The sequence below is a fragment of the Lithobates pipiens genome, unplaced genomic scaffold, assembly GCF_037356315.1.
Source record: "Lithobates pipiens isolate NorthernLeopardFrog02 unplaced genomic scaffold, aLitPip1_a1.2 Scaffold_8, whole genome shotgun sequence".
NCBI lineage: Eukaryota > Metazoa > Chordata > Amphibia > Anura > Ranidae > Lithobates > Lithobates pipiens.
The window spans coordinates 553,361,212-553,433,300 of NW_027507903.1; the positions used below are offsets into that span (position 1 = coordinate 553,361,212).

Consider the following 72,089-nt stretch of genomic DNA (forward strand, 5'->3'; position numbering starts at 1 on the left):
GCAGCAGAATTTATTTTGGGGTGTCATTTCACATACGCCCATAGCATGTGTGAGCAATATATCATTTAGTGACAACTTTGTGTAAAAAAAAAAAAAAATTTTTTTTTTGTCATTATTCAATCGCTTGAGGCAAAAAAATAAAATATTCAATGGGCTCAACATGCCTCTTATCAATTTCCTTAGGGGGTCTACTTTCCAAAATGGGGTCATTTGGGGGGGTTTTGTACTGCCCTGCCATTTTAGCACCTCAAGAAATGAGATAGGCAGTCGTAAACTAAAAGCTGCGTAAATTCCAGAAAACGTACCTTAGTTTGTAGATGTGACAACTTTTGCGCAAACCAATAAATATACAATTATTGACTTTTTTTTTACCAAAGACATGTGGCTGAATACATTTTGGCCTAAATGTATGACTAAAATTGAGTTTATTGGATTTTTCTAATAACAAAAAGTAGAAAATATCATTTTTTTTCAAAATTTGCGGTCTTTTTACGTTTATATCGCAAAAAATAAAAATCGCAGAGGCAATCAAATACCATCAAAAGAAAGCTCTATTTGTGGGAAGAAAAGGACGCAAATTTTGTTTGGGTACAACATTGCATGACCGCGCAATTACCAGTTAAAGCAGCGCAGTGCCAAAGTGTAAAAAGACCTCTGGTCATTTACCAGCAAAATGGTCCGGTCTGAAAGTGGTTAATTTGTAAAGTGCTGCGTGAACTGTTTGTGATATTTATATCCTGTATAATAACAATATTGGAAAGGGAGTACAGTTATTAGGTAACCTTAACACCAGTTTATATTAAATATTTTCTTTGAAAATATATGAGCTAGAAAATGACAAAGCTGAGTTATTATAAAAACATACATTCTCATTTTAATAATCTAAACTTAATCTATGAATACCACTGCACTTTAGGCAAAGCACAATACTTTTCTTTCCAAGTACCTCCTAAAGCAGGGGTCGGCAACCCACAGGCTGCACCCAGTGCACCCTTGTTTAATGTCCAGCCCATCGGTGCCTGTGATTAATTCACTGGCACCCAGGCCACGGACATTTTCACCGATGTCATCTTCTTTGGACAGTGGCAAGCAGCCAGTATCACAGGGCTGGCTGGCATCAGGAACTGCTGGAGTTAACTTTTTACATTAAACAGCAGGTGATTGGTTGCCGGGCGATTGTAGCAGCCAATCACCAGCCTGTTAATGTGAAAAGTTAACTTCAGCAGTTCCCACCCCCATCCAGACCTGTGATGCAGATAGATCTCTGCTCTGCTGTACACCTGTGTGAGGTAGGAGAGTTCTACCTACACAATGTTTTTGTTTGGGTATGGGGTGGGGTCTGGAGTCTGGGAGCAGGGAACAGCGACCCCCTCTCCCCTAAAGATAGGAACCCCATTTCCCTAGGGACAGGGACTCCTTCTCCCCTGGGGACAGGGACCCCTCTCACTTGGGGACAGGGACTCCATCACACCTGGGGACAAGGACCCACTCTCCCCTGGGGACAGGGACCCCTGAATATACATACTATACTAATGTTATCCAATTCAATACTTGAAACTCTTTAAAAACAATTCTTACTATCAATATTATTCATGTTTTATCTTGCATATGAATGCTTTACATAGCTCTAAGAATAACTTCAGCAATTTAGCAATATTATTTTCTATCTCAGTTGCATCATTCAGCGTGTAATCTTTTGAAAGTAAATCTTGTAAAATACTATGTATAACAAGATTCGAAGCCCTTTTCTCTCCTCCACAAGATCTAGGCCATTCCAGCAAGTTCAAGAACAATGCAAATCAAAAAGCAAAATTGGGAATGGAAAACACGTCAAGGAAGCATTTAAAATATTTGTTTTCTTCTAAATGTTTTTTTTTTGCCTGCACTTTTTAAGTTGGTGACAAGGACTACTTAAGTCTGTGTATTAAAGTCAAAATCCACCATTTTCTGCACAAGTCTTATCAAAAACATTTTAGGGGCTCTACTGGAAAGCTTGAACTCCATATTCTCATTGCCCAATTAGTGCTATCAAACAATAAAGAAAATGAAACAGATGTATTTTATTCATTATATTTTAATGGATATTAATCATACAATGAATGTATTGTAAATGACAGAATACATTTTAGGCAATAAAAAATATAAATATTTAAAAAAGTATTTGCCCTTCATAAGCCAGGTTTTATCTCCAGTTCATGGCAATAATGTGGGCCAGCAATGGAAGTTTCTTTTCTTCCTCTGGCTCCATTTTTCAGTTTTTGAACTCTTTTTAGCTTAAAGCAGAGAGTTCAGCAGGCCTTTCACCAGACACTGCAAAGTGCCATTATTCATTTAAAGTCACTGCTTACTTTGCATCTTTTCAATACTTGTGACGTATGTTTAAGCAGTTCCTCAATGACATCCACATTCTTCTACAATCATATCTTCATGGTGTTTCATTACCACATCTCCATTCTCATTCATCATCATGGACAAAGGTCTCATTTTCACTGGGACACAGGAGGCACATTCAACTTTATCTGGATTGAATAGCTTCAGCAAACTCTGTAAAACAAAAAAATAGATATATGTTAGTTTACAAATCTACCAGAAAATGATGATGCGCACATTAAACAATCCACATATTTAGCATGGCAATATACAATTAATACATCTATCATTCTTCTAAAGCAGACATGTCAAACTGGTTGGACTTCATGCATCCCATCTACATCTTTTTTATGGCCCTCAGCCAATATGGGGATTAAAAATGAACATGGCATTAGTTTACAGTAAGGTGAATTACATGAAAAAAAAACAAGGCTTTTCAATTTGCCATACTGATCCCTAAACATAACTGTAAGTGAAATTCCATTAAATGCTGCCCTTTATAGAGTTTATCCAGATTTGGACTCCACATGTTTGAGTTTGACATGTCTGCCCTAAGGAGTCAGGCTAGTTGACACTCCTCTAAGGCTCCATAAAGACCACTAAAACCATAATAAAAGTTACCAAGTTACATGCAATATTCCTCCATTGCTGTCTGTCTAATGGCACCATATATTAAAGAATTCTTGAAAAAGGCAAAGACAATTATCAGTGAAAAAAAATGACACTTACCATAATGTAAGCATGGTTTGTGGGTTTGAAGGGCTCACTTAAGGGAATGGGGCAGGCTCCTTCACATCTGTAGGCATTGAAATTCTTCGGGTAGATAATCAGATTTCCCCACCCGAACTTCTCAAGGTCCACCATCATATCAACCCTTTGACACAAGGGTTTTCCATCCTCCACGGTTCTGGATGGAAAGTGGTTCATTATGATGCTGTCTTTTGCATTTCTGTTCTTCCTGTGCCTTTTGATACCATGTTCACCTTTTACTTCTGGTGACATCACATATTTTGAAGACTCCACTGTTTGGATGAGGTTGGGATATCCGTTGACATTAGCAGAAGGGTCGTCCTTTGTGAACACCATCAATACAACTCTTTCAGTAGATATGTCTGTGCAACCGTTCCCATGATCCTTCTCAGATGAGGTTCCACCCTCCATGATATCATCATAATCTGAACTTTGACGAAGGTTGAGATAACCATTCAAAATTTTAGTGAGGTTAAACACTGTCCAGGAGTCACCCATTGTTACAGAGGAATCAATTTGAAAAGACTGCAGAAGCAGTCTCTTGGAACCTTGTTCGCTGTGGTAAATATGCAGTGTCATATCTTGTGTTTTCTCTGTAGGATAAAGTTGAATCCTTAACTCTGCCAATTGAATCTCATTACTGCTTGAGAGAGAGGACATGTCAAAGTAGAGTGATCGATGATTGTCCATCTTGGTGCATTCTGGGGAAGAAAGAACAAAAAACATGACATAAATATTCTAATAATTCAAAGACATACTTAGTTTTTAGAATATATAAATCTATGGTGAAAATATATTAATAAATATATAAATAAATATTATTAAATAAATAAATAATACATACATCAATTAAAGATTGTTATATAAAGCAATATTCTTTAAAATGATGTTTACCATTTAAAATAAATCTTTAGGCAGTAGGCGATGTATGTGAAACTGCTAAGGCAAATCTGTCATATATGAGATATATCAAGAGTGTTATAGGGAAGATTAAAAATACAAAAGCACATACTTTTAAGTTAGTTTTATCACTGTTACAGAATCAGCTATAAGAAATAAATTGCACTTAATTGAAATGGCTGACACAAAAAGTGTTCTAGGCCTTCTCTGTGGAAGATAATCTAACCTATCAATAATGAAATTATCATTACATTTAGGTAATAAAGCAGCATGTTACATTGTTATGTGGGAAAATATACACTTATGTACTTACTTTTGGCAGTAAGTCTTAGGACAGTATCTGATTCTTGAAGGATGGAATGCTCCAGGCTGGACAGGCCTGTGTCATTCCCCATAAGGAGGCTCTGATAGAGCTGCATCATAAATGGTGAGTACTTCTTATTTGAAGAGTATGCTTGTCCATCAGGACTGCTTGAAGGTCTTAATCCATGGTTAGATTGTTGAAGAGGAATTCTTGTTTGGCTTCCTTGCATAAAGGCTGGCAATCCCTGGACCATGGAGATGGTTGTGAGGTAGAGAATGACATTCAGCGAGGTCATTTCTTCTCAGATTTCCTGTACCCTCTCTTGACTTGTAATGTCTCAGGAGATGTTCATCAGAAGATCTGCAACCCTCAAGTGAAGTCCTTATGATTGCTTTGTTTTTTATATGGTTGGATGAATAGGATCCATGTTCACACCTGTGACCTTTCATGTCATTGACCTCAACATCAAAGACTATCACGGTAACTGTCAGGTATAAAGTCATCCTTTCATGTTAGTAACACATGCTCAAAATTCTATGAGCTAAATATGCGTTATTTAAATGAGATATGATAATCTGTTAACAGTATCAAGTAAACAGAAACTATTGTATTATTTTAATGCAGAAACTGAAACTTTGTCGGTAATATATTTCTTTACATTTACACAAAATATATTTCTGAAATATTCTTGCCTTTAGGGAACAATATAATTCCAATTATAGAAATAGCAGCAAATTATGGTAATGAATTGTAATTATTGTATATTATTATTTGTTCTGAGCTACAGAAGAAAAGTATTATATTGCATTATATTATATTATATTATATTATATTCTGTTTTCTGTAAGTGACGGCGACAAGTGTATGTTTGGTAGCGTTTTGATTTTGAGTATGTAAGATATTGCTTTTAACCACTTGTGGACCGCCGTATTGCCAATGTACGTCAACACAATGGCACGGGCAGGCACAATCACGTAAATGTACGTGATTGCCTTCTAGCGGGTGGGGGGTCCGATCGGACCCCCTCCCGCTAGATACGGCGGTCCCTTTCGGTGCCGGAGCGATCGGCGATGAGGGGATGGCCGTTGGTTTCCGCCCATCCCCTCTCGATCGCTCCTGGCCAGTGACGAACTTCCTCCCCTGTGAAAATGTAAACACAGGAGGAGGAAGTGATGTCACACTCCTCGTGGCGGTCTTTTTGAACCGGACAGCGAGGAGTGAAGACGCAAGTAAGTGCACGAACAGTCCACTGACACATAGGTACACACAGGCACACATTTCACCCCAGTCACCCCCCGATCACCCCCCCGATCGGCCCCCCGCCCCCCCCAGTCACAGTGTCACTAATGCAGTGTTCATTTATTTATTGATCACTACATTTAGTGTCAGTTGTGACTGTAAAAAGTGTCAGGGCAGCTAGTGTTAGGCCCCTTTAGGTCCAGGGTAGCCCCCTACCCCCCCCTAATAAAGGTTTAACCCCTTGATTGCCCTCCCAGTTAACCCTTTCACCCTCTTTTACCAGTGTCACTAAGCGATCGTTTTTCTGATCGCTGCAATAGTGTCACTGGTCCCGCTAGGAAGCTAGTTTTTTTTTAGGTTCAACGCCAGGTTTTTATACCGTTAGGTACCCCGATATATAACATAATAAAGGTTTTAACCCTTTGATTGCCCCTAGAGTTAACCCTTTCACCAGCGATCGCTGCATAAGTGTCACTGGTGACGCTGGTTAGCCAGTTAGTTATTTAGTTATTTAGGTTCCCCGTCAGCTCTTTATAAAGCTTCAGGTACCCCCATATAAATACCCAATAAAGGTTTTAACCCCTGATCACCCGGCGGGTGATATAAATTTGGTTTTAGGGTCAGAAAGGGTCTGCGTCGCCCCAGGCAGTGCTAGGTTAGTGCCAGCACCGCTAACACACACGCGCAAAGCATACACCTCCCTTAGTGGTATAGTATCCGAACAGATCAATATCTGATCTGATCAGATCTATACTAGCGTGCCCAGCAATTTAGGGTTCTAAAAAAACGCATTGTTAGCGGGATCAGCCCAGATACCTGCTAGCACCTGCGTTTTGCCCCTCTGCCCAGCCCAGCCCAGCCCAGCCCACCCAAGTGTAGTATCGATCGATCACTGTCACTTACAAAACACAACACACATAACTGCAGCGTTCGCAGAGTCAGGCCTGATCCCTGCGATCGCTAACAGTTTTTTTTGGTAGCGTTTTATACAGTCGCTGACAGGCTAGGTGCTTTTTTACCTGTGAGTCTCACTACTGTACCCCTAAATTTAGAGCCCAAAATGGCAAAGCGAAGGTACACTAGTGAAGAGGCCTACACGTTTCTGAGCATGACAGATAGTGAAGAGGAAGACACTGATCTGTCAGATTCAGGCTCAGAATACGAACCTGTAGAGGACAGCGCCTCCATGTCAGATAGCTCTGACGACGAAGAAGAGGTCCCTGCTATTGTCAGGCGTACCCGACCCCGATTTTCTGATGTTGTTGAGGTGCAGGAACCGCAAGTCCCTCGTATGAAGTATAGAGCCAGTACTAGCGCCGCTCATCCTTTTGGTGAACTGGCAAGCACCAGCGGCCTAGTACACCCTGGACGTACATCCAGCACTGCAGTATCACGTGGTGACGTGGCGAGTCCCATAAGTGCAGTTCAAGCTGGCGAGGTGGCAAGCACAAGTAGTGTCCCGCTGCCACCAAGAAGAAGACAAAGACAGGCCCGTCGTACCCATAGTGCCCTTCCTGCAGAATTCGCCAATCCTGATTGGGTGCCCACCACTTCTGCAGAACCCGTACTTCCCCCATTCACTGCCCAACCCGGTATTCAGGTGGATACAGATGATTTTACGCCACTCGATTTTTATTCTCTGTATCTCACGGAAGATCTCTATAGATCTATTGTGGACCAAACCAATTTATATGCTGGTCAACGCATCGCCGCTAATCCCCAGTTGCCGTCTCTTGCCAGAGATTGGAAACCAGTTACGGTTTCCGAATTTAAGACGTTTTTGGGCCTTTCCCTCAACATGGGCACACACAAATTTATGCGGATGCGGGCTTATTGGTCCACGCATCCGGCTGACCACATGCCCGTGTTCTCTAACTCCATGTCCAGGAAACAATACGAGCAGATCTTGCGGTTCTTGCACTTCAGTGACAATGAACTTTGTCGTCCACGTGGACACCCTGAATACGATCGGCTCTACAAAATTCGGCCCCTCATAAACCACTTCAACCAACGTTTTGCAGACTTGTTTACTCCCCAAAAAGTTGTCTGCGTTGATGAGTCCCTGGTTAAGTTTACTGGTCGCTTGTCATTCAAACAGTACATTCCCAACAAGCGTACCAGATACGGGGTCAAGCTCTATAAGTGCTGTGACAGGGCCACAGGCTATGCATGGAGCTTTATGGTTTATGAGGGTAAAGATAGTTACGTAGAGCCGGAGAACTGCCCTGATTACATAGGAAGCGCTGGCAAGATAGTGTGGAAATTGGTGTCACCCTTATTCGGAAAGGGGTACCACTTGTACGTGGACAACTATTACACCAGCGTGCCACTGTTTAGTCATTTATTTGATAATCAGATTGGAGCATGTGGCACCGTGCGACCTAATCGCCGGGGCTTTCCCCAGCGGCTTGTAGAGTCCCGTCTTAGGCTGGGGGAGAGAGCCTGCTATCGGTGTAATAATTTGCTCGCTATGAAGTGGAGGGATAATAAGAATGTTTTCGTTCTTACCTCCCTTCATGCAGACACGACGGTCCAAATTTCTACGGCGACTGGTATTGTGGAGAAACCCCTCTGTGTCCACGAATATAACAAAAATATGGGAGGGGTGGACCTCAATGACCAGATGTTGGCGCCGTATCTAACTTCCCGTAAGACCAGACGCTGGTACAAAAAAGTGTCTGCTTACTTATTTCAATTGGCTTTGCTGAATGCTTTTGTGCTATACAAAACTTCAGGCGGAACATTAACCTTTCTTTTCTTCCAAAGAGAGGTTGTCACAGAGCTTCTGTTTCCAGACGGTTCTGTACCTCACCATTCCCAACCAAATGCAGTAAGCCGGCTGCATGAGAGGCATTTTTCTTATGTCCTCCCGAGTACCCCTACCCAACGAGCCCCCCAAAAAAGATGTCGTGTCTGTAGCAAGCGCGGATATAGGCGTGACACCCGTTCTTATTGTCCACGCTGTCCTGGCAATCCTGGTCTTTGTCAGGGTGAGTGTTTTGAACGCTACCACACACTAGTGAAGTATTAGCGTAGGGTACAGCATTTCACAGGCTAGGCACACTTACACAGGGTCTCCCAAGATGCCATCGCATTTTGAGAGACCCGAACCGTTACAGTTACAGTTTACAGTTCAAAAAAAAGTGTATAAAAAAAAAAAAAAAAAAAAGTAAAATAAAAAAACCAAAAAAAATATAAAATATAAAAACCAAAAATAGTTGTCGTTTTATTGTTCTCTCTCTCTCTCTCTCTCTCTCTCTCTCTCTCTCTCTTCTCTCAAATTTTTTATACTTTACTGTTTACTGTGTTATTGTTAACCATTTTTCATGTTTTCAGGTACGCCATTCAGCTGCAGCGTGGATTTATTTATCTTGACAGCAACAGCGTTTGCTCCCACGATACATAAAGCCGCGACTCCAGTGCTGTAGGAGGTGATTTCACCACCACAGTTAAAAAAGAGCATATATGCCGAAGCATGGGGGCATAAGGGGTGGAGGAGCGATTTTGCTCCTAATGCCGCGTACATACGGTCAAAATTCCGACGGAGGGCTTTTGCCCGTGGAAAAGTTTGAACGTATGTACGCAGAATAACTTTTTGCGGGAGGATGCCCCCATGCTTCGGCATATATATATTTTAGGCACAGGTTGTGTTAAAAAATGTTTTTTTTTTTACTGTTTTTTTTGGCAATTGCTTTGCAGGTATGGTATGGTAAGGTTTTACTGGGATGTTACTTTGTTTTAACGTTAACCATAATTTGCTTAGCAGGTACGCCATTCAGCTGCAGCGCGGATTTATTTATCTTGACAGCAACAGCGTTTGCTCCCACGATACATAAAGCCGTGACTCCAGTGCTGTAGGCGGTGATTTCACCACCACAGTTAAAAAAGAGCATATATGCCGAAGCATGGGGGCATAAGGGGTGGAGGAGTGATTTTGCTCCTAATGCCGCGTACATACGGTCAAAATTCTGACGGAGGGCTTGCCCATGGAAAAGTTTGAACGTATGTACGCAGCATAACTTTTTTGCGGGAGGATGCCCCCATGCTTCGGCATATATATATTTTAGGCACAGGTTGTGTTAAAAAATGTTTTATTTTTTACAGTTTTTTTTTGGCAATTGCTTTGCAGGTATGGTATGGTAAGGTTTTACTGGGATGTTACTTTGTTTTAACGTTAACCATAATTTGCTTAGCAGGTACGCCATTCAGCTGCAGCGCGGATTTATTTATCTTGACAGCAACAGCGTTTGCTCCCACGATACATAAAGCCGTGACTCCAGTGCTGTAGGCGGTGATTTCACCACCACAGTTAAAAAAGAGCATATATGCCGAAGCATGGGGGCATAAGGGGTGGAGGAGTGATTTTGCTCCTAATGCCGCGTACATACGGTCAAAATTCCGACAGGGGGCTTGCCCATGGAAAAGTTTGAACGTATGTACGCGGCATAACTTTTTTGCGGGAGGATGCCCCCATGCTTCGGCATATATAAATGGTGCATGTATGTCCATCATTAGAAGTGGGTGGATGAAGGGAGGTATCTAATGGTGGGCATACCCACCGATCAATCTCTTTTTTTTCGTTCAGACAACATGACTCTCAGTAAATAGCTTGGGGTGTCTACTTTCCAAAATGGGGTAATTTGGGGGGGGTTTGTGCTATTTTGGCATTTTATGGCCTTTGCACCCTTAGAAATCCTGAAGGTGGTGATTGGTTTTCGGGGTGCCGTACGCGACTAGACTCCCAAAAAGTCCCACACATGTGGTATCCCCATACTCGGGAGAAGTAGCGGAATATATTTTGGGGTGCAATTCCACATATAACCATGGCATGTGTGAGCAATATATCATTCAGTGACAACTTTTTGTACATTTTTTTTTTTTTTTTTTTTTTAGTCATTATTCAATCCCTTAGGACAAAAAAAATAAATATTCAATGGGCTCAACATACCCATCAGCAGTTTCCTTGGGGTGTCTACTTTCCAAAATGGGGTCATTTGGGGGGGTTTTGTGCCATCTTGGCATTTTATGGCCGTCAAAACTGTGATAGGTAGTGATAGGTAGTGAGGAGTAAAATAAAAAAATTATGCCCTTAGAAATCCTGAAGGCGGTGCTTGGATTTCGGGGTCCCGTACGCGGCTAGGCTCCCAAAAAGTCCCACACATGTGGTATCCCTGTACTCAGGAGAAGCAGCAGAATGTATTTTGGGGTGTCATTTCACATATGCCCATAGCATGTGTGAGCTATATATCATTTAGTGACAACTTTGTGCAAAAAAAAAAAAGTTTGTAATATTCCCGCAACTTGTGGCAAAATATAAAATATTCCATGGACTCAACATGCCTCTCAGTAAATAGCTTGGGGTGTCTACTTTCCAAAATGGGGTCATTTTGGGGGGTTTTGTGCTATTTTGGCTTTTTATGGCCTTCGAAACTGTGATAGGTAGTGAGGGGTGAAATCAAAAATTTGCACCCTTAGAAATCCTGAAGGTGGTGATTGGTTTTCGGGATGCCGTGCGCGACTATACTCCCAAAAAGTCCCACACATGTGGTATCCCCGTACTCGGGAGAAGTAGCGGAATATATTTTGGGGTGCAATTCTACATATAACCATGGCATGTGTGAGCAATATATCATTTAGTGACAACTTTTTGTACATTTTTTTTTTTTTTTTGTCATTATTCAATCCCTTAGGACAAAAAAAATAAATATTCAATGGGCTCAACATACCCATCAGCAGTTTCCTTGGGGTGTCTACTTTCCAAAATGGGGTCATTTGGGGGGGTTTTGTGCCATCTTGGCATTTTATGGCCGTCAAAACTGTGATAGGTAGTGATAGGTAGTGAGGAGTAAAATAAAAAAATTATGCCCTTAGAAATCCTGAAGGCGGTGCTTGGATTTCGGGGTCCCGTACGCGGCTAGGCTCCCAAAAAGTCCCACACATGGGGTATCCCTGTACTCAGGAGAAGCAGCAGAATCTATTTTGGGGTGTCATTTCACATATGCCCATAGCATGTGTGAGCAATATATCATTTAGTGACAACTTTGTACAAAAAAAAAAAAAGTTTGTAATATTCCCGCAACTTGTGGCAAAATATAAAATATTCCATGGACTCAACATGCCTCTCAGTAAATAGCTTGGGGTGTCTACTTTCCAAAATGGGGTCATTTTGGGGGGTTTTGTGCTATTTTGGCTTTTTATGGCCTTCGAAACTGTGATAGGTAGTGAGGGGTGAAATCAAAAATTTGCACCCTTAGAAATCCTGAAGGTGGTGATTGGTTTTCGGGATGCCGTGCGCGACTAGACTCCCAAAAAGTCCCACACATGTGGTATCCCCGTACTCGGGAGAAGTAGCGGAATATATTTTGGGGTGCAATTCCACATATAACCATGGCATGTGTGAGCAATATATCATTTAGTGACAACTTTTTGTACTTTTTTTTTTTTTTTTGTCATTATTCAATCCCTTAGGACAAAAAAAATAAATATTCAATGGGCTCAACATACCCATCAGCAGTTTCCTTGGGGTGTCTACTTTCCAAAATGGGGTCATTTGGGGGGGGGTTTGTACTGCCCTGCCATTTTAGCACCTCAAGAAATGAGATAGGCAGTCATAAATTAAAAGCTGTGTAAATTCCAGAAAATGTACTCTAGTTTGTAGACGCTATAACTTTTGCGCAAACCAAAAAATATACGCTTATTGACATTTTTTTTACTAAAGACATGTGGCTGAATAAATTTTGCCCTCAATGTATGACTAAAATTTAGTTTATTCGATTTTTCTTATAACAAAAAGAAGAAAATATCATTTTTTTTCAAAATTCGCTCTTTTTCCATTTATATCGCAAAAAATAAAAATCGCAGAGGCAATCAAATACCATCAAAAGAAAGCTCTATTTGTGGGAAGAAAAGGACGCAAATTTCGTTTGGGTGCAATATTGCATGACCGCGCAATTACCAGTTAAAGCAGCGCAGTGCGAAATTGCAAAAACACCTCTGGTCCTTAAGGTATTTATTGGTCCGGAGCTGAAGTGGTTAAGCATAGTCTCCTGACGTATGTTAGGTTATTTAAAGCATACTACCCATATATCCCATTTACATTTTTTTATACAGTCAGATATTATAATAAAAAAAATGAATATAAGTATATAATTAGTAATGTTTACTAAGAATCGTCTCATTCTATTTTAATGTATATGTTTGTCATTTGATATATACAGTACATACTATACCATCAATACCATAATTAAATTATCATATACCATACACAACTCGATGTTTGAAACATATTGCCAATTTATCATTAGTCTTATATTGACTGACATGTGCTCTCCTAATTGACCACATGATAGAATTTTGAGATTTTCAGATATGCAAGGTAGGATGTCACATGACAAAATTATTGTAAAATTCTCTGAGGCATCATAATAATATTAAAATAATAATAATAAACTATACTTTATATATATTTTTTTGCATGATCTACAAACATTAAACTTCAGCAAAATATCATGAAAATCCACATTTTTTATTATGAATTGACATAGCGGGGACAAAAAAATCCACTGCCACAAAAATTCTAATGATTAACTTAATAACAATTTCAGTGAAAGAAATGATTTACATATGGTTAGAATAACCAGTATACTATCCCATAAACTCAATTTGTAAAGAAGAATAACCATTTGAGACATCATAAGGAATTACAATTAATTACTTATTAGCTCTAATAGTTTATTTGTAGACTAGTTTGCAATATGAAAATCCTTTGTATATGCAAAGCATCAATTCATGACCCATATAATTACTTTATCATTAGACATATTAGTTTGATACTTTTGACAAACCCGCTTTATGGAATATTATGGAATTGGAATATGGAATTCTAAAATTGTTTTATAGCATGGAATTTGATTCAACAGTTTCTATCACTATAAAAAATGTTTAAAAGACTTTTCAAATGTAATTACTAGTTTTCTAAACTATGTATACTTTTACAATTATACATTTAATGGTGTAAATAATTAAGGCAAACCTACATATAGATATAGCAGATACTTGCATGCATAACAATCAATTATGTCAAAACATCAACATTTAACACCTTATGTTAACATATGAACTGAAAGCAATATGTTAATTTTCTTTTATGGTTAGATTAAAGGACATATTTGTTTGACATTAAAGAACTAATCTATCCAACACTAAAACTTCAGGGTTAAAGTGAAAGTGTACAGTATTTTAAGTGAGGACATATTTTGTGTTAACTTTGTTCACTTTAAATTAAAATTTGGAGTGACTTTTACATTTTTAGATGTTTTTCTAATTTTTAATATTACGTCAATATAAGCTGTTTTAGTCACTCAGCATAACTGTTCAATAGATATTTAGAAAGGCTATCAACAAAACAAATTATCTTTAGTCAGTCATCTGACTCATAGACATCCATTCTAAGAAGGAGCAGTAAAGCACAACCATAGTGTAGAATTGCAAAGCAGGAAACAGAGTCTTAGTATGCCATGAGAAAATAATGCTGCTCCCATGTACATATATGATTACAAATCATACATAGAAACACATCAAACATTAAATTGATAAATTTATTTACATCATTTTGATTTCTTTTACACCTGTTACTACAAAAATCTGTAAAATGACTATTCACAACTATCAGTTAGAGTGCATCACAGTAACTTGTGTGTAAAACATTTAGTCACCAGGCTCTGGGGAAAGTTAATTTGCACAGTGCACTACCCTTGGAAGAGGAACAGCCTATTTGTCTTTGGTAAACCAAGCCCAATGTATCCTTGTAGTACAACCTAATATAACTATAAATAGGAAAAAATTATCTCGCAACGTTACAGGGTGGCTGCAACCATTTTAACAGTGGGCAGCTGAAGCTGCTGCCTGTTCACTTCCTGGATTTACACAGACACACAGATGCACACCTCCAGCTCTGCAGCTCCAAGTACCTCCTAAAGCAGGGGTCGGCAACCCACAGGCTGCACCCAGTGCACCCTTGTTTAATGTCCAGCCCATCAGTGCCTGTGATTAATTCACTGGCACCCAGGCCACGGACATTTTCACCGATGTCATCTTCTTTGGACAGTGGCAAGCAGCCAGTATCACAGGGCTGGCTGGCATCAGGAACTGCTGGAGTTAACTTTTTACATTAAACAGCAGGTGATTGGTTGCCGGGCGATTGTAGCAGCCAATCACCAGCCTGTTAATGTGAAAAGTTAACTTCAGCAGTTCCCACCCCCATCCAGACCTGTGATGCAGATAGATCTCTGCTCTGCTGTACACCTGTGTGAGGTAGGAGAGTTCTACCTACACAATGTTTTTGTTTGGGTATGGGGTGGGGTCTGGAGTCTGGGAGCAGGGAACAGCCACCCCCCTCTCCCCTAAAGATAGGAACCCCATTTCCCTAGGGACAGGGACTCCTTCTCCCCTGGGGACAGGGACCCCTCTCACTTGGGGACAGGGACTCCATCACACCTGGGGACAAGGACCCATTCTCCCCTGGGGACAGGGACCCCTGAATATACATACTATACTAATGTTATCCAATTCAATACTTGAAACTCTTTAAAAACAATTCTTACTATCAATATTATTCATGTTTTATCTTGCATATGAATGCTTTACATAGCTCTAAGAATAACTTCAGCAATTTAGCAATATTATTTTCTATCTCAGTTGCATCATTCAGCGTGTAATCTTTTGAAAGTAAATCTTGTAAAATACTATGTATAACAAGATTCGAAGCCCTTTTCTCTCCTCCACAAGATCTAGGCCATTCCAGCAAGTTCAAGAACAATGCAAATCAAAAAACAAAATTGGGAATGGAAAACACGTCAAGGAAGCATTTAAAATATTTGTTTTCTTCTAAATGTTTTTTTTTTTGCCTGCACTTTTTAAGTTGGTGACAAGGACTACTTAAGTCTGTGTATTAAAGTCAAAATCCACCATTTTCTGCACAAGTCTTATCAAAAACATTTTAGGGGCTCTACTGGAAAGCTTGAACTCCATATTCTCATTGCTCAATTAGTGCTATCAAACAATAAAGAAAATGAAACAGATGTATTTTATTCATTATATTTTAATGGATATTAATCATACAATGAATGTATTGTAAATGACAGAATACATTTTAGGCAATAAAAAATATGAATATTTAAAAAAGTATTTGCCCTTCATAAGCCAGGTTTTATCTCCAGTTCATGGCAATAATGTAGGCCAGCAATGGAAGTTTCTTTTCTTCCTCTGGCTCCAGTTTTCAGTTTTTGAACTCTTTTTAACTTAAAGCAGAGAGTTCAGCAGGCCTTTCACCAGACACTGCAAAGTGCCATTATTCATTTAAAGTCACTGCTTACTTTGCATCTTTTCAATACTTGTGACGTATGTTTAAGCAGTTCCTCAATGACATCCACATTCTTCTACAATCATATCTTCATGGTGTTTCATTACCACATCTCCATTCTCATTCATCATCATGGACAAAGGTCTCATTTTCACTGGGACACAGGAGGCACATTCAACTTTATCTGGATTGAATAGCTTCAGCAAACTCTGTAAAACAAAAAAATAGATATATGTTAGTTTACAAATCTACCAGAAAATGATGATGCACACATTAAACAATCCACATATTTAGCATGGCAATATACAATTAATACATCTATCATTCTTCTAAAGCAGACATGTCAAACTGGTTGGACTTCATGCATCCCATCTACATCTTTTTTATGGCCCTCAGCCAATATGGGGATTAAAAATGAACATGGCATTAGTTTACAGTAAGGTGAATTACATGAAAAAAAAAACAAGGCTTTTCAATTTGCCATACTGATCCCTAAACATAACTGTAAGTGAAATTCCATTAAATGCTGCCCTTTATAGAGTTTATCCAGATTTGGACTCCACATGTTTGAGTTTGACATGTCTGCCCTAAGGAGTCAGGCTAGTTGACACTCCTCTAAGGCTCCATAAAGACCACTAAAACCATAATAAAAGTTACCAAGTTACATGCAATATTCCTCCATTGCTGTCTGTCTAATGGCACCATATATTAAAGAATTCTTGAAAAAGGCAAAGACAATTATCAGTGAAAAAAAATGACACTTACCATAATGTAAGCATGGTTTGTGGGTTTGAAGGGCTCACTTAAGGGAATGGGGCAGGCTCCTTCACATCTGTAGGCATTGAAATTCTTCGGGTAGATAATCAGATTTCCCCACCCGAACTTCTCAAGGTCCACCATCATATCAACCCTTTGACACAAGGGTTTTCCCTCCTCCACGGTTCTGGATGGAAAGTGGTTCATTATGATGCTGTCTTTTGCATTTCTGTTCTTCCTGTGCCTTTTGATACCATGTTCACCTTTTACTTCTGGTGACATCACATATTTTGAAGACTCCACTGTTTGGATGAGGTTGGGATATCCGTTGACATTAGCAGAAGGGTCGTCCTTTGTGAACACCATCAATACAACTCTTTCAGTAGATATGTCTGTGCAACCGTTCCCATGATCCTTCTCAGATGAGGTTCCACCCTCCATGATATCATCATAATCTGAACTTTGACGAAGGTTGAGATAACCATTCAAAATTTTAGTGAGGTTAAACACTGTCCAGGAGTCACCCATTGTTACAGAGGAATCAATTTGAAAAGACTGCAGAAGCAGTCTCTTGGAACCTTGTTCGCTGTGGTAAATATGCAGTGTCATATCTTGTGTTTTCTCTGTAGGATAAAGTTGAATCCTTAACTCTGCCAATTGAATCTCATTACTGCTTGAGAGAGAGGACATGTCAAAGTAGAGTGATCGATGATTGTCCATCTTGGTGCATTCTGGGGAAGAAAGAACAAAAAACATGACATAAATATCATTCTAATAATTCAAAGACATACTTAGTTTTTAGAATATATAAATCTATGGTGAAAATATATTAATAAATATATAAATAAATATTATTAAATAAATAAATAATACATACATCAATTAAAGATTGTTATATAAAGCAATATTCTTTAAAATGATGTTTACCATTTAAAATAAATCTTTAGGCAGTAGGCGATGTATGTGAAACTGCTAAGGCAAATCTGTCATATATGAGATATATCAAGAGTGTTATAGGGAAGATTAAAAATACAAAAGCACATACTTTTAAGTTAGTTTTATCACTGTTACAGAATCAGCTATAAGAAATAAATTGCACTTAATTGAAATGGCTGACACAAAAAGTGTTCTAGGCCTTCTCTGTGGAAGATAATCTAACCTATCAATAATGAAATTATCATTACATTTAGGTAATAAAGCAGCATGTTACATTGTTATGTGGGAAAATATACACTTATGTACTTACTTTTGGCAGTAAGTCTTAGGACAGTATCTGATTCTTGAAGGATGGAATGCTCCAGGCTGGACAGACCTGTGTCATTCCCCATAAGGAGGCTCTGATAGAGCTGCATCATAAATGGTGAGTACTTCTTATTTGAAGAGTATGCTTGTCCATCAGGACTGCTTGAAGGTCTTAATCCATGGTTAGATTGTTGAAGAGGAATTCTTGTTTGGCTTCCTTGCATAAAGGCTGGCAATCCCTGGACCATGGAGATGGTTGTGAGGTAGAGAATGACATTCAGCGAGGTCATTTCTTCTCAGATTTCCTGTACCCTCTCTTGACTTGTAATGTCTCAGGAGATGTTCATCAGAAGATCTGCAACCCTCAAGTGAAGTCCTTATGATTGCTTTGTTTTTTATATGGTTGGATGAATAGGATCCATGTTCACACCTGTGACCTTTCATGTCATTGACCTCAACATCAAAGACTATCACGGTAACTGTCAGGTATAAAGTCATCCTTTCATGTTAGTAACACATGCTCAAAATTCTATGAGCTAAATATGCATTATTTAAATGAGATATGATAATCTGTTAACAGTATCAAGTAAACAGAAACTATTGTATTATTTTAATGCAGAAACTGAAACTTTGTCGGTAATATATTTCTTTACATTTACATAAAATATATTTCTGAAATATTCTTGCCTTTAGGGAACAATATAATTCCAATTATAGAAATAGCAGCAAATTATGGTAATGAATTGTAATTATTGTATATTATTATTTGTTCTGAGCTACAGAAGAAAAGTATTATATTGCATTATATTATATTATATTATATTCTGTTTTCTGTAAGTGACGGCGACAAGTGTATGTTTGGTAGCGTTTTGATTTTGAGTATGTAAGATATTGCTTTTAAGCATAGTCTCCTGACGTATGTTAAGTTATTTAAAGCATACTACCCATATATCCCATTTACATTTTTTTATACAGTCAGATATTATAATAAAAAAAATGAATATAAGTATATAATTAGTAATGTTTACTAAGAATCGTCTCATTCTATTTTAATGTATATGTTTGTTATTTGATATATACAGTACATACTATACCATCAATACCATAATTAAATTATCATATACCATACACAACTCGATGTTTGAAACATATTGCCAATTTATCATTAGTCTTATATTGACTGACATGTGCTCTCCTAATTGACCACATGATAGAATTTTGAGATTTTCAGATATGCAAGGTAGGATGTCACATGACAAAATTATTGTAAAATTCTCTGAGGCATCATAATAATATTAAAATAATAATAATAAACTATACTTTATATATATTTTTTTGCATGATCTACAAACATTAAATAGCAAAATATCATGAAAATCCACATTTTTTATTATGAATTGACATAGCGGGGACAAAAAAATCCACTGCCACAAAAATTCTAATGATTAACTTAATAACAATTTCAGTGAAAGAAATGATTCACATATGGTTAGAATAACCAGTATACTATCCCATAAACTCAATTTGTAAAGAAGAATAACCATTTGAGACATCATAAGGAATTACAATTAATTACTTATTAGCTCTAATAGTTTATTTGTAGACTAGTTTGCAATATGAAAATCCTTTGTATATGCAGAGCATCAATTCATGACCCATATAATTACTTTATCATTAGACATATTAGTTTGATACTTTTGACAAACCCGCTTTATGGAATATTATGGAATTGGAATATGGAATTCTAAAATTGTTTTATAGCATGGAATTTGATTCAACAGTTTCTATCATTATAAAAAATGTTTAAAAGACTTTTAAAATGTAATCACTAGTTTTCTAAACTATGTATACTTTTACAATTATACATTTAATGGTGTAAATAATTAAGGCAAACCTACATATAGATATAGCAGATACTTAATTATGTAATGTCGCTTTGATCTGCTGTTGTTGTAGACAGGCATTGCATGCATAACAATCAATTATGTCAAAACATCAACATTTAACACCTTATGTTAACATATGAACTGAAAGCAATATGTTAATTTTCTTTTATGGTTAGATTAAAGGACATATTTGTTTGACATTAAAGAACTAATCTATCCAACACTAAAACTTCAGGGTTAAAGTGAAAGTGTACAGTATTTTAAGTGAGGACATATTTTGTGTTAACTTTGTTCACTTTAAATTAAAATTTGGAGTGGCTTTTACATTTTTAGATGTTTTTCTAATTTTTAATATTACGTCAATATAAGCTGTTTTAGTCACTCAGCATAACTGTTCAATAGATATTTAGAAAGGCTATCAACAAAACAAATTATCTTTAGTCAGTCATCTGACTCATAGACATCCATTCTAAGAAGGAGCAGTAAAGCACAACCATAGTGTAGAATTGCAAAGCAGGAAACAGAGTCTTAGTATGCCATGAGAAAATAATGCTGCTCCCATGTACATATATGATTACAAATCATACATAGAAACACATCAAACATTAAATTGATAATTTTATTTACATCATTTTGATTTCTTTTACACCTGTTACTACAAAAATCTGTAAAATGACTATTCACAACTATCAGTTGGAGTGCATCACAGTAACTTGTGTGTAAAACATTTAGTCACCAGGCTTTGGGGAAAGTTAATTTGCACAGTGCACTACCCTTGGAAGAGGAACAGCCTATTTGTCTTTGGTAAACCAAGCCCAATGTATCCTTGTAGTACAACCTAATATAACTATAAATAGGAAAAAATTATCTCGCAACGTTACAGGGTGGCTGCAACCATTTTAACAGTGGGCAGCTGAAGCTGCTGCCTGTTCACTTCCTGGATTTACACAGACACACAGATGCACACCTCCAGCTCTGCAGCTCTCATTAGACCCCCTTATGACTCACCCCTTCCCTTCCTGGCAGTGTTAGAGAGAGAAAGCTGTGCATGATGTCATAAGCCTAGGCATTTTACCAGACAAGGAACAGGAAGTGGGCTGTATAAGATATTATACTGGCAGAATTTTATTTTTTACTATCCACAGTTAAAACAACTAGGGCAGAAGATTTAATACATGGAAAGTTGAAAAAAATGACTGAATGTTCACTTTAAATTGTATTTGTACTGTCTGCCCTTAATTTGTAAAGTGCTGCGTGAACTGTTGGTGATATTTATATCCTGTATAATAACAATATTGGTAAGGGAGTACAGTTATTAGGTAACCTTAACACCAGTTTATATTAAATATTTTCTTTGAAAATATATGAGCTAGAAAATGACAAAGCTGAGTTATTATAAAAACATACATTCTCATTTTAATAATCTAAACTTAATCTATGAATACCACTGCACTTTAGGCAAAGCACAATACTTTTCTTTCCAAGTACCTCCTAAAGCAGGGGTCGGCAACCCACAGGCTGCACCCAGTGCACCCTTGTTTAATGTCCAGCCCATCAGTGCCTGTGATTAATTCACTGGCACCCAGGCCACGGACATTTTCACCGATGTCATCTTCTTTGGACAGTGGCAAGCAGCCAGTATCACAGGGCTGGCTGGCATCAGGAACTGCTGGAGTTAACTTTTTACATTAAACAGCAGGTGATTGGTTGCCGGGCGATTGTAGCAGCCAATCACCAGCCTGTTAATGTGAAAAGTTAACTTCAGCAGTTCCCACCCCCATCCAGACCTGTGATGCAGATAGATCTCTGCTCTGCTGTACACCTGTGTGAGGTAGGAGAGTTCTACCTACACAATGTTTTTGTTTGGGTATGGGGTGGGGTCTGGAGTCTGGGAGCAGGGAACAGCCACCCCCCTCTCCCCTAAAGATAGGAACCCCATTTCCCTAGGGACAGGGACTCCTTCTCCCCTGGGGACAGGGACCCCTCTCACTTGGGGACAGGGACTCCATCACACCTGGGGACAAGGACCCATTCTCCCCTGGGGACAGGGACCCCTGAATATACATACTATACTAATGTTATCCAATTCAATACTTGAAACTCTTTAAAAACAATTCTTACTATCAATATTATTCATGTTTTATCTTGCATATGAATGCTTTACATAGCTCTAAGAATAACTTCAGCAATTTAGCAATATTATTTTCTATCTCAGTTGCATCATTCAGCGTGTAATCTTTTGAAAGTAAATCTTGTAAAATACTATGTATAACAAGATTCGAAGCCCTTTTCTCTCCTCCACAAGATCTAGGCCATTCCAGCAAGTTCAAGAACAATGCAAATCAAAAAACAAAATTGGGAATGGAAAACACGTCAAGGAAGCATTTAAAATATTTGTTTTCTTCTAAATGTTTTTTTTTTTGCCTGCACTTTTTAAGTTGGTGACAAGGACTACTTAAGTCTGTGTATTAAAGTCAAAATCCACCATTTTCTGCACAAGTCTTATCAAAAACATTTTAGGGGCTCTACTGGAAAGCTTGAACTCCATATTCTCATTGCCCAATTAGTGCTATCAAACAATAAAGAAAATGAAACAGATGTATTTTATTCATTATATTTTAATGGATATTAATCATACAATGAATGTATTGTAAATGACAGAATACATTTTAGGCAATAAAAAATATGAATATTTAAAAAAGTATTTGCCCTTCATAAGCCAGGTTTTATCTCCAGTTCATGGCAATAATGTAGGCCAGCAATGGAAGTTTCTTTTCTTCCTCTGGCTCCAGTTTTCAGTTTTTGAACTCTTTTTAACTTAAAGCAGAGAGTTCAGCAGGCCTTTCACCAGACACTGCAAAGTGCCATTATTCATTTAAAGTCACTGCTTACTTTGCATCTTTTCAATACTTGTGACGTATGTTTAAGCAGTTCCTCAATGACATCCACATTCTTCTACAATCATATCTTCATGGTGTTTCATTACCACATCTCCATTCTCATTCATCATCATGGACAAAGGTCTCATTTTCACTGGGACACAGGAGGCACATTCAACTTTATCTGGATTGAATAGCTTCAGCAAACTCTGTAAAACAAAAAAATAGATATATGTTAGTTTACAAATCTACCAGAAAATGATGATGCGCACATTAAACAATCCACATATTTAGCATGGCAATATACAATTAATACATCTATCATTCTTCTAAAGCAGACATGTCAAACTGGTTGGACTTCATGCATCCCATCTACATCTTTTTTATGGCCCTCAGCCAATATGGGGATTAAAAATGAACATGGCATTAGTTTACAGTAAGGTGAATTACATGAAAAAAAAACAAGGCTTTTCAATTTGCCATACTGATCCCTAAACATAACTGTAAGTGAAATTCCATTAAATGCTGCCCTTTATAGAGTTTATCCAGATTTGGACTCCACATGTTTGAGTTTGACATGTCTGCCCTAAGGAGTCAGGCTAGTTGACACTCCTCTAAGGCTCCATAAAGACCACTAAAACCATAATAAAAGTTACCAAGTTACATGCAATATTCCTCCATTGCTGTCTGTCTAATGGCACCATATATTAAAGAATTCTTGAAAAAGGCAAAGACAATTATCAGTGAAAAAAAATGACACTTACCATAATGTAAGCATGGTTTGTGGGTTTGAAGGGCTCACTTAAGGGAATGGGGCAGGCTCCTTCACATCTGTAGGCATTGAAATTCTTCGGGTAGATAATCAGATTTCCCCACCCGAACTTCTCAAGGTCCACCATCATATCAACCCTTTGACACAAGGGTTTTCCATCCTCCACGGTTCTGGATGGAAAGTGGTTCATTATGATGCTGTCTTTTGCATTTCTGTTCTTCCTGTGCCTTTTGATACCATGTTCACCTTTTACTTCTGGTGACATCACATATTTTGAAGACTCCACTGTTTGGATGAGGTTGGGATATCCGTTGACATTAGCAGAAGGGTCGTCCTTTGTGAACACCATCAATACAACTCTTTCAGTAGATATGTCTGTGCAACCGTTCCCATGATCCTTCTCAGATGAGGTTCCACCCTCCATGATATCATCATAATCTGAACTTTGACGAATGTTGAGATAACCATTCAAAATTTTAGTGAGGTTAAACACTGTCCAGGAGTCACCCATTGTTACAGAGGAATCAATTTGAAAAGACTGCAGAAGCAGTCTCTTGGAACCTTGTTCGCTGTGGTAAATATGCAGTGTCATATCTTGTGTTTTCTCTGTAGGATAAAGTTGAATCCTTAACTCTGCCAATTGAATCTCATTACTGCTTGAGAGAGAGGACATGTCAAAGTAGAGTGATCGATGATTGTCCATCTTGGTGCATTCTGGGGAAGAAAGAACAAAAAACATGACATAAATATCATTCTAATAATTCAAAGACATACTTAGTTTTTAGAATATATAAATCTATGGTGAAAATATATTAATAAATATATAAATAAATATTATTAAATAAATAAATAATACATACATCAATTAAAGATTGTTATATAAAGCAATATTCTTTAAAATGATGTTTACCATTTAAAATAAATCTTTAGGCAGTAGGCGATGTATGTGAAACTGCTAAGGCAAATCTGTCATATATGAGATATATCAAGAGTGTTATAGGGAAGATTAAAAATACAAAAGCACATACTTTTAAGTTAGTTTTATCACTGTTACAGAATCAGCTATAAGAAATAAATTGCACTTAATTGAAATGGCTGACACAAAAAGTGTTCTAGGCCTTCTCTGTGGAAGATAATCTAACCTATCAATAATGAAATTATCATTACATTTAGGTAATAAAGCAGCATGTTACATTGTTATGTGGGAAAATATACACTTATGTACTTACTTTTGGCAGTAAGTCTTAGGACAGTATCTGATTCTTGAAGGATGGAATGCTCCAGGCTGGACAGACCTGTGTCATTCCCCATAAGGAGGCTCTGATAGAGCTGCATCATAAATGGTGAGTACTTCTTATTTGAAGAGTATGCTTGTCCATCAGGACTGCTTGAAGGTCTTAATCCATGGTTAGATTGTTGAAGAGGAATTCTTGTTTGGCTTCCTTGCATAAAGGCTGGCAATCCCTGGACCATGGAGATGGTTGTGAGGTAGAGAATGACATTCAGCGAGGTCATTTCTTCTCAGATTTCCTGTACCCTCTCTTGACTTGTAATGTCTCAGGAGATGTTCATCAGAAGATCTGCAACCCTCAAGTGAAGTCCTTATGATTGCTTTGTTTTTTATATGGTTGGATGAATAGGATCCATGTTCACACCTGTGACCTTTCATGTCATTGACCTCAACATCAAAGACTATCACGGTAACTGTCAGGTATAAAGTCATCCTTTCATGTTAGTAACACATGCTCAAAATTCTATGAGCTAAATATGCATTATTTAAATGAGATATGATAATCTGTTAACAGTATCAAGTAAACAGAAACTATTGTATTATTTTAATGCAGAAACTGAAACTTTGTCGGTAATATATTTCTTTACATTTACACAAAATATATTTCTGAAATATTCTTGCCTTTAGGGAACAATATAATTCCAATTATAGAAATAGCAGCAAATTATGGTAATGAATTGTAATTATTGTATATTATTATTTGTTCTGAGCTACAGAAGAAAAGTATTATATTGCATTATATTATATTATATTATATTCTGTTTTCTGTAAGTGACGGCGACAAGTGTATGTTTGGTAGCGTTTTGATTTTGAGTATGTAAGATATTGCTTTTAAGCATAGTCTCCTGACGTATGTTAAGTTATTTAAAGCATACTACCCATATATCCCATTTACATTTTTTTATACAGTCAGATATTATAATAAAAAAAATGAATATAAGTATATAATTAGTAATGTTTACTAAGAATCGTCTCATTCTATTTTAATGTATATGTTTGTTATTTGATATATACAGTACATACTATACCATCAATACCATAATTAAATTATCATATACCATACACAACTCGATGTTTGAAACATATTGCCAATTTATCATTAGTCTTATATTGACTGACATGTGCTCTCCTAATTGACCACATGATAGAATTTTGAGATTTTCAGATATGCAAGGTAGGATGTCACATGACAAAATTATTGTAAAATTCTCTGAGGCATCATAATAATATTAAAATAATAATAATAAACTATACTTTATATATATTTTTTTGCATGATCTACAAACATTAAATAGCAAAATATCATGAAAATCCACATTTTTTATTATGAATTGACATAGCGGGGACAAAAAAATCCACTGCCACAAAAATTCTAATGATTAACTTAATAACAATTTCAGTGAAAGAAATGATTCACATATGGTTAGAATAACCAGTATACTATCCCATAAACTCAATTTGTAAAGAAGAATAACCATTTGAGACATCATAAGGAATTACAATTAATTACTTATTAGCTCTAATAGTTTATTTGTAGACTAGTTTGCAATATGAAAATCCTTTGTATATGCAGAGCATCAATTCATGACCCATATAATTACTTTATCATTAGACATATTAGTTTGATACTTTTGACAAACCCGCTTTATGGAATATTATGGAATTGGAATATGGAATTCTAAAATTGTTTTATAGCATGGAATTTGATTCAACAGTTTCTATCATTATAAAAAATGTTTAAAAGACTTTTAAAATGTAATCACTAGTTTTCTAAACTATGTATACTTTTACAATTATACATTTAATGGTGTAAATAATTAAGGCAAACCTACATATAGATATAGCAGATACTTAATTATGTAATGTCGCTTTGATCTGCTGTTGTTGTAGACAGGCATTGCATGCATAACAATCAATTATGTCAAAACATCAACATTTAACACCTTATGTTAACATATGAACTGAAAGCAATATGTTAATTTTCTTTTATGGTTAGATTAAAGGACATATTTGTTTGACATTAAAGAACTAATCTATCCAACACTAAAACTTCAGGGTTAAAGTGAAAGTGTACAGTATTTTAAGTGAGGACATATTTTGTGTTAACTTTGTTCACTTTAAATTAAAATTTGGAGTGGCTTTTACATTTTTAGATGTTTTTCTAATTTTTAATATTACGTCAATATAAGCTGTTTTAGTCACTCAGCATAACTGTTCAATAGATATTTAGAAAGGCTATCAACAAAACAAATTATCTTTAGTCAGTCATCTGACTCATAGACATCCATTCTAAGAAGGAGCAGTAAAGCACAACCATAGTGTAGAATTGCAAAGCAGGAAACAGAGTCTTAGTATGCCATGAGAAAATAATGCTGCTCCCATGTACATATATGATTACAAATCATACATAGAAACACATCAAACATTAAATTGATAATTTTATTTACATCATTTTGATTTCTTTTACACCTGTTACTACAAAAATCTGTAAAATAACTATTCACAACTATCAGTTGGAGTGCATCACAGTAACTTGTGTGTAAAACATTTAGTCACCAGGCTCTGGGGAAAGTTAATTTGCACAGTGCACTACCCTTGGAAGAGGAACAGCCTATTTGTCTTTGGTAAACCAAGCCCAATGTATCCTTGTAGTACAACCTAATATAACTATAAATAGGAAAAAATTATCTCGCAACGTTACAGGGTGGCTGCAACCATTTTAACAGTGGGCAGCTGAAGCTGCTGCCTGTTCACTTCCTGGATTTACACAGACACACAGATGCACACCTCCAGCTCTGCAGCTCTCATTAGACCCCCTTATGACTCACCCCTTCCCTTCCTGGCAGTGTTAGAGAGAGAAAGCTGTGCATGATGTCATAAGCCTAGGCATTTTACCAGACAAGGAACAGGAAGTGGGCTGTATAAGATATTATACTGGCAGAATTTTATTTTTTACTATCCACAGTTAAAACAACTAGGGCAGAAGATTTAATACATGGAAAGTTGAAAAAAATGACTGAATGTTCACTTTAAATTGTATTTGTACTGTCTGCCCTTAATTTGTAAAGTGCTGCGTGAACTGTTGGTGATATTTATATCCTGTATAATAACAATATTGGTAAGGGAGTACAGTTATTAGGTAACCTTAACACCAGTTTATATTAAATATTTTCTTTGAAAATATATGAGCTAGAAAATGACAAAGCTGAGTTATTATAAAAACATACATTCTCATTTTAATAATCTAAACTTAATCTATGAATACCACTGCACTTTAGGCAAAGCACAATACTTTTCTTTCCAAGTACCTCCTAAAGCAGGGGTCGGCAACCCACAGGCTGCACCCAGTGCACCCTTGTTTAATGTCCAGCCCATCAGTGCCTGTGATTAATTCACTGGCACCCAGGCCACGGACATTTTCACCGATGTCATCTTCTTTGGACAGTGGCAAGCAGCCAGTATCACAGGGCTGGCTGGCATCAGGAACTGCTGGAGTTAACTTTTTACATTAAACAGCAGGTGATTGGTTGCCGGGCGATTGTAGCAGCCAATCACCAGCCTGTTAATGTGAAAAGTTAACTTCAGCAGTTCCCACCCCCATCCAGACCTGTGATGCAGATAGATCTCTGCTCTGCTGTACACCTGTGTGAGGTAGGAGAGTTCTACCTACACAATGTTTTTGTTTGGGTATGGGGTGGGGTCTGGAGTCTGGGAGCAGGGAACAGCGACCCCCCTCTCCCCTAAAGATAGGAACCCCATTTCCCTAGGGACAGGGACTCCTTCTCCCCTGGGGACAGGGACCCCTCTCACTTGGGGACAGGGACTCCATCACACCTGGGGACAAGGACCCATTCTCCCCTGGGGACAGGGACCCCTGAATATACATACTATACTAATGTTATCCAATTCAATACTTGAAACTCTTTAAAAACAATTCTTACTATCAATATTATTCATGTTTTATCTTGCATATGAATGCTTTACATAGCTCTAAGAATAACTTCAGCAATTTAGCAATATTATTTTCTATCTCAGTTGCATCATTCAGCGTGTAATCTTTTGAAAGTAAATCTTGTAAAATACTATGTATAACAAGATTCGAAGCCCTTTTCTCTCCTCCACAAGATCTAGGCCATTCCAGCAAGTTCAAGAACAATGCAAATCAAAAAACAAAATTGGGAATGGAAAACACGTCAAGGAAGCATTTAAAATATTTGTTTTCTTCTAAATGTTTTTTTTTTTGCCTGCACTTTTTAAGTTGGTGACAAGGACTACTTAAGTCTGTGTATTAAAGTCAAAATCCACCATTTTCTGCACAAGTCTTATCAAAAACATTTTAGGGGCTCTACTGGAAAGCTTGAACTCCATATTCTCATTGCCCAATTAGTGCTATCAAACAATAAAGAAAATGAAACAGATGTATTTTATTCATTATATTTTAATGGATATTAATCATACAATGAATGTATTGTAAATGACAGAATACATTTTAGGCAATAAAAAATATGAATATTTAAAAAAGTATTTGCCCTTCATAAGCCAGGTTTTATCTCCAGTTCATGGCAATAATGTAGGCCAGCAATGGAAGTTTCTTTTCTTCCTCTGGCTCCAGTTTTCAGTTTTTGAACTCTTTTTAACTTAAAGCAGAGAGTTCAGCAGGCCTTTCACCAGACACTGCAAAGTGCCATTATTCATTTAAAGTCACTGCTTACTTTGCATCTTTTCAATACTTGTGACGTATGTTTAAGCAGTTCCTCAATGACATCCACATTCTTCTACAATCATATCTTCATGGTGTTTCATTACCACATCTCCATTCTCATTCATCATCATGGACAAAGGTCTCATTTTCACTGGGACACAGGAGGCACATTCAACTTTATCTGGATTGAATAGCTTCAGCAAACTCTGTAAAACAAAAAAATAGATATATGTTAGTTTACAAATCTACCAGAAAATGATGATGCGCACATTAAACAATCCACATATTTAGCATGGCAATATACAATTAATACATCTATCATTCTTCTAAAGCGGACATGTCAAACTGGTTGGACTTCATGCATCCCATCTACATCTTTTTTATGGCCCTCAGCCAATATGGGGATTAAAAATGAACATGGCATTAGTTTACAGTAAGGTGAATTACATGAAAAAAAAACAAGGCTTTTCAATTTGCCATACTGATCCCTAAACATAACTGTAAGTGAAATTCCATTAAATGCTGCCCTTTATAGAGTTTATCCAGATTTGGACTCCACATGTTTGAGTTTGACATGTCTGCCCTAAGGAGTCAGGCTAGTTGACACTCCTCTAAGGCTCCATAAAGACCACTAAAACCATAATAAAAGTTACCAAGTTACATGCAATATTCCTCCATTGCTGTCTGTCTAATGGCACCATATATTAAAGAATTCTTGAAAAAGGCAAAGACAATTATCAGTGAAAAAAAATGACACTTACCATAATGTAAGCATGGTTTGTGGGTTTGAAGGGCTCACTTAAGGGAATGGGGCAGGCTCCTTCACATCTGTAGGCATTGAAATTCTTCGGGTAGATAATCAGATTTCCCCACCCGAACTTCTCAAGGTCCACCATCATATCAACCCTTTGACACAAGGGTTTTCCATCCTCCACGGTTCTGGATGGAAAGTGGTTCATTATGATGCTGTCTTTTGCATTTTTGTTCTTCCTGTGCCTTTTGATACCATGTTCACCTTTTACTTCTGGTGACATCACATATTTTGAAGACTCCACTGTTTGGATGAGGTTGGGATATCCGTTGACATTAGCAGAAGGGTCGTCCTTTGTGAACACCATCAATACAACTCTTTCAGTAGATATGTCTGTGCAACCGTTCCCATGATCCTTCTCAGATGAGGTTCCACCCTCCATGATATCATCATAATCTGAACTTTGACGAATGTTGAGATAACCATTCAAAATTTTAGTGAGGTTAAACACTGTCCAGGAGTCACCCATTGTTACAGAGGAATCAATTTGAAAAGACTGCAGAAGCAGTCTCTTGGAACCTTGTTCGCTGTGGTAAATATGCAGTGTCATATCTTGTGTTTTCTCTGTAGGATAAAGTTGAATCCTTAACTCTGCCAATTGAATCTCATTACTGCTTGAGAGAGAGGACATGTCAAAGTAGAGTGATCGATGATTGTCCATCTTGGTGCATTCTGGGGAAGAAAGAACAAAAAACATGACATAAATATCATTCTAATAATTCAAAGACATACTTAGTTTTTAGAATATATAAATCTATGGTGAAAATATATTAATAAATATATAAATAAATATTATTAAATAAATAAATAATACATACATCAATTAAAGATTGTTATATAAAGCAATATTCTTTAAAATGATGTTTACCATTTAAAATAAATCTTTAGGCAGTAGGCGATGTATGTGAAACTGCTAAGGCAAATCTGTCATATATGAGATATATCAAGAGTGTTATAGGGAAGATTAAAAATACAAAAGCACATACTTTTAAGTTAGTTTTATCACTGTTACAGAATCAGCTATAAGAAATAAATTGCACTTAATTGAAATGGCTGACACAAAAAGTGTTCTAGGCCTTCTCTGTGGAAGATAATCTAACCTATCAATAATGAAATTATCATTACATTTAGGTAATAAAGCAGCATGTTACATTGTTATGTGGGAAAATATACACTTATGTACTTACTTTTGGCAGTAAGTCTTAGGACAGTATCTGATTCTTGAAGGATGGAATGCTCCAGGCTGGACAGACCTGTGTCATTCCCCATAAGGAGGCTCTGATAGAGCTGCATCATAAATGGTGAGTACTTCTTATTTGAAGAGTATGCTTGTCCATCAGGACTGCTTGAAGGTCTTAATCCATGGTTAGATTGTTGAAGAGGAATTCTTGTTTGGCTTCCTTGCATAAAGGCTGGCAATCCCTGGACCATGGAGATGGTTGTGAGGTAGAAAATGACATTCAGCGAGGTCATTTCTTCTCAGATTTCCTGTACCCTCTCTTGACTTGTAATGTCTCAGGAGATGTTCATCAGAAGATCTGCAACCCTCAAGTGAAGTCCTTATGATTGCTTTGTTTTTTATATGGTTGGATGAATAGGATCCATGTTCACACCTGTGACCTTTCATGTCATTGACCTCAACATCAAAGACTATCACGGTAACTGTCAGGTATAAAGTCATCCTTTCATGTTAGTAACACATGCTCAAAATTCTATGAGCTAAATATGCATTATTTAAATGAGATATGATAATCTGTTAACAGTATCAAGTAAACAGAAACTATTGTATTATTTTAATGCAGAAACTGAAACTTTGTCGGTAATATATTTCTTTACATTTACACAAAATATATTTCTGAAATATTCTTGCCTTTAGGGAACAATATAATTCCAATTATAGAAATAGCAGCAAATTATGGTAATGAATTGTAATTATTGTATATTATTATTTGTTCTGAGCTACAGAAGAAAAGTATTATATTGCATTATATTATATTATATTATATTATATTATATTATATTCTGTTTTCTGTAAGTGACGGCGACAAGTGTATGTTTGGTAGCGTTTTGATTTTGAGTATGTAAGATATTGCTTTTAAGCATAGTCTCCTGACGTATGTTAGGTTATTTAAAGCATACTACCCATATATCCCATTTACATTTTTTTATACAGTCAGATATTATAATAAAAAGAATGAATATAAGTATATAATTAGTAATGTTTACTAAGAATCGTCTCATTCTATTTTAATGTATATGTTTGTTATTTGATATATACAGTACATACTATACCATCAATACCATAATTAAATTATCATATACCATACACAACTCGATGTTTGAAACATATTGCCAATTTATCATTAGTCTTATATTGACTGACATGTGCTCTCCTAATTGACCACATGATAGAATTTTGAGATTTTCAGATATGCAAGGTAGGATGTCACATGACAAAATTATTGTAAAATTCTCTGAGGCATCATAATAATATTAAAATAATAATAATAAACTATACTTTATATATATTTTTTTGCATGATCTACAAACATTAAATAGCAAAATATCATGAAAATCCACATTTTTTATTATGAATTGACATAGCGGGGACAAAAAAATCCACTGCCACAAAAATTCTAATGATTAACTTAATAACAATTTCAGTGAAAGAAATGATTCACATATGGTTAGAATAACCAGTATACTATCCCATAAACTCAATTTGTAAAGAAGAATAACCATTTGAGACATCATAAGGAATTACAATTAATTACTTATTAGCTCTAATAGTTTATTTGTAGACTAGTTTGCAATATGAAAATCCTTTGTATATGCAGAGCATCAATTCATGACCCATATAATTACTTTATCATTAGACATATTAGTTTGATATTTTTGACAAACCCGCTTTATGGAATATTATGGAATTGGAATATGGAATTCTAAAATTGTTTTATAGCATGGAATTTGATTCAACAGTTTCTATCATTATAAAAAATGTTTAAAAGACTTTTAAAATGTAATCACTAGTTTTCTAAACTATGTATACTTTTACAATTATACATTTAATGGTGTAAATAATTAAGGCAAACCTACATATAGATATAGCAGATACTTAATTATGTAATGTCGCTTTGATCTGCTGTTGTTGTAGACAGGCATTGCATGCATAACAATCAATTATGTCAAAACATCAACATTTAACACCTTATGTTAACATATGAACTGAAAGCAATATGTTAATTTTCTTTTATGGTTAGATTAAAGGACATATTTGTTTGACATTAAAGAACTAATCTATCCAACACTAAAACTTCAGGGTTAAAGTGAAAGTGTACAGTATTTTAAGTGAGGACATATTTTGTGTTAACTTTGTTCACTTTAAATTAAAATTTGGAGTGGCTTTTACATTTTTAGATGTTTTTCTAATTTTTAATATTACGTCAATATAAGCTGTTTTAGTCACTCAGCATAACTGTTCAATAGATATTTAGAAAGGCTATCAACAAAACAAATTATCTTTAGTCAGTCATCTGACTCATAGACATCCATTCTAAGAAGGAGCAGTAAAGCACAACCATAGTGTAGAATTGCAAAGCAGGAAACAGAGTCTTAGTATGCCATGAGAAAATAATGCTGCTCCCATGTACATATATGATTACAAATCATACATAGAAACACATCAAATATTAAATTGATAATTTTATTTACATCATTTTGATTTCTTTTACACCTGTTACTACAAAAATCTGTAAAATGACTATTCACAACTATCAGTTGGAGTGCATCACAGTAACTTGTGTGTAAAACATTTAGTCACCAGGCTCTGGGGAAAGTTAATTTGCACAGTGCACTACCCTTGGAAGAGGAACAGCCTATTTGTCTTTGGTAAACCAAGCCCAATGTATCCTTGTAGTACAACCTAATATAACTATAAATAGGAAAAAATTATCTCGCAACGTTACAGGGTGGCTGCAACCATTTTAACAGTGGGCAGCTGAAGCTGCTGCCTGTTCACTTCCTGGATTTACACAGACACACAGATGCACACCTCCAGCTCTGCAGCTCTCATTAGACCCCCTTATGACTCACCCCTTCCCTTCCTGGCAGTGTTTGAGAGAGAAAGCTGTGCATGATGTCATAAGCCTAGGCATTTTACCAGACAAGGAACAGGAAGTGGGCTGTATAAGATATTATACTGGCAGAATTTTATTTTTTACTATCCACAGTTAAAACAACTAGGGCAGAAGATTTAATACATGGAAAGTTGAAAAAAATGACTGAATGTTCACTTTAAATTGTATTTGTACTGTCTGCCCTTAATTTGTAAAGTGCTGCGTGAACTGTTGGTGATATTTATATCCTGTATAATAACAATATTGGTAAGGGAGTACAGTTATTAGGTAACCTTAACACCAGTTTATATTAAATATTTTCTTTGAAAATATATGAGCTAGAAAATGACAAAGCTGAGTTATTATAAAAACATACATTCTCATTTTAATAATCTAAACTTAATCTATGAATACCACTGCACTTTAGGCAAAGCACAATACTTTTCTTTCCAAGTACCTCCTAAAGCAGGGGTCGGCAACCCACAGGCTGCACCCAGTGCACCCTTGTTTAATGTCCAGCCCATTAGTGCCTGTGATTAATTCACTGGCACCCAGGCCACGGACATTTTCACCGATGTCATCTTCTTTGGACAGTGGCAAGCAGCCAGTATCACAGGGCTGGCTGGCATCAGGAACTGCTGGAGTTAACTTTTTACATTAAACAGCAGGTGATTGGTTGCCGGGCGATTGTAGCAGCCAATCACCAGCCTGTTAATGTGAAAAGTTAACTTCAGCAGTTCCCACCCCCATCCAGACCTGTGATGCAGATAGATCTCTGCTCTGCTGTACACCTGTGTGAGGTAGGAGAGTTCTACCTACACAATGTTTTTGTTTGGGTATGGGGTGGGGTCTGGAGTCTGGGAGCAGGGAACAGCGACCCCCTCTCCCCTAAAGATAGGAACCCCATTTCCCTAGGGACAGGGACTCCTTCTCCCCTGGGGACAGGGACCCCTCTCACTTGGGGACAGGGACTCCATCACACCTGGGGACAAGGACCCATTCTCCCCTGGGGACAGGGACCCCTGAATATACATACTATACTAATGTTATCCAATTCAATACTTGAAACTCTTTAAAAACAATTCTTACTATCAATATTATTCATGTTTTATCTTGCATATGAATGCTTTACATAGCTCTAAGAATAACTTCAGCAATTTAGCAATATTATTTTCTATCTCAGTTGCATCATTCAGCGTGTAATCTTTTGAAAGTAAATCTTGTAAAATACTATGTATAACAAGATTCGAAGCCCTTTTCTCTCCTCCACAAGATCTAGGCCATTCCAGCAAGTTCAAGAACAATGCAAATCAAAAAACAAAATTGGGAATGGAAAACACGTCAAGGAAGCATTTAAAATATTTGTTTTCTTCTAAATGTTTTTTTTTTTGCCTGCACTTTTTAAGTTGGTGACAAGGACTACTTAAGTCTGTGTATTAAAGTCAAAATCCACCATTTTCTGCACAAGTCTTATCAAAAACATTTTAGGGGCTCTACTGGAAAGCTTGAACTCCATATTCTCATTGCCCAATTAGTGCTATCAAACAATAAAGAAAATGAAACAGATGTATTTTATTCATTATATTTTAATGGATATTAATCATACAATGAATGTATTGTAAATGACAGAATACATTTTAGGCAATAAAAAATATGAATATTTAAAAAAGTATTTGCCCTTCATAAGCCAGGTTTTATCTCCAGTTCATGGCAATAATGTAGGCCAGCAATGGAAGTTTCTTTTCTTCCTCTGGCTCCAGTTTTCAGTTTTTGAACTCTTTTTAACTTAAAGCAGAGAGTTCAGCAGGCCTTTCACCAGACACTGCAAAGTGCCATTATTCATTTAAAGTCACTGCTTACTTTGCATCTTTTCAATACTTGTGACGTATGTTTAAGCAGTTCCTCAATGACATCCACATTCTTCTACAATCATATCTTCATGGTGTTTCATTACCACATCTCCATTCTCATTCATCATCATGGACAAAGGTCTCATTTTCACTGGGACACAGGAGGCACATTCAACTTTATCTGGATTGAATAGCTTCAGCAAACTCTGTAAAACAAAAAAATAGATATATGTTAGTTTACAAATCTACCAGAAAATGATGATGCGCACATTAAACAATCCACATATTTAGCATGGCAATATACAATTAATACATCTATCATTCTTCTAAAGCAGACATGTCAAACTGGTTGGACTTCATGCATCCCATCTACATCTTTTTTATGACCCTCAGCCAATATGGGGATTAAAAATGAACATGGCATTAGTTTACAGTAAGGTGAATTACATGAAAAAAAAACAAGGCTTTTCAATTTGCCATACTGATCCCTAAACATAACTGTAAGTGAAATTCCATTAAATGCTGCCCTTTATAGAGTTTATCCAGATTTGGACTCCACATGTTTGAGTTTGACATGTCTGCCCTAAGGAGTCAGGCTAGTTGACACTCCTCTAAGGCTCCATAAAGACCACTAAAACCATAATAAAAGTTACCAAGTTACATGCAATATTCCTCCATTGCTGTCTGTCTAATGGCACCATATATTAAAGAATTCTTGAAAAAGGCAAAGACAATTATCAGTGAAAAAAAATGACACTTACCATAATGTAAGCATGGTTTGTGGGTTTGAAGGGCTCACTTAAGGGAATGGGGCAGGCTCCTTCACATCTGTAGGCATTGAAATTCTTCGGGTAGATAATCAGATTTCCCCACCCGAACTTCTCAAGGTCCACCATCATATCAACCCTTTGACACAAGGGTTTTCCATCCTCCACGGTTCTGGATGGAAAGTGGTTCATTATGATGCTGTCTTTTGCATTTCTGTTCTTCCTGTGCCTTTTGATACCATGTTCACCTTTTACTTCTGGTGACATCACATATTTTGAAGACTCCACTGTTTGGATGAGGTTGGGATATCCGTTGACATTAGCAGAAGGGTCGTCCTTTGTGAACACCATCAATACAACTCTTTCAGTAGATATGTCTGTGCAACCGTTCCCATGATCCTTCTCAGATGAGGTTCCACCCTCCATGATATCATCATAATCTGAACTTTGACGAAGGTTGAGATAACCATTCAAAATTTTAGTGAGGTTAAACACTGTCCAGGAGTCACCCATTGTTACAGAGGAATCAATTTGAAAAGACTGCAGAAGCAGTCTCTTGGAACCTTGTTCGCTGTGGTAAATATGCAGTGTCATATCTTGTGTTTTCTCTGTAGGATAAAGTTGAATCCTTAACTCTGCCAATTGAATCTCATTACTGCTTGAGAGAGAGGACATGTCAAAGTAGAGTGATCGATGATTGTCCATCTTGGTGCATTCTGGGGAAGAAAGAACAAAAAACATGACATAAATATCATTCTAATAATTCAAAGACATACTTAGTTTTTAGAATATATAAATCTATGGTGAAAATATATTAATAAATATATAAATAAATATTATTAAATAAATAAATAATACATACATCAATTAAAGATTGTTATATAAAGCAATATTCTTTAAAATGATGTTTACCATTTAAAATAAATCTTTAGGCAGTAGGCGATGTATGTGAAACTGCTAAGGCAAATCTGTCATATATGAGATATATCAAGAGTGTTATAGGGAAGATTAAAAATACAAAAGCACATACTTTTAAGTTAGTTTTATCACTGTTACAGAATCAGCTATAAGAAATAAATTGCACTTAATTGAAATGGCTGACACAAAAAGTGTTCTAGGCCTTCTCTGTGGAAGATAATCTAACCTATCAATAATGAAATTATCATTACATTTAGGTAATAAAGCAGCATGTTACATTGTTATGTGGGAAAATATACACTTATGTACTTACTTTTGGCAGTAAGTCTTAGGACAGTATCTGATTCTTGAAGGATGGAATGCTCCAGGCTGGACAGACCTGTGTCATTCCCCATAAGGAGGCTCTGATAGAGCTGCATCATAAATGGTGAGTACTTCTTATTTGAAGAGTATGCTTGTCCATCAGGACTGCTTGAAGGTCTTAATCCATGGTTAGATTGTTGAAGAGGAATTCTTGTTTGGCTTCCTTGCATAAAGGCTGGCAATCCCTGGACCATGGAGATGGTTGTGAGGTAGAGAATGACATTCAGCGAGGTCATTTCTTCTCAGATTTCCTGTACCCTCTCTTGACTTGTAATGTCTCAGGAGATGTTCATCAGAAGATCTGCAACCCTCAAGTGAAGTCCTTATGATTGCTTTGTTTTTTATATGGTTGGATGAATAGGATCCATGTTCACACCTGTGACCTTTCATGTCATTGACCTCAACATCAAAGACTATCACGGTAACTGTCAGGTATAAAGTCATCCTTTCATGTTAGTAACACATGCTCAAAATTCTATGAGCTAAATATGCATTATTTAAATGAGATATGATAATCTGTTAACAGTATCAAGTAAACAGAAACTATTGTATTATTTTAATGCAGAAACTGAAACTTTGTCGGTAATATATTTCTTTACATTTACACAAAATATATTTCTGAAATATTCTTGCCTTTAGGGAACAATATAATTCCAATTATAGAAATAGCAGCAAATTATGGTAATGAATTGTAATTATTGTATATTATTATTTGTTCTGAGCTACAGAAGAAAAGTATTATATTGCATTATATTATATTATATTATATTCTGTTTTCTGTAAGTGACGGCGACAAGTGTATGTTTGGTAGCGTTTTGATTTTGAGTATGTAAGATATTGCTTTTAAGCATAGTCTCCTGACGTATGTTAAGTTATTTAAAGCATACTACCCATATATCCCATTTACATTTTTTTATACAGTCAGATACTATAATAAAAAAAATGAATATAAGTATATAATTAGTAATGTTTACTAAGAATCGTCTCATTCTATTTTAATGTATATGTTTGTTATTTGATATATACAGTACATACTATACCATCAATACCATAATTAAATTATCATATACCATACACAACTCGATGTTTGAAACATATTGCCAATTTATCATTAGTCTTATATTGACTGACATGTGCTCTCCTAATTGACCACATGATAGAATTTTGAGATTTTCAGATATGCAAGGTAGGATCTCACATGACAAAATTATTGTAAAATTCTCTGAGGCATCATAATAATATTAAAATAATAATAATAAACTATACTTTATATATATTTTTTTGCATGATCTACAAACATTAAATAGCAAAATATCATGAAAATCCACATTTTTTATTATGAATTGACATAGCGGGGACAAAAAAATCCACTGCCACAAAAATTCTAATGATTAACTTAATAACAATTTCAGTGAAAGAAATGATTCACATATGGTTAGAATAACCAGTATACTATCCCATAAACTCAATTTGTAAAGAAGAATAACCATTTGAGACATCATAAGGAATTACAATTAATTACTTATTAGCTCTAATAGTTTATTTGTAGACTAGTTTGCAATATGAAAATCCTTTGTATATGCAGAGCATCAATTCATGACCCATATAATTACTTTATCATTAGACATATTAGTTTGATACTTTTGACAAACCCGCTTTATGGAATATTATGGAATTGGAATATGGAATTCTAAAATTGTTTTATAGCATGGAATTTGATTCAACAGTTTCTATCATTATAAAAAATGTTTAAAAGACTTTTAAAATGTAATCACTAGTTTTCTAAACTATGTATACTTTTACAATTATACATTTAATGGTGTAAATAATTAAGGCAAACCTACATATAGATATAGCAGATACTTAATTATGTAATGTCGCTTTGATCTGCTGTTGTTGTAGACAGGCATTGCATGCATAACAATCAATTATGTCAAAACATCAACATTTAACACCTTATGTTAACATATGAACTGAAAGCAATATGTTAATTTTCTTTTATGGTTAGATTAAAGGACATATTTGTTTGACATTAAAGAACTAATCTATCCAACACTAAAACTTCAGGGTTAAAGTGAAAGTGTACAGTATTTTAAGTGAGGACATATTTTGTGATAACTTTGTTCACTTTAAATTAAAATTTGGAGTGACTTTTACATTTTTAGATGTTTTTCTAATTTTTAATATTACGTCAATATTAGCTGTTTTAGTCACTCAGCATAACTGTTCAATAGATATTTAGAAAGGCTATCAACAAAACAAATTATCTTTAGTCAGTCATCTGACTCATAGACATCCATTCTAAGAAGGAGCAGTAAAGCACAACCATAGTGTAGAATTGCAAAGCAGGAAACAGAGTCTTAGTATGCCATGAGAAAATAATGCTGCTCCCATGTACATGTATGATTACAAATCATACATAGAAACACATCAAACATTAAATTGATAATTTTATTTACATCATTTTGATTTCTTTTACACCTGTTACTACAAAAATCTGTAAAATGACTATTCACAACTATCAGTTGGAGTGCATCACAGTAACTTGTGTGTAAAACATTTAGTCACCAGGCTCTGGGGAAAGTTAATTTGCACAGTGCACTACCCTTGGAAGGGGAACAGCCTATTTGTCTTTGGTAAACCAAGCCCAATGTATCCTTGTAGTACAACCTAATATAACTATAAATAGGAAAAAATTATCTCGCAACGTTACAGGGTGGCTGCAACCATTTTAACAGTGGGCAGCTGAAGCTGCTGCCTGTTCACTTCCTGGATTTACACAGACACACAGATGCACACCTCCAGCTCTGCAGCTCTCATTAGCCCCCCTTATGACTCACCCCTTCCCTTCCTGGCAGAGTTAGAGAGAGAAAGCTGTGCATGATGTCATAAGCCTAGGCTTTTTACCAGACAAGGAACAGGAAGTGGACTGTATAAGATATTATACTGGCAGAATTTTATTTTTTACTATCCAAAGTTAAAACAACTAGGGCATGTCTCCCTACCCCCCCAGCTCCCGGGCTTCTCTTGGCAGCAACTTTCCCTTCTGGTGGTCTCCACAGGCGATTAAATATTTAGGCACAAGAATCCCATCGGAGTTGCACCTTATCTATCAACTTAATTTTCAGCCACTTCTGACCACCTTTTCCTTAGACTTTGGCCGCGTACACACGGGCGGACTGTCTGGCCAACTAAGTCCGTCAGACAATCCGACAGACAGTCCGTCCTACTTTTGAATGAACGGACTTGACCACACACGATGAACAGACAGTCCTCTGAAAGCTTGCGCGATGACGTGTACAGCACGTACGACGGGACTAGAAATACGATGTCCAATACACTGCAATGCAACCTTCGGCCGTGTAAATCCTTTCTGAGCATGCGCCATACTTAGTCCGTCCAACTTGCCTACACACGAGCGGACTGTCCGCTGAAACCAAAGTTGGACGGACAATATTACGGAAATTCCGAAAGACTTAGTCCGCCAGACTGTCCGCTGAAAAAGTCCGCTGAATCCCACACACAAGCGGACTGTCCGCTGAAACACGTTTCAGCGGACCAAGTCCGTCAGACAGTCCGCCCGTGTGTACGCGGCCTTAGAGAGGTGGAAGAACCTGGCAATCTCCTGGTTCGGTGGAAGCAACGTACTGAAGATGAATATCATGCCACGTTTGCTTTACCTTTTACAAGCTCTACCAGTAAGGTTACCACTGACTTTTTTCCATAAAATGCGCACGATAATGACCAAATATATCTGGCAAGGCAAGCCCGCGTGGCTTAAAAGCTCCCTATTGCACCGACCCAAACTTAGAGGGGGGATGGGTCTCCCCGACCCTGCGTTATTTTGCACAGCAGTCCATATGAATAGGGCAGTGGACTGGTGCCGGCATAAATCACATAAGCTTTGGGTCAGTCTGGAACAGGAATCAGTACTAGCACCTCTTCAAGGCTTGCCATGGAGTGGAGGGAGGCCTCCCAGTTCCTCCCCTTCCCACCGTTAATAGAAACCACTCTACAAGAGCTTCACAGATATTTTAGAATTACCAAGACGCTCATTTTCCCCTCCCTGATGGCACCTATAATCGGACATCCGAAATTTTTGCCAGGGCTCTCTGACAGGTCTTTTCGGATCAGACCAGAGCAGAACATCGTTAGAGCCTCCTCATTTTCCGGTCCTTCAGGTTGGAACGACCTTTCGAATATGTACCCTGGCTTTGGCTTGTCTGCTCTGGGAAGATGGAAACTTTTACAACTTTCGCACTTTCTCAGATCCCTGCCGGATGCTGAAGGCTTTCGCAGATCACGCACACCCTTTGAAGATCTGTGTTTGGGAGAGGAACTGGTGCGAAAATCCCTTTCCTACTCATACAATATTTTGCAGACCAGCACTTCCCTAGATGATCCCCCATACCTGAGGAAATGGGAGAGGGATCTCAATGTCAAGTTTACAGATGACCAGAAATGTAGAATCCTATTTTTTGCGCATAAGTCCTCTTTATGCATCAAATACCAAGAAATCTCCTACAAAGTGCTGACGCGTTGGTACAGGACCCCCTCGGTACTAGCGTCAATATTCCCAGGGCACAGCCCCCTATGTTGGAGATGTGGAACTCAGAGTGGAACGATTCTCCACATCTTCTGGGAATGCGCAGTGCTGACGCCCTTCTGGAGTCAGGTACTAGGAATCATCCATAAACTCACTGATATAGATCTAAAAGACAACCCAGCGGCAATACTATTGAATTTGACCCCAATGTCCAGTAGGCGCTATCGTAAATCTTTGTTGAAGCACCTCCTGAATGCGGCCAGGGCATGTATTCCCAGTATGTGGAAGCAGAGGTCCCCTCCGACAGTGATGCAGTGGTTTGCCAGGATTAGCGATATACAGCTATGGAACGACTAACGGCTGCTATAGGGGAAAGAGAGGAGGAACATAGTGCGCAGTGGTCACACTGGGATCTGTTTCGATATTCAGACAACTACAAATCCTACACATAAACAGGCAGTCCCTAAGGGGCAGTGGGGTCTTGGGTCGGCGGCCTCGCCGGGGCCTCACCTTATCCTCCTCCCCTCTTCCCTCCCCATCCTTATTCTTTCTTATAAGCTACCCCTTCTTTTCTCTTGCGACACCAAGGGTGTCGTTCATCTTTCCTCCTCCTAAAAACAAAAATTCTCCTGAATGCGATACCCCGGCTTGGTGCCGCCCCCAGCCTCGTGGGTGCGAGTTCCATAGCCTAACTAATACGACAGTGACTTGCTCCAGTCAATTACAATAAGTAAACTGGTCACCATAATGCGAGGGGCACGATAGTCCTCCCTCTGGGGGGGCCCTACTACACGTGACCGTCCAGGGTACAAATGCAGCATAGATATATGTGCACCATGTTTAGGGTACCTAGATATTCCCTCCTGGGCAGTAGATAGCACTGTTGGTTAGATTGGAGCTCTTGGATACACATAGTTGATATCGGCTAATCGCATCACTCCATGATAACAGTATGTCTGGATAGAATTCAGCAGTTTAATCTTAATGGTATATTTGGACTGGTGTGAGTCCTCATGATCCATTATTGTAAGTCCCAGTTGATTGTCATGTCATTTTTATATGTTTGTTTGTATAATCTGCATTCTTTAAATAAAAAAATAAAAACAACTAGGGCAGAAGATTTAATACATGGAAAGTTGAAAAAAATGACTGAATGTTCACTTTAAATTGTATTTGTACTGTCTGCCCTTAATTTGTAAAGTGCTGCGTGAACTGTTGGTGATATTTATATCCTGTATAATAACAATATTGGTAAGGGAGTACAGTTATTAGGTAACCTTAACACCAGTTTATATTAAATATTTTCTTTGAAAGTATATGAGCTAGAAAATGACAAAGCTGAGTTATTATAAAAACATACATTCTCATTTTAATAAATTAAAAATAATTGATGAATACCACTGCACTTTAGGCAAAGCACAATACTTTTCTTTCCAAGTACCTCCTAAAGCAGGGGTCGGCAACCCACAGGCTGCACCCAGTGCACCCTTGTTTAATGTCCAGCCCATCAGTGCCTGTGATTAATTCACTGGCACCCAGGCCACGGACATTTTCACCGATGTCCTCTTCTTTGGACAGTGGCAAGCAGCCGGTATCACAGGGCTGGCTGGCATCAGGAACTGCTGGAGTTAACTTTTTACATTAAACAGCAGGTGATTGGTTGCCGGGCGATTGTAGCAGCCAATCACCAGCCTGTTAATGTGAAAAGTTAACTTCAGCAGTTCCCACCCCCATCCAGACCTGTGATGCAGATAGATCTCTGCTCTGCTGTACACCTGTGTGAGGTAGAGGAGTTCTACATACACAATGTTTTTGTTTGGGTATGGGGTGGGGGGTGGGGTCTGGAGTCTGGGAGCAGGGAACAGCGACCCCCTCTCCCCTAAAGGTAGGAACCCCATTTCCCTAGGGACAGGGACTCCTTCTCCCCTGGGGACAGGGACCCCTCTCACTTGGGGACAGGGACTCCATCACACCTGGGGACAAGGACCCATTCTCCCCTGGGGACAGGGACCCCTGAATATACATATTATACTAATGTTATCCAATTCAATACTTGAAACTCTTTAAAGTTAAACTTTTAAAGTTAAACTTTTCTCTGTAGGATAAAGTTGAATCCTTAACTCTGCCAATTGAATCTCATTACTGCTTGAGAGAGAGGACATGTCAAAGTAGAGTGATCGATGATTGTCCATCTTGGTGCATTCTGGGGAAGAAAGAACAAAAAACGTGACATAAATATCATTCTAATAATTCAGACATACTTAGTTTTTAGAATATATAAATCTATGGTGAAAATATATTAATAAATATATAAATATATATTATTAAATAAATAAATAATACATACATAAATTAAAGATTGTTATATAAAGCAATATTCTTTAAAATGATGTTTACCATTTAAAATAAATCTTTAGGCAGTAGGCGATGTATGTGAAACTGCTAAGGCAAATCTGTCATATATGAGATGTATCAAGAGTGTTATAGGGAAGATTAAAAATACAAAAGCAGATACTTTTAAGTTAGTTTTATCACTGTTACAGAATCAGCTATAAGAAATAAATTGCACTTAATTGAAATGGCTGACACAAAAAGTGTTCTAGGCCTTCTCTGTGGAAGATAATCTAGCCTATCAATAATGAAATTATCATTACTTTTAGGTAATAAAGCAGCATGTTACATTGTTATGTGGGAAAATATATACTTATGTACTTACTTTTGGCAGCAAGTCTTAGGACAGTATCTGATTCTTGAAGGATGGAATGCTCCAGGCTGGACAGACCTGTGTCATTCCCCATAAGGAGGCTCTGATAGAGCTGCATCATAAATGGTAAGTACTTCTTATTTGAAGAGTATGCTTGTCCATCAGGACTGCTTGAAGGTCTTAATCCATGGTTAGATTGTTGAAGAGGAATTCTTGTTTGGCTTCCTTGCATAAAGGCTGGCAATCCCTGGACCATGGAGATGGTTGTGAGGTAGAGAATGACATTCAGCCAGGTCATTTCTTCTCAGATTTCCTGTACCCTCTCTTGACTTGTAATGTCTCAGGAGATGTTCATCAGAAGATCTGCAAGCCTGAAGTGAAGTCCTTATGATTGCTTTGTTTTTTATATAAAATAAATTATAAAATCTGTGCTTGGTAAAAAAATTTGAAAATTAAAAATTTTTTAAAAAAATCAGCGGCTGAACACAATAACCCGGATACTGGGCACAACAACGTAAAAAATAGCTAACAGTGCAGCGCTTACCACTAAGTGAATATACATATAATTAAATATGAATAAATAAATTTTCATAAAAAGAAAAAAACTTAAATATTTAGTGGATCCAAAAGGAATTTAAACCTTAATTAGAAAACGTGTTCGCAAAAAAAATTTGTTAATTACCAAAAATAGTTGCCTAAAAAGATTATTATATTTGCCCAAAAAAAATGACATCCAACAGCAGTTCAAAAAAAATCCCATGCAGTTAAACATGTGAAAACAAATTTTCAAGTCCCATACAAAACATGTGAAGATAAATTTTCAAAGGTGTAAAGTGGCGTCCAATATAAGTGAACAAAAGTATAATTGATCCTGTGTGTTCAGGAAAGAGTGCTTGACCACGTGTGTTTTTCCCAGCTACAAATCAAGTAAGTAATGGAGGCTTACCAGATCGCCAATAAGTGTACACAGATACGAATTTCCAAACAATTCGAGACGGACAGTTGGACGATGACCCAGGCCTTCAGACGCTCCACAATCACCGGAGCGATTCGAATCCTCTCTCTGAACGGTCCACACAGCCGTGTAGGGTTTTCAATGTGGGAAGCTAAAAGCCAGCCCACACCTTCGGGTGTTGCGTAGTTCGGGTCCGTTCCGGTCTTTTCGAATGTCTCGGGATATCATATCACCATATAGACAAAAAGATACAAAAGTGTGCCCAATCGTGTAATAAAGTTTTTAAACACGTGGAGTTTATTATTCAACCGAATAATGTTAAGTACTACAGAAGACTCGAACGAGTCGTATAAAAGTAGTCGTAACGTAAAAAATGAACAATTTTGCTAGCAAAGTATGAAAATAAACGAATGCTAATAGCACAAAGGGTGAGCGTATCTACCCGACGATCGTTTCGTCACAATCTGACGTCATCAGGGGTATGCCCACACCCCTGTGCTAAACCCTTTTATAGCCTATGGGTAAGGTGAGGAGCCCTGCCATAGGTGCAAATAAAAACGTCTATTCGTAGATTCAATTAATCTAACCATCGAATGACCATTTCATTCGAACGAGGTCGGAGCCCCGATTCCCACCCGTTAGAAGAGATAGAAAGAATGTACAAACGTTTTTTCGGGTACATCCCGATCGGCATATATATACGAACAAAGTCTTCGTTCGAACAAGATCAAATTCCCTCCCGTTAACAGCAGTAGAGAAATTTATAAAAGTTTACAAAGTACCCACCGAACGGCATAAACATTCGATCTAGATCGAATACCCCCAATCCATCCGATGGCAGCATATATGTATAGTAACATTTACCACTCAATGTAACCACACACAAATATCACCAATACTGAAGAAAAAACCAAAACGAAAAAACCGTGAATGTGTATAAACTTAAATACAACCATCCACAAATTTGTAAGAATTTGGATATATATATATGTGATGATATGATAAAAATATTGGATGAATAGGATCCATGTTCACACCTGTGACCTTTCATGTCATTGACCTCAACATCAAAGACTATCACGGTAACTGTCAGGTATAAAGTCATCCTTTCATCTTAGTAACACATGCTCAAAATTCTATGAGCTAAATATGCATTATTTAAATGAGATATGATAATCTGTTTACAGTATCAAGTAAACAGAAACTATTGTATTATTTTAATGCAGAAACTGAAACTTTGTCGGTAATATATTTCTTTACATTTACACAAAATATATTTCTGAAATATTCTTGCCTTTAGGGAACAATATAATTCCAATTATAGAAATAGCAGCAAATTATGGTAATGAATTGTAATTATTGTATATTATTATTTGTTCTGAGCTACAGAAGAAAAGTATTATATTGCATTATATTATATTATATTATATTCTGTTTTCTTTAAGTGACGGCGACAAGTGTATGTTTGGTAGCGTTTTGATTTTGAGTATGTAAGATATTGCTTTTAAGCATACTACCCATATATCCCATTTACATTTTTTTATACAGTCAGATATTATAATAAAAAAATGAATATAAGTATATAATTAGTAATGTTTACTAAGAATCGTCTCATTCTATTTTAATGTATATGTTTGTTATTTGATATATACAGTACATACTATACCATCAATACCATAATTAAATTATCATATACCATACACAACTTGATGTTTGAAACATATTGCCAATTTATCATTAGTCTTATATTGACTGTGTTATATTCTTAATATCTAAATTTTAATTGGCTTTAATATACTTTATTCAGAATATGAATATTCCATATTGTGTGAAAGAAAACTTTGAATCAATTGATTCTATGTTATGACTTGCGATAATTGGAAAAGTAAACATTTAAAACCTGTCAGGATTTTGAGGAATATTGTATATTTTATATAAGCTTTTCTTAAATGTAAATGATATTTTGCTTTAGAGTCTGAAATTCTACCTTCCCCTCTACGTCCTGTCATTTTAGGCTGTGGAGCTGTGTTAAGAGTTAACACATGTTAGGTTGTTATAGTAACCACTCATTAGCCCACACTTTTGTAAAGGAGGAGTTATCTTTCAGGCGGAAAATTAGAGCCTGTTGATACAGTCGAAAGATTGGGAGTTTGAGGGTCTCTTGAAGATTTTGCAGCCTAGAAGGAACACCTTAGAAATATATCTCAGCATGCACACAGATTTTTCCAGCATACAAAGGGTTATTCGGCCATTTTAAATAAGTACAATAGACCACATGGCTTGATATATTGATAAGAAAGAAAGATACTAATGATTATGATAGTACTATTTTTGTAAGTATTCTTTTCTATTTAAATGTGTACAAATAAATACACATTTTTGAATTACGCTGACTCAGAACTAATTAAGGAAATTCGTCTCACAATCTCAATCGGTCTTACCATATATACTTAAGACTTTGAAATATTTGAACATTGCGAGCAATTTATTACAGACTGACATGTGCTCTCCTAATTGACCACATGATAGAATTTTGAGATTTTCAGATATGCAAGGTAGGATGGCACATGACAAAATTATTGTAAAATTCTCTGAGGCATCATAATAATATTAAAATAATAATAATAAACTATACTTTATATATATTTTTTTGCATGATCTACAAACATTAAACTTCAGTAAAATATCATGAAAAGCCACATTTTTTATTATGAATTGACATAGCGGGGACAAAAAAATCCACTGCCACAAAAATTCTAATGATTAACTTAATAACAATTTTAGTGAAAGAAATGATTCACATATGGTTAGAATAACCAGTATACTATCCCATAAACTCAATTTGTAAAGAAGAATAACCATTTGAGACATCATAAGGAATTACAATTAATTACTTATTAGCTCTAATAGTTTATTTGTAGACTAGTTTGCAATATGAAAATCCTTTGTATATGCAAAGCATCAATTCATGACCCATATAATTACTTTATCATTAGACATATTAGTTTGATACTTTTGACAAACCCGCTTTATGGAATATTATGGAATTGGAATATGGAATTCTAAAATTGTTTTATAGCATGGAATTTGATTTAACAGTTTCTATCACTATAAAAAATGTTTAAAAGACATTTAAAATGTAATCACTAGTTTTCTAAACTATGTATACTTTTACAATTATACATTTAATGGTGTAAATAATTAAGGCAAACCTACATATAGATATAGCAGATACTTAATTATGTAATGTCGCTTTGATCTGCTGTTGTTGTAGACAGGCATTGCATGCATAACAATCAATTATGTCAAAACATCAACATTTAACACCTTATGTTAACATATGAACTGAAATGAATATGTTAATTTTCTTTTATGGTTAGATTAAAGGACATATTTGTTTGACATTAAAGAACTAATCTATCCAACAGTAAAACTTCAGGGTTAAAGTGAAAGTGTGCAGTATTTTAAGTGAGGACATATTTTGTGTTACCTTTGTTCACTTTAAATTAAAATTTGGAGTGACTTTTACATTTTTAGATGTTTTTCTAATTTTTAATATTACGTCAATATAAGCTGGTTTAGGCACTCAGCATAACTGTTCAATAGATATTTAGAAAGGCTATCAACAAAACAAATTATCTTTAGTTAGTCAGCTGACTCATAGACATCCATTCTAAGAAGGAGCAGTAAAGCACAACCATAGTGTAGAATTGCAAAGCAGGAAACAGAGTCTTAGTATGCCATGAGAAAATAATGCTGCTCCCATGTACATATATGATTACAAATCATACATAGAAACACATCAAACATTAAATTGATAATTTTATTTACAGCATTTTGATTTCTTTTACACCTATTACTACAAAAATCTGTAAAATGACTATTCACAACTATCAGTTGGAGTGCATCACAGTAACTTGTGTGTAAAACATTTAGTCACCAGGCTCTGGGGAAAGTTAATTTGCACAGTGCACTACCCTTGGAAGGGGAACAGCCTATTTGTCTTTGGTAAACCAAGCCCAATGTATCCTTGTAGTACAACCTAAAATAACTATAAATAGGAAAAAATGATCTCACAACGTTACAGGGTGGCTGCAACCATTTTAACAGTGGGCAGCTGAAGCTGCTGCCTGTTCACTTCCTGGATTTACACAGACACATAGATGCACACCTCCAGCTCTGCAGCTCTCATTAGCCCCCCTTATGACTCACCCCCTCCCTTCCTGGCAGAGTTAGAGAGAGAAAGCTGTGCATGATGTCATAAGCCTAGGCTTTTTACCAGACAAGGAACAGGAAGTGGGCTGTATAAGATATTATACTGGCAGAATTTTATTTTTTACTATCCAAAGTTAAAACAACTAGGGCAGAAGATTTAATACATGGAAAGTTGAAAAAAATGACTGAATGTTCACTTTAAATTATATTTGTACTGTCTGCCCTTAATTTGTAAAGTGCTGCGTGAACTGTTGGTGAAATTTATATCCTGTATAATAACAATATTGGTAAGGGAGTACAGTTATTAGGTAACCTTAACACCAGTTTATATTAAATATTTTCTTTGAAAGTATATGAGCTAGAAAATGACAAAGCTGAGTTATTATAAAAACATACATTCTCATTTTAATAATCTAAACTTAATCTATGACTACCACTGCACTTTAGGCAAAGCACAATACTTTTCTTTCCAAGTACCTCCTAAAGCAGGGGTCGGCAACCCACAGGCTGCACCCAGTGCACCCTTGTTTAATGCCCAGCCCACGGACATTTTCACAGATGTTCTCTTCTTTGGACAGTGGCAAGCAGCCGGTATCACAGGGCTGGCTGTCATCAGGAACTGCTGAACGTTTTACATTAAACAGCAGGTGATTGGTTGCCGGGCGATTGTAGCAGCCAATCACCAGCCTGTTAATGTGAAAAGTTAACTTCAGCAGTTCCCACCCCCATCCAGACCTGTGATGCAGATAGAGCTCTGCTCTGCTGTACACCTGTCTGAGGTAGGAGAGTTCTACCTACACAATGTTTTTGTTTGGGTATGGGGTGGGGTCTGGAGTCTGGGAGCAAGGAAAAGCGACCCCCTCTCCTCTAAAGATAGGAACCCCATTTCCCTAGGGACAGGGACTCCTTCTCCCCTGGGGACAGGGACCCCTCTCACTTGGGGACAGGGACTCCATCACACCTGGGGACAAGGACCCATTCTCCCCTGGGGACAGGGACCCCTGAATATACATATTATACTAATGTTATCCAATTCAATACTTGAAACTCTTTAAAAACAATTCTTACTATCAATATTATTCATGTTTTATATTGCATATGAATGCTTTACATAGCTCTAAGATTAACTTCAGCAATTTAGCAATATTATTTTCTATCTCAGTTGCATCATTCAGCGTGTAATCTTTTGAAAGTAAATCTTGCAAAATAATATGTATAACAAGATTCAAAGCCCTTTTCTCTTCTCCACAAGATCTAGGCCATTCCAGCAAGTTCAAGAACAATGCAAATCACAAAACAAAATTGGGAATGGAAAACACGTCAAGGAAGCATTTAAAATATTTGTTTTCTTCTAAATGTTTTTTTTTTTCGCCTGCACTTTTTTAAGTTGGTGACAAGGACTACTTAAGTCTGTGTATTAAAGTCAAAATCCACCATTTTCTGCACAAGTCTTATCAAAAACATTTTAGGGGTTCTACTGGAAAGCTTGAACTCCATATTCCCATTGCCCAATTAGTGCTATCAAACAATAAAGAAACAATAAAGAAAATGAAACAGATTTTAATGGATATTAATCATACAATGAATGTATTGTAAATGACAGAATACATTTTAGGCAATAAAAAATATAAATATTTAAAAAAGTATTTGCCCTTCATAAGCCAGGTTTTATCTCCAGTTCATGGCAATAATGTAGGCCAGCAATGGAAGTTTCTTTTCTTCCTCTGGCTCCAGTTTTCAGTTTTTGAACTCTTTTTAACTTAAAGCAGAGAGTTCAGCAGGCCTTTCACCAGACACTGCAAAGTGCCATTATTCATTTAAAGTCACTGCTTACTTTGCATCTTTTCAATACTTGTGACATATGTTTAAGCAGTTCCTCAATGACATCCACATTCTTGTACAATCATATCTTCATGGTGTTTCATTACCACATCTCCATTCTCATTCATCATCATGGACAAAGGTCTCATTTTCACTGGGACACAGGAGGCACATTCAACTTTATCTGGATTGAATAACTTCAACAAACTCTGTAAAACAAAAAAATAGATATATGTTAGTTTACAAATCTACCAGAAAATGATGATGCGCACATTAAACAATCCACATATTTAGCACGGCAATATACAATTAATACATCTAACATTCCTCTAAAGTAGACATGTCAAACTGGTTGGACTTCATGCATCCCATCTACATCTTTTTTATGGCCCTCAGCCAATATGGGGATTAAAAATGAACATGGCATTAGTTTACAGTAAGGTGAATTACATGAAAAAAAAACAAGGCTTTTCAATTTGCCATACTGATCCCTAAACATAACTGTAAGTGAAATTCCATTAAATGCTGCCCTTTATAGAGTTTATCCAGATTTGGACTCCACATGTTTGAGTTTGACATGTCTGCCCTAAGGAGTCAGGCTAGTTGACACTCCTCTAAGGCTCCATAAAGACCACTAAAACCAAAGTTACAAAGTTACATGCAATATTCCTCCAATGCTGTCCGTCTAATGGCACCATATATTAAAGAATTCTTGAAAAAGGCAAAGACAATTATCAGTGAAAAAAAATTACACTTACCATAATGTAAGCATGTAAGGGCTCACTTAAGGGAATGGGGCAGGCTCCTTCACATGTGTAGGCATTGAAATTCTTCGGGTAGATAATCAGATTTCCCCACCCGAACTTCTCAAAGTCCACCATCATATCAACCCTTTGACACAAGGGTTTTCCATCCTCCATGGTTCTGGATGGAAAGTGGTTCATTATGATGCTGTCTTTTGCATTTCTGTTCTTCCTGTGCCTTTTGATACCATGTTCACCTTTTACTTCTGGTGACATCACATATTTTGAAGACTCCACTGTTTGGATGAGGTTGGGATATCCGTTGACATTAGCAGAAGGGTCGTCCTTTATGAACACCATCAATACAACTCTGTCAGTAGATATGTCTGTGCAACCGTTCTCATGATCCTTCTCAGATGAGGTTCCACCCTCCATGATATCATCATAATCTGAACTTTGACGAAGGTTGAGATAACCATTCAAAATTTTAGTGAGGTTAAACACTTTCCAGGAGTCACCCATTGTTACAGAGGAATCAATTTGAAAAGACTGCAGAAGCAGTCTCTTGGAACCTTGTTCGCTGTGGTAAATATGCAGTGTCATATCTTGTGTTTTCTCTGTAGGATAAAGTTGAATCCTTAACTCTGCCAATTGAATCTCATTACTGCTTGAGAGAGAGGACATGTCAAAGTAGAGTGATCGATGATTGTCCATCTTGATGCATTCTGTGGAAGAAAGAACAAAAAACATGACATAAATATCATTCTAATAATTCAAAGACATACTTAGTTTTTAGAATATATAAATCTATGGTGAAAATATATTAATAAATATATAAATAAATATTATTAAATAAATAAATAATACATACACAAATTAAAGATTGTCATATAAAGCAATATTCTTTAAAATGATGTTTACCATTTAAAATAAATCTTTAGGCAGTAGGCGATGTATGTGAAACTGCTAAGGCAAATCTGTCATATATGAGATATATCAAGAGTGTTATAGGGAATATTAAAAATACAAAAGCACATACTTTTAAGTTAGTTTTATCACTGTTACAGAATCAGCTATAAGAAATAAATTGCCCTTAATTGAAATGGCTGACACAAAAATTGTTCTAGGCCTTCTCTGTGGAAGATAATCTAACCTATCAATAATGAAATTATCATTACATTTAGATAATAAATAAAGCAGCATGTTACATTGTTATATGGGAAAATATACAGTTATGTACTTACTTTTCGCAGTAAGTCTTAGGACAGTATCTGATTCTTGAAGGATGGAATGCTCCAGGCTGGACAGACCTGTGTCATTCCCCATAAGGAGGCTCTGATAGAGCTGCATCATAAATGGTGAGTACTTCTTATTTGAAGAGTATGCTTGTCCATCAGGACTGCTTGAAGTTCTTAATCCATGGTTAGATTGTTGAAGAGGAATTCTTGTTTGGCTTCCTTGCATAAAGGCTGGCAATCCCTGGACCATGGAGATTGTTGTGAGGTAGAGAATGACAATCAGCCAGGTCATTTCTACTCAGATTTCCTGTACCCTCTCTTGACTTGTAATGTCTCAGGAGATGTTCATTAGTGATGGCCGAACGGTTCGCCCGGCGGTCGTTTCGCGGCGAATTTCCGACATTCGCGGTCCGCACGTTCGAACGCCTTTTTCCGTCGTTCGCCGCGGCGGACTTACGTGTTTAATGTATACAAGAACTTTAACCTTTGGTGACACGTTTATCATGTGATACAGGACAGCCAATTGAGACATGACAGCACATGGACACTTGTACATTCCCCCTAACCTATAAATACACCCGATCCGGTGGCCATTTTACATTCTTTCTTCTGTTAAGATAGGGACAGGTTCCTGTGTGGAGTAGGGAGAGATAAACCACTAGCTATTTGGTACACAAAAGTTCTTTTCAGGACTGGTATAGGTGTTAGGTGTTGATAGGTTTGCTGTGCTGCTGATTCTTGCAGCAGCCTGAGTGTCTTTTGTTAGTTTAGAGAAAGGGAAAGGACGGTGTATGCTACAGGGACAGCCAGATTAGTCTTTCATCATCATCATCATCATCATCATCATTAGCTGTTACTATCAAGGTCCACAAAAGAGCTGTTCCAGTAACCACTAATCGTTCTCTTTTTTTGCCAATTTGTATAGGGACAGGAAGGAAGCAGTGTTGTCAGGCAGTGAGGGTAATTTTAAAGACTTGCTGTTATTATTAGTTCCACAAAGGTTCTTTTCAGGACTGGTATCAGTGGTACAGTAATAGGCTTGTACATGTATAATATTCTTTCTTCCAAATATAGAAAGGATATTATACTTGACTGCTGCCCTTCTGCTGCAGTCTGCTAAACATTCACAACTCACTTGTTCCACAAAAGTTCTTATAAGGACTGGTAACTTGGTATAGGGTGCTACGGTACATAGGCTTGAGTGCGGTACAGTCTGCTGTTCTGTAAGGACCGCTATCGGTCCACAATAGATAGGGTTGACGTGCACCACTGCTGACCGCTGCCCTATACTGCAGCAGTCCTTCAGCGGTATAGGGACTGACGTACAGTCTGCTAATCACTAACACACAACCTGCTTGTTCCACAAAAGTTCTTATAAGGACTGGTAACTTGGTATAGGGTGCTACGGTACATAGGCTTGAGTGCGGTACAGTCTGCTGTTCTGTAAGGACCGCTATCGGTCCACAATAGATAGGGTTGACGTGCACCACTGCTGACCGCTGCCCTATACTGCAGCAGTCCTTCAGCGGTATAGGGACTGACGTACAGTCTGCTAAAAACTAATACACAACCTGCTTGGTCCACAAAAGTTCTTATAAGGACTGGTAACTTGGTATAGGGTGCTACGGTACATAGGCTTGAGTGCGGTACAGTCTGCTGTTCTGTAAGGACCGCTATCGGTCCACAATAGATAGGGTTGACGTGCACCACTGCTGACCGCTCACCTATACTGCAGCAGTCCTTCAGCGGTATAGGGACTGACGTACAGTCTGCTAAACACTAATACACAACCTGCTTGTTCCACAAAAGTTCTTATAAGGACTGGTAACTTGGTATAGGGTGCTACGGTACATAGGCTTGAGTGCGGTACAGTCTGCTGTTCTGTAAGGACCGCTATCGGTCCACAATAGATAGGGTTGACGTGCACCACTGCTGACCGCTCACCTATACTGCAGCAGTCCTTCAGCGGTATAGGGACTGACGTACAGTCTGCTAATCACTAACACACAACCTGCTTGTTCCACAAAAGTTCTTATAAGGACTGGTAACTTGGTATAGGGTGCTACGGTACATAGGCTTGAGTGCGGTACAGTCTGCTGTTCTGTAAGGACCGCTATCGGTCCACAATAGATAGGGTTGACGTGCACCACTGCTGACCGCTCACCTATACTGCAGCAGTCCTTCAGCGGTATAGGGACTGACGTACAGTCTGCTAAACACTAATACACAACCTGCTTGTTCCACAAAAGTTCTTATAAGGACTGGTAACTTGGTATAGGGTGCTACGGTACATAGGCTTGAGTGCGGTACAGTCTGCTGTTCTGTAAGGACCGCTATCGGTCCACAATAGATAGGGTTGACGTGCACCACTGCTGACCGCTGCCCTATACTGCAGCAGTCCTTCAGCGGTATAGGGACTGACGTACAGTCTGCTAAACACTAATACACAACCTGCTTGGTCCACAAAAGTTCTTATAAGGACTGGTAACTTGGTATAGGGTGCTACGGTACATAGGCTTGAGTGCGGTACAGTCTGCTGTTCTGTAAGGACCGCTATCGGTCCACAATAGATAGGGTTGACGTGCACCACTGCTGACCGCTCACCTATACTGCAGCAGTCCTTCAGCGGTATAGGGACTGACGTACAGTCTGCTAATCACTAACACACAACCTGCTTGTTCCACAAAAGTTCTTATAAGGACTGGTAACTTGGTATAGGGTGCTACGGTACATAGGCTTGAGTGCGGTACAGTCTGCTGTTCTGTAAGGACCGCTATCGGTCCACAATAGATAGGGTTGACGTGCACCACTGCTGACCGCTGCCCTATACTGCAGCAGTCCTTCAGCGGTATAGGGACTGACGTACAGTCTGCTAAACACTAATACACAACCTGCTTGGTCCACAAAAGTTCTTATAAGGACTGGTAACTTGGTATAGGGTGCTACGGTACATAGGCTTGAGTGCGGTACAGTCTGCTGTTCTGTAAGGACCGCTATCGGTCCACAATAGATAGGGTTGACGTGCACCACTGCTGACCGCTGCCCTATACTGCAGCAGTCCTTCAGCGGTATAGGGACTGACGTACAGTCTGCTAAACACTAATACACAACCTGCTTGGTCCACAAAAGTTCTTATAAGGACTGGTAACTTGGTATAGGGTGCTACGGTACATAGGCTTGAGTGCGGTACAGTCTGCTGTTCTGTAAGGACCGCTATCGGTCCACAATAGATAGGGTTGACGTGCACCACTGCTGACCGCTGCCCTATACTGCAGCAGTCCTTCAGCGGTATAGGGACTGACGTACAGTCTGCTAAACACTAATACACAACCTGCTTGGTCCACAAAAGTTCTTATAAGGACTGGTAACTTGGTATAGGGTGCTACGGTACATAGGCTTGAGTGCGGTACAGTCTGCTGTTCTGTAAGGACCGCTATAGGTCCACAATAGATAGGGTTGACGTGCACCACTGCTGACCGCTCACCTATACTGCAGCAGTCCTTCAGCGGTATAGGGACTAAGAGTTTTGTCACAGGGTCATTTAAAAAATGACATGCAGAGGAAGAGGCAGGCCCTTCCGCAGGGGTGGTAGGGGTAGGGCAGGAGCAACAGGCTTGAGCCAAAGTGGGAAGTTGCAGAAGGTGCGTTCAATTACTTTAAAGGATGCACCAGACTTGGTTGAGTGGCTCGCTCAGCCTTACTCTTCTGCACCCTCCTCATCCTCTCGATCTGCACCCTCTTCTTCACTCTCTGCTATGTGCACCCCCAAAGACACTACCACCAACAACACGACCACCACCACCACCACCACATACCTTCCGCTTGAGTCACTGGAATTATTTTCCGATCCATATCAAGAGGACATTTCTGATGCGCAGCCACTCTTGGTATTGGATCAGGAAGAGGAGGTAGCAACAAGCGCTACTCAGCAGTCTGACGCCAGTACCCAGATCAGCCCAAGGAGGAGGTTGGTCCCCGGTGTTGCTGCCTACTCCGAGATCTCTACTTATAGCGGTGGGGAAGGTGACGTTGATGATGACGTGTCTAGTGATGTCACGTGGGTGCCCACAAGAGAGGAAGAGGAGGGGAGTTCAGAGGGAGATATGGACCAGCAGATAGGGAGGAGAAGCAGCAATGACTTACATTGCACAGCAGGGACAAAGCAGACTGCAAATGTATCAGGAGCGAGTCATCGACCATGTACGGTCACATCTGGCGCTCCCAGGACACCGGCACATGGCTCCGCAGTGTGGGCTTTTTTTAACGTGTCCGCTGCTGACAATAGCGTTGCCATCTGCAATCTTTGCAGTCAACGCGTTAGTCGCGGTAAGCCCAATACTCACCTAGGGACGACCGCCTTAAGAAGGCACATGAGCAGCCATCACCGAGCCCAGTGGGAGCAACGGAACACACAAAGCCACACTGCAGGCTCTCACCGTCCAGCCTCGTCTTCTACTTCTCCTTCTCCTCTCTCCTCACAATTGTCCTCCACTCCACCTTCCATCACGCCAAGCTCACATTTTTCTGCAAAAAGGCAGGCTTCCGTGGGCCTAATGTTTGAGCGTAAAAAAATGATGATGCCGGATAACCCTCTTGCCCAACGGTTGGCGGCTGGCTTGTCAGAACTCATAGCCCGCCAACTACTGCCATATAAACTGGTGGACTCGGAGGCCTTTCGCAAATTTGTGGCCATTGGAACACCACAATGGAAGGTCCCAGGAAGGAAGTATTTCTCAGAGAAGGGCATCCCAGAGCTATATGGCCATGTTCAGCGGCAAGTGAATGTATCTCTGGCACACAGTGTCGGTGCCAAGATACATCTGACCACAGACACGTGGTCTAGCAAACACGGGCAGGGAAGGTATATCAGTTTTACTGCCCACTGGGTGAACCTTCTGACGGCCGTCAAGCATGTAACCCGTGGCACCCGTGTAGATTTGGTTTTACCGCCACGGATTGCATGCAGGCCTGACTCTTCTTCTCCTCCTCCTACTCCATCCTCCTCCCTCTCCTCCTCAGCTGCCTCCTCCTTTTCCGCTGCTAGCGTCTCTTCCACTGCACCGCCCAAGCTCCCCAGAACCTATTCCACATGCCAGGTGAGACGTTGCCATGCCGTGCTGCGTCTGTTGTGCCTGGAAGCAAAGAGCCACACTGGCCCGGCACTCCTTTCAGCTTTGCGTTCACAGGCAGATGAGTGGCTAACACCGCTCAATTTGACAGTTGGTAAAGTGGTGTGTGACAACGGTGCCAATCTGCTTAGCGCATTGAAACAGGGCAAAATCACGCACGTGCCGTGCATGGCACACGTCTTAAACTTGGTCGTGCAGCGATTCCTTGTCAAATACCCTGGGGTCCAGGACATCTTGCGGCAGGCAAGGAAAATCTCGGCCCATTTCAGAAGATCTTACACGGCCATGGCTCGCCTTGCTGACATTCAGCGGCGACACCATCTGCCGGTCAGACGTCTTATTTGCGATTGCCCGACGCGATGGAACTCAACCTTCTATATGCTTGATAGGCTGCTCCAGCAGAAACGTGCAGTTAACGTCTACCTGTATGAACTCTGCGAAAGAAACGGTTCTGGGGAGCTGGGTTTTTTTTCACCGCGCCAGTGGCTGCTCATGCGCGACACATGCAGACTTCTGCGGCCATTTGAGGAGATCACCAAACTGGTCAGTCGCAGCCATGGCGCCATCAGTGACATGGTACCTTATGCCTTCTTTCTGGAGCGTGCATTGCGTCGTGTCATTGATCAGGCTGTGGAGGAGCAGGAGCGGGAAGATGAGGAAGTCGCAATGCTGGATGAATTCCCAGGGGGGGCTACTCTATCTGAGACAAGTCAACAACAGGAGTCTGATGAGGAGTCAGAGGAGGATGGTGCCGGGGCGGATGAGCAGGAGCAAGAAGAGCATGCTTTAAACCTTTCTGGGATCCCTGTTGTGCGAGGATGGGGAGAGGAGAATGAAGAGGACGACATTATCCTGGATGATGAGCAGGAGCCAGGCCACCACACCGCTTCCACTTTAGTGCAAATGGGGGCCTTCATGCTCCAGTGTTTTAATAGGGACCCCCGTATAAAAAGCATGAGGGTCAAGGACCAGTACTGGGTGGCAACGTACTTAGACCCCCGGTACAAACACAAAATGGCGGAAATGTTACCGCCGTCGCAGAGGGCTGTCAGAATGCAGCACTTCCAGGCCTTGCTTCGAGAAATGCTGCATTCTGCTTTTGCGTGCGCTGGCAGAGGAGCAATTCCCACTCCCAGAGAAGGATTTGCGGGTACCAATCCAACAGCGCCTGCAAGAAGAGGCCGGTTTGAAGATGTGTTGGTGACTTCGGATATGAGGTCATTCTTTCAGCCGACCCATCGACAGGTGTCATCCGGATCCAGCATCAGGGAACGCCTAGACCGTCAGGTGTCCGACTACATTGGGTTAACGGCCGATGTGGACGCTCTGAGGAGTGATGAACCCCTAGACTACTGGGTGGGCAGGCTTGACCTCTGGCCAGAGCTTGCCCAATTTGCAATCGAACTGTTGGCTTGCCCCTCATCCAGTGTCCTGTCCGAAAGGACGTTCAGCGCAGCAGGGGGGATTGTGACCGATAAGCGTACTCGCCTAGCTCACCACAGTGTTAACTACCTCACATTTCTAAAAATGAATGAGGCATGGATCTCGGAGGAATTCAACACATGTGACCAGTAGACCATGTATATGTCTATAAACTATTTTTTTAATCAAGCACACAGACCTTCTTAATTCATTTGGCTCACTTCCTTGACCCAAAAAAGCACACCGTACTATATGCCCCTACCCTCCTCTTTGAAGAGGTTGAGCGGTGTCATATTTCTACTGGGGCTGCTTATGATATCCCTGTGCTGTGCTGACTTCCTCCTGGGGGTTCTTATTATGAAGGGATCACACTATCCCTGTGCTGTGCTGACTTCCTCCTGGGGGTTCTTATTATGAGGGGATCACACCATCCCTGTGCTGTGCTGACTTCCTCCTGGGGCTGCTTACGGTGCTGCTGTCAGTGCTGTATGTCACGGTGCTGCTGTCAGCGCTGTATGTCACGGTGCTGCTGTCAGCGCTGTATGTCACGGTGCTGCTGTCAGCGCTGTATGTCACGGTGCTGCTGTCAGCGCTGTATGTCACGGTGCTGCTGTCAGCGCTGTATGTCACGGTGCTGCTGTCAGCGCTGTATGTCACGGTGCTGCTGTCAGCGCTGTATGTCACGGTGCTGCTGTCAGCGCTGTATGTCACGGTGCTGCTGTCAGCGCTGTATGTCACGGTGCTGCTGTCAGCGCTGTATGTCACGGTGCTGCTGTCAGTGCTCTGTATTACGGTGCTGCTGTCAGATGCCTCTATCACGGTGCATGTGTCATTCCGGTATGTCACGCTGCTGGTGATCATCTCCTGCACCCTCTTCTTTGCCTACCCTGGTCCCTGACCTTCCCTCTCCTCCATTGCCTTCATTAGCTCCATAGTCCTGAATTGTTAGAACAATTTCCCAAATAAAATAAAAATGCTTGTAGTTATCGATCCCAAATTCACCTCATACATGTATTATGTCATTGTCCAGATGGTGGGACTACGTTTTACCCCCTAATAATTACCACGTGGCCGCAAATTCGACATGAAGGTTTGCAAAGTTCGCCTCCCATTGAAGTCAATGGGGCCCGCGGCGAACGGTCGGTTTCGCGAACGTTTGGGTCCGTTCGCATTTCGCGTTCGCGAAACGTCCCGTCGGAAGTTCGTCCATCACTAATGTTCATCAGAAGATCTGCAAGCCTGAAGTGAAGTCCTTATGATTGCTTTGTTTTTTATATGGTTGGATGAATAGGATTCATGTTCACACCTGTGACCTTTCATGTCATTGACCTCAACATCAAAGACTATCACGGTAACTGTCAGGTATAAAGTCATCCTTTCATGTTAGTAACACATGCTCAAAATTCTATGAGCTAAATATGCATTATTTAAATGAGATATGATAATCTGTTAACAGTATCAAGTAAACAGAAACTATTGTATTATTTTAATGTAGAAACTGAAACTTTGTCAGTAATATATTTCTTTACATTTACACAAAATATATTTCTGAAATATTCTTGCCTTTATGGAACAATACAATTCCAATTATAGAAATAGCAGCAAATTATTGTAATAAATTGTAATTATTGTATATTATTATTTTTGGTCTACAGAAGAAAAGTATTGTATTGTATTATATTATATTATATTATGTTTGCTTTAAGTGATGGCGACAAGTCTATGTTTGGTAGTGTTTTGATTATGAGTATGTAAGACATTGCTTTTAAGCATAGTCCCTGTCATGGTTATGCAGTGATCTTCCTGTGTTTGCTTACCTCCCCTCATGTGTTCAGACTAAGAGGCCAGCCACTTACACCTGGTGGTTTTTATAACCTCTCCTCTAAGCATGGCTCCACCCCAGGCCCTATCAGGGAGCCCTATATTAACCTGTGCACTGCAGGCCATCAGGGCTGATCAACCATTGTGTATTCCTTTGTGTGTTAGCTTCCTGTTTCCCTAGGCGCAGAACTCTGGGCCTATGCCTCTATTGTGGGGCCAAAGGTCATTTCCTTGACACTTGTTCTTTTCGTCCGGAAAAACGCTCAGGGCTAATACATCTGGAAGGTGGAGTATTAGACCCTGAAATATCACCTTCATCTTCTCGTCTTCTCCTTTCTGTGTTGCTTCATGTCAGTGCTTCCTCTCGTTCGGTCTCAGCACATCTGGATTCCGGAGCCGCTGCCAATTTCATGGATTGGGAAACTGCATCCTCCATGAGACTTACCCTTTTGCCCCTTACAACGCCATTGGTGGTCTTGGTGATTGATGGCACGGTTCTCCCAGGGGGCCCTATCCACTTTCAGACTCTTCCTGTTAAGATGTCAGTAGGGAACCTCCACCAGGAGTGGATAGCCTTCCTTGTCTTACCTAATGATCTCCTATCATATTAGGTCTTCCTTGGTTACGGCTCCATTCTCCACACATTGACTGGTCTGCTGGACAGATCCTGTTCCTCTTCCTGCCTACTCAAGGGTACCCCAAAGGAGAAACTTCCTGTTACCACCATCCCAGTATCTTCTGCTCTTCCCGCTGTATATAGCGATCTCTGGGATGCGTCCTGCAATAGTCGGACTGATGCACTCTCTAGGTCATGTGGTACTCTGGATGAGGGGCCCACCTATGAACCTGAGTCGATCATTCACTCCAGTTCGCATAACCATTTACCTTTGTCTGTCCCTAATCTCCCTTGGACGCACAGCCAGGCTAACTTGTCTGCAAGTTCCACAGTTGCTATGCCCTGTGATGCGATTGAGATGGTCGCTACACCTGACAATACTATTCAGTCGACCTCTGCACCAGTTATGCCAGTCCAGCCCATGTCCAATGAGCTTCCTGCTTCTTGTTCAGCACCTTCGATGACCTGGCCTCACCCTACTGCTACTATGTCCGTTCAAACCCGTTTAAGAGGCTCAATCCATCCTTTGGATAGAATACCTCATTCGGCCAGGAGGGGTTTTCAATCTTTTTCTCAGGGTTCTCTGCATTCTGTTTGTGTTGCAGCTATCCAGCTTGACTCTTGTGACATGTCACTTTCTAACCAACCTGACCTCAGGGATCCACTGACCTCTGCCCAGTCTGGTGGTCCTGTTATGGATGCCCAGCTCATCTTTAAGGGTGTGGGGGACCCTGCTCAGGCTCCTGATCTTCTCAAGTCCTCTCGTCCTCTCCCTACCTATGTTTCAGTCTCTGAGGATAATCTAAAATATGAGGTTAGTCAAGTTTTGGATTCCCGGCTCTGTAAAGGCATTCTTCAGTACCTCGTACTTTGGAAAGGGTTGGGCCCTGAGGAGAGGTCTTGGATCACTGCATCTGAGGTCTTTGCTCCCTGTTTGTTAAGGAGGTTCCATCTGGACTTTCCCTTTAAGCCTGGACCCAGGTGGGGGAGGCGGAGGCCTCGTAAGAGGGAGGGTACTGTCATGGTTATGCAGTGATATTCCTGTGTTTGCTTACCTCCCCTCATGTGTTCAGACTAAGAGGCCAGCCACTTCCACCTGGTGGTTTTTATAACCTCTCCTCTAAGCATGGCTCCACCCCAGGCCCTATCAGGGAGCCCAATATTAACCTGTGCACTGCAGGCCATCAGGGCTGATCAACCATTGTGTATTCCTTTGTGTGTTAGCTTCATGTTACCTGCCGTGTGCTCTTCTACTGTTTTCCGTTACCAACTTTGGAGTTTCTTTGACTATCCCTGTTTGCCTGTGATCCTGACCTTTTGGCGTGTCCCGACTATTCTTGTCTGCTTGTGGCCCCGACCTTGGCTTTGTCCCTCACCATCCCTATCCTCCTGTTGCCTACTGTGGGTGTGAGCTGGGGGACCCTGCGGGTCACGACCTGGAGCCAGTTGCAGCCAAGTCCATCCTCACCACTCGAGGCTCTGGTGAACACCTGCTGGCTCTTAGACTCCGCGCCCTAGGGAATATTACGCTCTAACCCCAGTGGGACCTGTCTCCGGTCCGCAGCAGTCAGCCGTAGGGTCCACAACCTTGCGGTGCACTCCTGATCCCTACAGTGTGCATCTATCACCTCGCCTCAAGGTGACCTGACAGTCTCCTGACGTATGTTAGGTTATTTAAAGCATACTACCCATATATCACATTTACATTTTATTATTTTTTATACAGTCAGATATTATAATAAAAAAAATGACTATAAGTATATAATTAGTAATGTTTACTAAGAATTGTCTCATTCTGTTTTAATGTATATGTTTGTTATTTGATATATACAGTACATACAATACTAACAATAATAATAATTTTATTATCATATACCATACACAACTCAATGTTTGAAACATATTGCCAATTTATAATTTGGCTTATATTGACTGACATGTGCTCTCCTAATTGACCACATGATAGAATTTTGAGATTTTCAGATATGCAAGGTAGGATGTCACATGACAAAATTATTGTAAAATTCTCTGAGGCATCATAATAATATTAAAATAATAATAATAAACTATACTTTATATGTTTTTTTTTTTGCATGATCCACAAACATTAAACTTCAGTAAAATATCATGAAAATACATTATAAAATGAGAGAACAGAATTGGGACTTTGAATGAAGCACACATCAGTAAGAGAATAAGTCAAGTGACTATAATATTTATTTTGTATAATCCATGATATGTTATACAAACATTTTGGGCATCAACCTCTAAAGTGCTCTGGGCATACAGCCTCCACACAATAAATCATGGACTAATATTTCATAATAGTTTACAATCCAAAAAACATTCACATAAAACACAAAGAACAGTAAATGCATGTATATACATTTCTTGCTGTGGTTGAACCCAAAATGGCCAAGATAACCATGGTAACTAAATAATAAATTAAAAAATCGATTAAAAATGCCTAAATAATAAATTATGAATCGGAGAAGATCATATGAATCATGATATTCCATGATTGAGGTAAAAGATAATGGCTAAAGGCTCTACGCGTTTCGCGGTATTCCAACCGCTCATCAGGAGCATACATCATGGAATAATTCTACAAATTACATAAAAAGAAAATGATTTAAATTATTAAATAAAAATTGACAAAGTAATCCACATTTTCTTTTATGAATTGACATAGCAGGGTACAAAAAAATTGACTGCCACAAATTCTAATGATTAACTTAATAACAATTTCAAGAAATGATTCACATATGGTTAGAATAACCAGTATACTATCCCATAAAGTAAATTTGTAAAGAAGAATACCCTTTGAGACATCACAAGGAATTACAATTAATTACTTATTAGCTCTAATAGTTTATTTGTAGATTAGTATGCAATATGAAAAGCCTATCTATATGCAAAGCATCAATTTATGACCCATATAAATACTTTATCATTAGACATATTAGTTTGATACTTTTGGCAAACCCGCTTTATGGAATATTATGGAATTGGAATATGAAATTCTAAAATTGTTTTATAGCATGGAATTTGATTCAACAGTTTCTATCAATATAAAAAATGTTTAAAAGACATTTAAAATGTAATCACTAGTTTTCTAAACTATGTATACTTTTACAATTATACATTTACTGGTCTAAATAATTAAGGAAAACCTACATATAGATATAGCAGATAATTATGTAATGTCGCTTTGATCTGCTGTTGTTGTAGACAGTCATTGCATGCACAACAATCAATTATGTCAAAACATCAACATTTAACACCTTACGTTAACACATAGTACACATGAAATGAAATCAGTATGTTAATTTTCTTTTATGGTGAGATTAACCACTAGAGATCCGCGCTATAGCCAAATGACGGCTACAGTGCGGACCTGCTTTGCCGGGACTACGTCTATTGATGTCGTCCCGTGCACGAGCGGCCTGCGCACCCCCTGAGGGGCGCGCATGGCGCGCTCTGTGATCGGCGTGTCTATGAGACTTGCCTGATCACGGATCAGAGCAAGGGGTCGATCCCGACCCTCACCACGTGATCAGCTGTCAGCCAATGCCTGCTGATCATGTGAAACAACAGAGTCGGTAATCGGCTATTTTTCCTCCTCGCGCTGACAGCACGAGGAGAGAAAAAAAAAGACGATCACCGGCGGCCGTGATCGGGATATCAGTCCCGATCATGCCCAGCATATCAGTGCCCACCTGCCCCCTGCCAGTACCACCCAGATATTAAAAAAGTGCCACCCAGCAGTGCCACCCATCAGTGCCCATAGTGCGATACATCAGTGCGATACATCAGTTCCCACAGTGCCATACATCAGTGCCCACAGTGCCATACATCAGTACCCACAGTGCCACCTATCAGTGCCCACAATCTGCCTCAACAACAGTGCTGCACCTCAGTGCCACATATCCGTGCCCATCAGTGTCATCTAGCAGTGTCCATCAGTGCCGCCCATCATTTCCCAGCAGTGCCACCTATCAGAGCCACCTATCAGTACCACCTATCAGTGTCCATCAGTCCCATCTATCAGTGGTACCTATCAGTGCCCCTTAGTGCCTACCATCCATGCCACTCATTCGTGCCACCCATCAGTGCCACCCATCAGTGCCATCTTATCTGTGCCCATCAGTGCCACCTTATCTGTGCCCATCAGTACTGCCTTATCTGTTCCTATCGGTGCCACCTTATCTGTGCCTATTAGTGTCGGCTTAACTGTGCCTATCAGTGCCCACCAGTGCAGCCTATCAGTGCCCACCAGTGCCGCCTTTCAGTGCCCACCAGTGCCACCTCATCAGCGCATTTCAATGAAGGAGAAAAATGACCTGTTTGCAAAATTTTATAACAAACTATTAAACATGATTTTTTTTTTTTTGCATCTTTTTTTGTTTATTTAGCAAAAAATAAAACTCCAAGCTGTAATTAAATACCACCAAAAGAAAGCTCTATTTGTGGGAAAAAAATGATAAAAATTTAATTTGGGTACAGTGTTGTATGGCTGCGCAATTGTCATTCAAATTGCATCAGCGCTGAAAGCTGAAAATTGGTCTGGGCAGGAGGGGGGTTTAAGTGCCCAGTAAGCAAGTGGTTAAAGGACATATTTGATTGACATTAAAGAACTAATCTACCCAACAGTGAAACTTCAGGGTGAAAGTGTACATTATTTTCAGTGAGGACATATTTTGTGTTAACTTTGTTCACTTTAAATTAAAATTTGGAGTGACTTTTACATTTTTTTTATGTTTTTCTATTTTTTAATATTACATTAGACATGTGCAGAGTAAAATATTTCGTTTCGGAATTTCGTTTTCGTCCGAAAACTTAATTTATTTAGTTACTCCCGAAAGTCGTTTTTATTTATTTCGTTTTCGTTCAAAAATTGCATTCGTCCGAAAATCCACATGAATTACGTTCGAATCTGTCTTGGAAGGCTTATGGTGTCTGTCAATGTATAAAGAAGATTTGACGGAGCTAACTATATAGCATACTTTAGAACCCTATTAAAGCCTATGGGACTCCAACGTTCAAAATCTAAAGTGCTAATTTTAAAGGCTAATTTGCAAGCTACTTTCCTAAAAAGTGTTTGGGGACCCGGGTCCTGCCCCAGGGGACATGTATCAATGCAAAAAAAAGTTTTAAAAACGGCCGTTTTTTCGGGAGCAGTGATTTTAATAATGATTAAAGTGAAACAATAAAAGTGTAATATTCCTTTAAATTTCGTAGGGGGGGTTGTCTATAGTATGCCTGTGAAGGGGCGCATGTTTCCCGTGCTTAGAATTGTCCCTGCACAAAGTGTCATTTATGCAGGAAAAAAAGTCCTTTAAAATCACTCGCAGCTATAATGAATTGTCAGCTCCGTAATACAGAGAACACTCATTGAAAGTCATTGATAAAAAAAATAAATAAATAAATAAATAAAAAAGCGTGGGGGTCCCCCAAATTCAATTACCAGGCCCTTCAGGTCTGGTATGGATATTAAGGGGAACCCTGCCTCAAATTTAAGAAAAAATTTGACATGGGGTTCCCCCTAAATATCCATAACCAGACCCTTCAGGTCTGGTATGGATATTAAGGGGAACCCCGCGTCAAATTTAAAAAAAAATTGACGTGGGGTTCCCCCTAAAAATCCATACCAGACCCTTTATCCGAGCACGCAACCTGGCAGGCCGCAGGAAAACAGGGGGGGACGAGAGAGCGGCCCCCCTCCCTCCTGAACTGTACCAGGCCACATGCCCTCAACATTGGGAGGATGCTTTGGGGGTCTGTGACCCCTCAAAGCACCTTGTCCCCATGTTGATGAGGACAAGGGCCTCATCCCCACAACCCTGGCCGGTGGTTGTGGAGGTCTGCGGGCGGGGGGCTTATCAGAATCTGGAAGCCCCCTTTAACAAGGGGACCCCCAGATCCCGGCCCCCCCCTGTTTGAAATGGTAAGGGGGTACAAAAGTACCCCTACCATTTCACAAAGAAAATGTAAAAAATGGTTAAATAAAACAAACACACTTTTGAAAAATTCCTTTATTAAAAAAAAAAAAAAAAAAAAAGATTCCAGCGGCGGTAATCCACTCTTGCTATCCAGCGACGGACGGTCATCTCTCCAGCGATGTCTCATCTCATCCAGCGCAGCGATCCATCCTTCTTCTGTCTCCTCCACGGAGACACTACAGGCATTCCGGCGCCTGACGTTTCTTATATACGGAGGGCGGGGCCACCCGTCACCTGACCCTCTGACGCAAGGGGAAACCCGGGGTTCCCCGTGACGTATGGGTGACCCCGCCCCCCCTCTGATGTAACGGAAACCTGCCTGTGTTACATCAGAGGGGTGCGGGTCACCCCTACGTCACAGGGAACCCCGGGTTTCCCCTTGCGTCAGAGGGGGGCGGGGTCAGGTGACGGGTGGCCCCGCCCTCCGTATATAAGAAACGTCAGCCGCCGGAATGCCTGCAGTGTCTCAGTGGAGGAGACAGAAGAAGGATGGATCGCTGCGCTGGATGAGATGAGACATCACTGGAGAGATGACCGTCCGTCGCTGGATAGCAAGAGTGGATTACCGCCGCTGGAATCTTTTTTTTATTTTTTTATTTTTAATAAAGGAATTTTTCAAAAGTGTGTTTGTTTTATTTAACCATTTTTTACACTTTCTTTGTGAAATGGTAGGGGTACTTTTGTACCCCCTTACCATTTCAAACAGGGGGGGGCGGGATCTGGGGGTCCCCTTGTTAAAGGGGGCTTCCAGATTCTGATAAGCCCCCCGCCCGCAGACCTCCACAACCACCGGCCAGGGTTGTGGGGATGAGGCCCTTGTCCTCATCAACATGGGGACAAGATGCTTTGAGGGGTCACAGACCCCCAAAGCATCCTCCCAATGTTGAGGGCATGTGGCCTGGTACGGTTCAGGAGGGAGGGGGGGCCGCTCTCTCGTCACCCCCTCTTTTCCTGCGGCCTGCCAGGTTGCGTGCTCGGATAAAGGGTCTGGTATGGATTTTTAGGGGGAACCCCACGTCAATTTTTTTTAAAATTTGATGCGGGGTTCCCCTTAATATCCATACCAGACCTGAAGGGTCTGGTTATGGATATTTAGGGGGAACCCCACGTCAAATTTTTTCTTAAATTTGAGGCAGGGTTCCCCTTAATATCCATACCAGACCTGAAGGGCCTGGTAATTGAATTTGGGGGACCCCCACGCTTTTTTGTTTATTTTTTTTTTTTTTTTTTATCAATGACTTTCAATGAGTGTTCTCTGTATTACGGAGCCGACAATTCATTATAGCTGCGAGTGATTTTAAAGGACTTTTTTTCCTGCATAAATGACACTTTGTGCAGGGACAATTCTAAGCACGGGAAACATGCGCCCCTTCACAGGCATACTATAGACAACCCCCCCCCCTACGAAATTTAAAGGAATATTACACTTTTATTGTTTCACTTTAATCATTATTAAAATCACTGCTCCCGAAAAAACGGCAGTTTTTAAAACTTTTTTTGCATTGATACATGTCCCCTGGGGCAGGACCCAATCTCCTATTCTATATCGAACTGTTATAACAACGAAAACGAACGAAAATAAAGCATTTATTTATGTCGGATCTTTTGTTTTTCGGATTTTGTGCTTTCGTTATCGTTTGTCAAAGCGAAAACGAAAATAGCTGAAATTCGGACGAAAATGCGTTCGGACGAAAACGAATGCACATGTCTATATTACATTAATATAAGCTGTTTCAGTCACTCAGCATAACTGTTCAATATATATTTAGAAAGGCTATCAACAAAACAAATGATCTTTAGTCAGTTAGCTGGCTCATAGACTAGAGATGGACGAACTTCTGACGGGACATTTCACGAATGCGATCCGCGAACGCGGCCAAAAGTTTGCGAACCGCAAAGTTTGCGGCGGGCCCCATTGACTTCAATGGCAGACGAACCTTAAAAACCTACAGGTCATATTTTCAGGCACAAAATACTTACTAGCTGTGCACCCGTAGTCCCACCACATGGACACTGACATAACAAAAGTATGAAGTGAATCTGGGATCGACAACGACAAGCATTCTTTTTTTATCTGTGAAATTTTGACAATTCAGGACTAAGGAGCGTATGAAGGCAATGGAGAAGAGGAAAGGTCAGGGTAGGCTATGAAGAGGGTGCAGGAGATGATCACCAGCACCGTGATAGAGAGCACTGACACTAGCACTGAGATATAGAGCACAGACACCAGTACCAAGATAGAGATCACTGACACCAGCACCGAGATAGAGAGCACTGACACCAGCACCAAGATAGAGAGAGAGCTTTGACACCAGTACCGTTATAGAGAGCACTGACACCACACCAGCACCGCGATAGAGAGCACTGACACCAGCAACGAGATAGAGAGCACTGACACTAGCACTGTGATAGAGAGCACTGACACCACACCAGCACCATGATAGAGAGCACTGACACCAGCACCGAGATAGAGAGCACTGACACCACACCAGCACCGAGATAGAGAGAGAGCACTGACACCAGCACCGAGATAGAGAGAGAGCACTGACACCAGCACCGTGATAGAGAGCACTGACACCAGCACCGAGATAGAGAGCACTGA

The 72,089-nt window shown here is 39.0% G+C and overlaps 6 protein-coding genes across 6 annotated transcripts; all 6 read right to left on the bottom strand.

The window, feature by feature from the left end:
• Positions 1-2,374: 2,374 nt before the first annotated feature.
• Positions 2,375-4,675, bottom strand: LOC143963635 (nodal homolog 2-A-like). The gene is made up of 3 exons (XM_077473323.1): positions 4,334-4,675; positions 3,100-3,821; positions 2,375-2,544 (listed from the first exon to the last, which is right to left on the bottom strand). The coding sequence occupies exons 1-3, from the start codon at positions 4,617-4,619 to the stop codon at positions 2,392-2,394; spliced, it is 1,161 nt and encodes a 386-aa protein (XP_077329449.1). The 5' UTR covers positions 4,620-4,675; the 3' UTR covers positions 2,375-2,391.
• An 11,083-nt stretch (positions 4,676-15,758) lies between these two features.
• On the bottom strand, positions 15,759-18,267 carry LOC143963637 (nodal homolog 2-A-like). Its single transcript, XM_077473324.1, has 3 exons — positions 17,926-18,267; positions 16,689-17,410; positions 15,759-16,132 (listed from the first exon to the last, which is right to left on the bottom strand). Exons 1-3 carry the CDS (start codon positions 18,209-18,211, stop codon positions 15,980-15,982), a joined length of 1,161 nt encoding a protein of 386 aa, XP_077329450.1. The 5' UTR covers positions 18,212-18,267; the 3' UTR covers positions 15,759-15,979.
• A 4,254-nt stretch (positions 18,268-22,521) lies between these two features.
• Positions 22,522-25,029, bottom strand: LOC143963638 (nodal homolog 2-A-like). Its single transcript, XM_077473325.1, has 3 exons — positions 24,688-25,029; positions 23,451-24,172; positions 22,522-22,895 (listed from the first exon to the last, which is right to left on the bottom strand). The coding sequence occupies exons 1-3, from the start codon at positions 24,971-24,973 to the stop codon at positions 22,743-22,745; spliced, it is 1,161 nt and encodes a 386-aa protein (XP_077329451.1). The 5' UTR covers positions 24,974-25,029; the 3' UTR covers positions 22,522-22,742.
• A 4,254-nt stretch (positions 25,030-29,283) lies between these two features.
• LOC143963639 (nodal homolog 2-A-like) lies at positions 29,284-31,735 on the bottom strand. The gene is made up of 3 exons (XM_077473326.1): positions 31,450-31,735; positions 30,213-30,934; positions 29,284-29,657 (listed from the first exon to the last, which is right to left on the bottom strand). The coding sequence occupies exons 1-3, from the start codon at positions 31,733-31,735 to the stop codon at positions 29,505-29,507; spliced, it is 1,161 nt and encodes a 386-aa protein (XP_077329452.1). The 3' UTR covers positions 29,284-29,504.
• A 4,324-nt stretch (positions 31,736-36,059) lies between these two features.
• Positions 36,060-38,567, bottom strand: LOC143963640 (nodal homolog 2-A-like). Its single transcript, XM_077473327.1, has 3 exons — positions 38,226-38,567; positions 36,989-37,710; positions 36,060-36,433 (listed from the first exon to the last, which is right to left on the bottom strand). The coding sequence occupies exons 1-3, from the start codon at positions 38,509-38,511 to the stop codon at positions 36,281-36,283; spliced, it is 1,161 nt and encodes a 386-aa protein (XP_077329453.1). The 5' UTR covers positions 38,512-38,567; the 3' UTR covers positions 36,060-36,280.
• Positions 38,568-52,572: 14,005 nt separating this feature from the next.
• Positions 52,573-54,789, bottom strand: LOC143963641 (nodal homolog 2-A-like). Its single transcript, XM_077473328.1, has 3 exons — positions 54,504-54,789; positions 53,275-53,984; positions 52,573-52,725 (listed from the first exon to the last, which is right to left on the bottom strand). The coding sequence occupies exons 1-3, from the start codon at positions 54,787-54,789 to the stop codon at positions 52,573-52,575; spliced, it is 1,149 nt and encodes a 382-aa protein (XP_077329454.1).
• Between the last annotated feature and the right edge of the window lie 17,300 nt (positions 54,790-72,089).

Bases quoted from the DNA above. Each gene is read 5' to 3' on its own strand.
- LOC143963639 (XM_077473326.1), bottom strand. From the start codon at position 31,735: ATGACCTCGCTGAATGTCATTTTCTACCTCACAACCATCTCCATGGTC. The intron at 30,935-31,449 runs GTAAGTACATAA...TTTCTTCCCCAG, and splicing joins CCTAAGACTTACTGCCAAAA to AATGCACCAAGATGGACAAT. The intron at 29,658-30,212 runs GTAAGTGTCATT...TTTGTTTTACAG, and splicing joins CAAACCATGCTTACATTATG to AGTTTGCTGAAGCTATTCAA.
- LOC143963637 (XM_077473324.1), bottom strand. From the start codon at position 18,211: ATGACCTCGCTGAATGTCATTCTCTACCTCACAACCATCTCCATGGTC. The intron at 17,411-17,925 runs GTAAGTACATAA...TTTCTTCCCCAG, and splicing joins CCTAAGACTTACTGCCAAAA to AATGCACCAAGATGGACAAT. The intron at 16,133-16,688 runs GTAAGTGTCATT...TTTGTTTTACAG, and splicing joins CAAACCATGCTTACATTATG to AGTTTGCTGAAGCTATTCAA.
- LOC143963640 (XM_077473327.1), bottom strand. From the start codon at position 38,511: ATGACCTCGCTGAATGTCATTCTCTACCTCACAACCATCTCCATGGTC. The intron at 37,711-38,225 runs GTAAGTACATAA...TTTCTTCCCCAG, and splicing joins CCTAAGACTTACTGCCAAAA to AATGCACCAAGATGGACAAT. The intron at 36,434-36,988 runs GTAAGTGTCATT...TTTGTTTTACAG, and splicing joins CAAACCATGCTTACATTATG to AGTTTGCTGAAGCTATTCAA.
- LOC143963635 (XM_077473323.1), bottom strand. From the start codon at position 4,619: ATGACCTCGCTGAATGTCATTCTCTACCTCACAACCATCTCCATGGTC. The intron at 3,822-4,333 runs GTAAGTACATAA...TTTCTTCCCCAG, and splicing joins CCTAAGACTTACTGCCAAAA to AATGCACCAAGATGGACAAT. The intron at 2,545-3,099 runs GTAAGTGTCATT...TTTGTTTTACAG, and splicing joins CAAACCATGCTTACATTATG to AGTTTGCTGAAGCTATTCAA.
- LOC143963638 (XM_077473325.1), bottom strand. From the start codon at position 24,973: ATGACCTCGCTGAATGTCATTCTCTACCTCACAACCATCTCCATGGTC. The intron at 24,173-24,687 runs GTAAGTACATAA...TTTCTTCCCCAG, and splicing joins CCTAAGACTTACTGCCAAAA to AATGCACCAAGATGGACAAT. The intron at 22,896-23,450 runs GTAAGTGTCATT...TTTGTTTTACAG, and splicing joins CAAACCATGCTTACATTATG to AGTTTGCTGAAGCTATTCAA.
- LOC143963641 (XM_077473328.1), bottom strand. From the start codon at position 54,789: ATGACCTGGCTGATTGTCATTCTCTACCTCACAACAATCTCCATGGTC. The intron at 53,985-54,503 runs GTAAGTACATAA...TTTCTTCCACAG, and splicing joins CCTAAGACTTACTGCGAAAA to AATGCATCAAGATGGACAAT. The intron at 52,726-53,274 runs GTAAGTGTAATT...TTTGTTTTACAG, and splicing joins CCTTACATGCTTACATTATG to AGTTTGTTGAAGTTATTCAA.